Source organism: Oncorhynchus mykiss, chromosome 15 (genome assembly GCF_057628025.1).
Source record: "Oncorhynchus mykiss isolate SJ-2025 chromosome 15, ASM5762802v1, whole genome shotgun sequence".
Classification (NCBI taxonomy): Eukaryota; Metazoa; Chordata; class Actinopteri; order Salmoniformes; family Salmonidae; genus Oncorhynchus; species Oncorhynchus mykiss.
Window position 1 is genome coordinate 31,983,226 of NC_143036.1, and position 72,089 is coordinate 32,055,314.

General features: G+C 42.1%; 2 protein-coding genes across 4 annotated transcripts; one reads left to right on the forward strand and one right to left on the reverse strand.

Moving 5' to 3' along the window:
- Positions 1-6,324: 6,324 nt before the first annotated feature.
- On the forward strand, positions 6,325-8,804 carry LOC149977439 (GTPase IMAP family member 9-like). Its single transcript, XM_090199014.1, has 2 exons — positions 6,325-6,945; positions 8,676-8,804. Exons 1-2 carry the CDS (start codon positions 6,325-6,327, stop codon positions 8,802-8,804), a joined length of 750 nt encoding a protein of 249 aa, XP_090055140.1.
- Positions 8,805-22,401: 13,597 nt separating this feature from the next.
- On the reverse strand, positions 22,402-49,667 carry maf1b (MAF1 homolog, negative regulator of RNA polymerase III b). Of its 3 annotated transcripts, none has more exons than XM_036944296.2 (8): positions 49,547-49,667; positions 34,018-34,106; positions 26,186-26,314; positions 25,768-25,930; positions 24,503-24,624; positions 24,293-24,412; positions 23,761-23,850; positions 22,402-23,598 (listed from the first exon to the last, which is right to left on the reverse strand). In XM_036944296.2, exons 2-8 carry the CDS (start codon positions 34,098-34,100, stop codon positions 23,574-23,576), a joined length of 732 nt encoding a protein of 243 aa, XP_036800191.2. In that variant the 5' UTR covers positions 34,101-34,106; positions 49,547-49,667; the 3' UTR covers positions 22,402-23,573. The 3 variants fall into 3 exon arrangements, with proteins under 3 accessions (XP_036800191.2, XP_021418748.3, XP_021418749.3); XM_021563073.3 differs by lacking the exon at positions 49,547-49,667 and adding an exon at positions 35,339-35,899; XM_021563074.3 differs by lacking the exon at positions 49,547-49,667 and adding an exon at positions 35,809-35,889.
- Between the last annotated feature and the right edge of the window lie 22,422 nt (positions 49,668-72,089).

Consider the following 72,089-nt stretch of genomic DNA (forward strand, 5'->3'; position numbering starts at 1 on the left):
TCTAAGTTTCTCACTCATCATTATTAACGATTCATTCACGATTATCTGTAATCAGAGCTTGTTTTTTTCCTAAATTCCCAATTGTTTTGAACGCACTGATGTGGGGGGTGGAGTTAGAGATTTCTGAGTTCTCACTTGTGCAGACCAGCTGGCTGGAGTGTTTACAGACATATTCAATTTCTCCCTATCCCAGTCTGCAGTCCTCAACTGCTTCAAGATGTCCTCCAATGTTCCTGTACCCAAGAAAGCAAAGGTAACTGAACTAAATGACTAATAGCCCCGCAGCCATCACTTCTGTCATCATGAAGTGCTTTGAGAGACTAGTTAAAGATCATATTACTTCTACCTTACCTGACACGTTAGACCCACTTCAATTTGCTTACCACCTCAATAGATCCACAGACGATGCAATCGCCATGACACTGCACACTGCCCTTTCCCACCTGGACAAAAGGAATAGCTACGTCTGAATGCTGTTCATTGACTATAGCTTAGCGTTCAACACCATTGTACCCTCCAAGCTCATCATTAAGCTAAGGACCCTGGGACTAAACACCTCCCTCTGCAACTGGATCCTGGACTTCCTGATGGGTACGCTCCAATGTGGTAAGGGTAGGCAACAACACGTCTGCCCCGCTGATCCTCAACACTGGGGCCCCTCGGGTGTGTACTTAGTCCCCTCTCTACTCACTTCACCCACGACTGCGTGGCCAAACACGACTCCAACACTATCATTAAGTTTGCTGATGAAGAGGGCACGACAACACCTTTTTCCCCTCAGGAGACAGAAAAAGTTTGGCATGGGTCCCCAGACCGTAAACATATTTCTACAGCTGCACCATAGAGAGCATCCTGATCGGTTGTATGGCAACTGCTCAGCATTTGGCACTACAGGGGGTAATGCGTACGGCCCAGTACATCACTGGGGCCAAGCTTCCTGCCATCCAGGACCTATATAATAGGCGGTGTCAGAGGAAAGACCATAAAATTGTCAGAGACTCCAGTCACCCAAACTGTTTTCTCTGCTATCGCACGGCAAGCGGTACCAGAGCGCCGAGTCTAGGACCAAAAGGCTCCTTAATAGCTTCTACCCCCAAGCCATAAGACTGCTGAACAATTAATCAAATGGCCACCGGAATATTACATTGATGAGGCCCCAGGGCTTTTGGCACCATTGCTAAGCAGTAGCTGACTAACAGAGACTTCACGCTCTAGACCAGACACTGGGGGCCTAGGCAGAAGAAGCAAGGAGGTAGGCAGAGCCAAGCACGAGCTAGTGAGATCTTGTTGGCGCCTTCTAGCATGTATTTGCATATTTCCGTTAGGGAATGCCTACGCTGTGAAGTGAGTGTGTGCAATAACTCAGTTCGCCCTTGTATTCCAAATAAACACTTATATTCCAAATAAAGTCTACTAAAGTCCACAATGTTTGTAACATATTCTAGTTTAGGGAACAAAAAAACAGTATTGAGGTGAAATGTTTCATCAATGAGAAAATGTGCAGGATGTTGGCCAAAATCCATCTCGCTCCATTTTCTCCCACTGCTAGTCACTGGGTTTCCTCCCATCACCCATTCAGATTTATACATCCGATGAAAAATCTAGCTCATTGATCTGTGATTGTACCCTAACAGGTACTGTTTGTCCCTCCTGAGTCACCGTAGCAACAACAGCCTCATACACTTCCTAAAAATATTCAGAATTGATCTAAGCATAAATAAGAAATCTGTAATTAATTTAGAAAATTTGGCAGGGGAGATCTTAGTTGCTCAATTTTACATCTAGCTAAGGTGTTTGGTGCAGTATTTCTCAAGTAAAAAAAATTGCATGGAAAATTTGTCACGTCTATCAAGTCAGAAAAGTCCCTGCACACTCAGGACTGATTTCTGAGAACAATATCATGTCTACAACTTCATCTGCAAGCTGTATCATGACACTAGGCAAGACCCAAATGCAGACACAGGAGGCAGATGGTTGCAGTTTAAGATGTTTAATAAATCCTAAGGGAATAGGCAAGAGAATGGTTGTGGACAGGTAAAAGGTCATAACCAGATCAGAGTCCAGGAGGTACAGAGTGGCAGGTCAGGGTCAGGGCAGGCAGAATGGTTAGGCAGGCGGGTACAGAGTCCAGAACAGGCAACGGTCAAAACCGGGAGGACTAGAAAAAGGAGAAAAGGCAAAACAAGAAAATGGGAAAAAACACTGGTAGGCTTGGACATACAAGACAAACTGGTACAGAGAGACAGGAAACACAGGGATACATACACTGGGGAAACAAGCCACACGTGGAGGGGGTGGAAACAATAACAAGGACAGGTGAAACTGATCAGGGTGTGACAAGCTGTCAAACTATTGTGAATAAAGCAAACGCTAAACACTTTATCCATGCACAAAATCACTTGCTAGCTAGCTAAAGTATCATACTTATTTGTCAATTAAGCTAGAAAGTAGTAGCTAGCAGGCACATTGAGCAGCCAGGCTACATTCAGCATATCAAGTCATTGGCGAGTGGCGATGTGTGTGCTGTGCTTTGGCGCCGTCTTGTATTTTTACAAGTTTCTCACTATATCTATTACCAGAGTGTGTGTCTGTCTGGTAGTGTTTCATAGCGAATCGTGTTACAAAACTGGTCCAGAGGGACACAAGATGCTCACAAATGGATTTTGGAATATTGACAAGTTGCATTTGGGATACACGTGTCTAAATTCACATTTTTCCACAGAAAGTAGCAGACTCAAGTGATCCATATCAAACACATCAGCAAGTGGCCACTCTATAAATAAGGGCTTTAGGGCTAACTGTTATTTCAACATAACATTGGCGAGCGTTGTCTTATGTAACAAGTCTGTGGCGCTGCGTAATGGGTATGTCTGTATCACTATCGGGAGGTTCTGGCTGCTATGATTGGATAGAGCACGTGCAGCTGATAGAGTGCAATCAGCACAGCTGCTTTTCTCGTGTTAGTGGGCATGATCATAACCCAAACCCAACCCTCATTAAATCGTGATGAACTCACTTACAAAACTCTTGTTTTGGACAAGACTGACTTCATGACCAAAATTATCCTATTTATACTTTGCAGACAACTGTGACACTAGACCGTTTAAAACCAGAGCAGTTGGTTCTAAGGGGCAGTTGACATTTACAAATAAAAGTTTAGATCACATAACATTTCAGAGTATGTATTAAGGTGTCTGTAATGGAATAAACGTGGCAAAAACAAGTGTAGACATTAATAAATCCATGCTTATAGCTTTGGAACCAACCAACAGCAGCTCACTTTAAAGTTTTCTTTACTGACCATAATGTTCACTTTGTCTGACCGCTTGCATGATGACGAGTTTCTCACACGACTGAATCTAGGATTACAGGGACTCTCCGCAACTATATTCAAAATGCGGGACAAAATTGAGGCTATGACTAAGAAGTTTGAGCTCTTCTCTGTCTGCCTTAACAAGGACAACACACGGACAATGTCAAATGTGGTATAGTGAAGCACCTGAGTGAGTTGGGCGCCCATCTGAAACGGATGACACAAACGATTGTATTCGTTATCCCTTTCATGCCCTGCCTCCAGTCCATTTACCAATATCTGAACAAGAGAGCCTCGTCGAAATTGCAACTAGCGGTTGTGTGAAAATATAATTTAATCAGAAGCCACTGCCAAATTTCTGGATTGGGCTGCGCCCCGAATATGCTGCTTTGGCAAATCGCACTGTTAAGACACTGATGCCATTTGCAATTTATGTGAGAGTGGATTCGCGGCATTCACTAGCATGAAAACTAAATACAGGCACAGACTGTGTGTGGAAGATGATTTTTAGACTGAGACTCTCTCCAATACAAACATTGCAGAGTTATGTGCATCCTTTCAAGCACACCCTTCTCATGAACCAGTGGTGAGTTATTCACAATTTTTGATGAACAAATAAGGTTATATATTTAAGATGGCTAAATAAAGAGCCAAATTACTAATCATTATTATATTATTATTTGTGCCCCGGTCATATAAGAGCTCTTTGTCACTTCCCACGAGCCGGGTTGTGACAAACTCACACCCATTCTTATGTTTAATAAATGTATCGTATAGCGTATGTGTGTGGCAGGCTTACAATGATGGCTAAAAACAACATTTGAGCGTGCGCTGACCCTGGTGCTAGAGTGGGTACGCAGCTGGAGGTTGAATGTTTGAAGGGGTACGGAACTTAAAACAAGTTTGGGAACCACTGATCTAGTGTTCTGGGCTCCCGAATGGCGCAGTGGTCTCAGTGCTAGAGGCTTCACTACAGACTCTGGTTAGATTCCAGACTGTATCACAACCGGCCGTGATTGGGAGTCCCTTGGGGCGGCGCACAATAGGCCAAGTGTCATCCGGATATGGACGGGGTAGGTGGTCATTGTAAATAATGATTTCTTGACATGCCTAGTTAGATAAAGGTTAAATGTATATTTTTAAATGAATTATTTATACGCACCGTACCACAAGATGGCAGTATAAATAGGCCATACGGCCAATGTGGCTTTCTTATTTTGCAAAAGAGCAGATAGAAGATATACCATTGTACTTCATTTATCGACCACTGGTCCAGTTTAGTCCTCATAAACACTGTGTCTGAGGTAAACAACCGGGATGTCCTTTTGTGCAAGCACAGGGATAGCAAGCCCAGTTTTTGATAAAAATCAAATCAAAAGTTATTTGACACATACGGCGAATACAACAGGTAGACCTTACAGTGAATTGCTTAATTACAAGCCCTTAACCAACAATGCAGGTTTAAGGAAAAAATATTTGAAATATAACAAATAATTAACGAGCAACAGTAAAATAACAGAAGCGATGACAAAATAAGTGTAAATTATTTTTTTAAACAACGCGAAAAAAAACGAACGAAATAGCACAGTTGGTTAGGACCGCATAAAACGGCAGCCATCCCCTATGGGCGACATTATATCTATAAGGGTGGAAAATGAATAAATGTCTCTTGTGGTTTTAATGGAAGTGTTATTAATTTACTAATATTATAGTGTTATAAAATGTCTGTCATTATATTCATGTACAATATTAAATATTATATTAATATTATGTGTGAAGTCGTTATTAAATATGATATTAATATTATGTGTGAATTAGTTTTCTAATAATAATATGTATTATTATTGTTATTATTATTATTATTGTAATTAGTCATTACTATTTGTTATTTCCCAAGATTAATTTAGCAATAAGTAAAATGTGTCATTACCATGTCATGGCATACTTTTCATATTATATATTAGACTACACAGATAGACGTTCCACACTTAAAGGGGCCTTTTAAAGGGCCTAGTTGCCTTGCCTGGTCCCATATTTGTTTGTGTTCTTTCCAGCTCCATTGCTGTCATTCATAGCCTATTAGGACAAAAGTAAAACAAACGATTGTTGCTCCGTCTGCCATTGTACCTTGTGGGTAAATCCTTTCAATTGTCTACTTCTGGGAGGCTGAAAAACTAAAAGGACAGGTTTGCAAGATTTTTTTCAGTGTATTTTCATTTGTCCTATCCCACTACCCTACAACAGTCGGCATAGACCTGTAAAGCTAGTCAGGCAGACGTGACACGAGCTGGTGTCAGCCAGACTACTTTAGAGCTACTAAAAGGGCCTAATAGTTTTTAAAGGCATTTGTATGTGGGTGTTGTCGTGTAATATAATAATTGTTATAGTCAACTGCAGATTAGAGTGATTAGAGGACACTGAGGGACAATATGAAATGGCTGCCATTGGGAGGTTATGTAAGTGACCTGTGTGTAGCTGGTGTGGAAGAGTCAGGCGCAGGACAGCGGATATGAGTAAGGAACGTACTTTACTCAAGAATTCAAATATATACAACACAATAAACTAGCCCACAATAACGGACCGTATACATAAAAACAATCACTCACAAAACACCATGGAAGAACAGAGGGTTAAATAATGAACAAGTAATTGGGGGATTGAAACCAGGTGTGTAAAACAAATGGAAAATTAAAAAGTGGATCGGCGATGGCTAGAAGGCTGGTAACATCGACCTCTGAACTCCGCCCGAACAAGGAGAGGGGCCGACTTCGGCGGAAGTCGTGACAGGTTACCACTGTTGTTTGCCATGTTTAGACTGTAAACCTTTGCGTTATGCCCTATATTTCAACTGTATAATAGGATTACATTAGAACTAAATAGAATAGATACACATTCATTGTGATGACTTTGCACCAAACAAGCAACAAACTACCAACGTCTGTTTATAGCCTACACTTGCTCATGTGGATTTGTGTAACCTTTCTTCAGAATACCACGTATTAGTTTGCAATATGTCGGAGTTGGAAATCATTTTGTTTGGTGAACAGTCATCTGGCAAAATCTCAGCTGGCAACATCATCCTGGGGAAACAAATATTTAATGCCACAACAAACACAGAGAGCCTCAAGCAGAGGAAGGTGGTTGTCATTTGCAGACTTGTCACAGTGGTGGACACTCCCGGCTGGGACCCTCTCTCTACTGAAGATGCTACTCTTACTACTAGTAATAGTATCATGAATGTAGCATGTCGCAGTGTTGGCTGGAACAGCCCTAAGGCTGGTCCCCATGCCCTCCTGCTGGTTGTACAAGTGTGTCTGGACCCAGAGTGGAACCAGTGTGCCTCCAGGCGATTAGAGAGGCTGTTTGGTGAGAGGATCTGGAGACAGACCATTCTGCTGTTCACCCGTACTGACCTGTTGAGTTGTCAGAGGAGGATCGAGGACTACCTTCAGGGGGCAGGAGAGGCATTCCAGGGGCTCCTGGAGAAGTGTGAGAACAGATACCATGACTTCAACAACAAGTTGGTGGAAGAGGGCAGCACACAGGTTGCTGAGCTCCTGCAGAAGATCGAAAATATGATGGCCCAGAATAATGGAGACATCTTCAACGTCAGAGAGGCATGGGACATTAGGGTACTGTCGTGGAAATACTTACACAGGGACACTCAGCCAATCTTAAATTAATCATTGTTAATTATCAGCGTGCTGGAGAGGTTCCAACAAACTTGATGCACCATAGTGAACGTCTGTCAGGAGCTCTAACGAGGCAGTCCTGTTTAGTTCCCTTATATACTGGTTACAGACTGCCCCCACCCTTATATCTATATCCAATGGGAAAAATGAATTGTGAAAAAATGACTGTAACCATTTCCGTGTTTGACCACCAAGTTTTATGTGTATTATGACATTCGCATTAATGTTCCCGAAGAGTCGGTCAGCTGATGTACGCTAGAACTTTTTAACCGGTTTCAACTGTAGCTAATTACATTAAGTTGTAAACTGTTAAGAGCGTTTTACATTTTTTAAATGTTTATTTAACTAGGCAAGTCAGTTAAGAACAAATTCTTATTTACAATGACGGCCTACCCCGGCTAAACCCGGACGATGCTGGGCCAATTGTGTACCGTCCTATGGGACTCCCAATCACGGTCGGATGTGATGCAGCCTATATTTTGTATTCGCTAAAAGTTAGACTTCTGGAATACTAAGTTACACTATATATACAAAAGTATGTGGATACCCCTTCAAATTTGTGGATTCAGCTTTTTTAGCCACACCCGTTGCTGACAGGTGTATAAAATGGAGCACACAGCCATGCATTCTCCATAGACAAACATTGGCAGTAGAATGGCCTTACTGAAGAGCTCAGTGACTTTCAATGTGGCACCGCCATGGGATGCCACCTTTACAACAAGACAGTTCGTAAAATTTCTGCCCTACTAGAGCTGCCCTGGTCAACAGTAAGTGCTGTTATTGTGAAGTGGAAACATCTAGGAGCAACAACAGCTCAGCCGCGAAGTGGTAGGCCACACAAGCTCACAGAACGGGACCGCCGATTGCTGAAGCGCCTGTCCTTAGTTGCAACACTCACTACCGAGTTCCAAACTGCCTCTGGGAGCAATGTCAGCACAAGAACTGTTCATCGGGAGCTTCATTAAATGGGTTTCCTTGTCCGAGCAGCTGCACACAAGCCTAAGATCACCATGCACAATGCCAGAGAAATGCGTTCTCTGGAGTGATGAATCACGCTTCACCATCTGGCAGTCCAATGGACGAATCTGAATTTGCCGGCTGCCAGGACAACACTACCTGCCCCAATATATAGTGCCAACTGTAAAGTTTGGTGGAGGAAGAATAATGGTCTGGAGCTGTTTTTCATAGTTTGGGCTAGACTCCTTAGTTCCAGTAAAGGGAAATTTTACAATTCTGTGCTTCCAACTTTGTGACAACAGTTTGGGGAAGGCCCTTCACAGTTTCAGCATGACAATGCCCCCGTGCACAAAGAGACTGGCCTGCACAGAGCCCTGACCTCAAACCCATCGAACAGCTTTGGGATGAATTGGAAAGCTGATTGCAAGCCAGGCCTAATCACCCAACATCAATGCCCGACCTCACTAATGCTCTTGTGGCTGAATGGAAGCAAGTCCCGGCAGCAATGTTCCAACATCTAGTGGAAAGCCTTCCCAGAAGAGTGGAATCTGTTTAAGCATCAAAGGGGGGACCAATTCCATATTCATGCTCATGATTTTTGAATGAGATGTTCCACATACGTTTGGTCATGTAGGTTATTTGTTGTATGCATAATTCTGACAGTGCTTTGATATGTGCGTTTAGTGATGATGTTTACATCCCTCACTCGGCAGCACATGGTAATAAAGTCGGGCACAGACCCTACAGACAGTCCCACAGTGTGCCTGGAGTCAGATTCAGGGAATATTCTAGTGAGAACCCATGGAACCATCACCGTAGCTGTTCACAAGATGGCGTCATGAGGTCACCTAATGAAGATAGACGAGGCTATCGAAACACAGCATTGTACAGCCTCAAATTTTGTGAGAAGAAATCTTTAGCGGACTATCCAACTATTGTGACTCATTTACAGAGTCACAATAAAACATTGGTGAGATATGGAGGTATGTGACCACTTTACATAATATGATAACATGTAGGCCTAAATCTATTTTACCTTGTTCATTTAAAGAGACAATCTGAGATTGGTACTACCAATTTGTGGACTGTAAAATCATTGATATATACTGTAGACATAGATTTTTGAACAATGTAACTTTATAAATGCTACATTAAATTAAGTCTTTCAACATGGCGGCTCTGTGGAAGTTGCCATGTATCTTCATCTGTGAGAACAACAAGTTCGACATGGGGACGTCTGTAGAGAAGAGACTATATTCCTGGCCTCAATTTAGGACACACACAGTCATTGAGTGTACAGGATAAAAATATAAATTACAGAGTTAACAGTAATAAAGTTTATTGAACGACCATTCAAAGTTGAAAGCATTACCAAAGTCTAACGCTGACAAAAATCAACTTCAGCTATCCAAACTGCCAATGTTTGTCTAAAGTTAAATCTAGACTTGGTTTCCTCTATCGTAATCGCTCCTCTTTCACCCCAGCTGCCAAACTAACCCTGATTCAGTTGACTATCCTACCCATGCTAGATTACGGAGAAGTAATTTATAGATTGGCAGGTAAGGGTGCTCTCGAGCGGCTAGATGTTCTTTACCATTCGGCCATCAGATTTGCCACCAATGCTCCTTGTAGGACACATCACTGCACTCTATACTCCTCTGTAAACTGGTCATCTCTGTATACCTGTCGCAAGACCCACTGGTTGATGCTTATTTATAAAAGCCTCTTAGGCCTCACTCCTCCCTATCTGAGATATCTACTACAGCCCACATCCTCCACATACAAATCCTGTTCTGCCAGTCACATTCTGTTAAATGTCCCCAAAGCACACACATCCCTGGGTCGCTCTTCTTTTCTTTCAGTTTGCTGCAGCAAGAGACTGGAACGAGCTGCAACAAACACTCAAACTTGACAGTTTTATCTCAATCTATTCATTCAAAGACTCAATCATGGACACTTACTGACAGCTGTGGCTTCTTTGTGTGATGTATTGTTGTCTCTACCTTCTTGCTCTTTGTGCTGTTGTCTGTGCCCAACAACGTTTGTACCCTGTTTTGTGCTGCTGCCATGTTGTTGTCATGTTGTGTTGTCATGTTTATCCCAGCCAGCAATCCCCGCAGGAGGGCTTTTGCCTTTTGCTTGGCCTTCATTGTAAATAAGAATTTGTTCTTAACTGATTTTCCTAGCTAAATGAAATAAAAAAAGAAATATATAAAACACCAGTTATAAGCACTAGTTATGAGTTATGACTAGTTCATTCTGAGATTCGTGGTGACGGAGGGAGCGGGAAAATGCACTCACCAAGTCTCCGCCAACTTTACTGCTTTGGTCAAATCACATCAAACTGTACGACAATCTTTCAGTCGTTCAGATCATACAGACGCTTCAGTTTTCACAGTGCTTCCATCAGTATTGTCTCCTCACGGAGCGAGGGAGTCGGACAATGAGGAAGAGAAGGAGAGGAAGAGAGCAGGACAGACAAATAGACTACCATTACTTGCAGTCTGGTGTCTGTTAAGTTTATCAAGTCAAAGTGCAACAATAGCATGTCGGTCAGAAAAACGTAATAAACACAAACAGTCATAAAGTGGGTTGCACCACTGCCTGGTATGGCAACTGCCTGTCCTCTGACCGCAAGGCGCTACAGAGGGTAGTGCGTACGGCCCAGTATATCACTGGGGCCAAGCTCCCTGCCATCCAGGACCTCTATACCAGGTGGTGTCAGAGGAAGCCCCTAAAAATTGTAAAAGACTCCAGCCACCCTGGTCATAGACTGTCCTCTCTGCTACCGCACGGCAAGCAGTACCGGAGTCTAGGTCCAAGAGGCTTCTAAACAGCTTCCACCTCCAAGCCACAAGACTCCTGAACATCTAATCAAATGGATACCCAGACTATCTGCATTGCCTATGTATATGTATAGTCATTTTAGTAACTCTACCTACATGTATATATTACCTCGACACCGGTGCCTCGCACATTGACTTTACCGGTACCCCCTACATATAGCCCCGCCATTGTTATTTTACGGTTGCTATTTGTTATTCTTATCTCCTACTTTCTAAAGGTATTTTCTTAAAACTGCAATGTCATTTAAGGGCTTGTAAGTAAGCATTTCCCTGTAAGGTTGAATACCTGTTGTATTCAGCGCATGTGACAAATAACATTTGATTCGACAGTACAGAGTAGTACTTGGTTTAACCCAGAGCCCCCACACACTCCCCAAGCCAGGGGTGGCCAACCCTGGTCCTGGAGAGATATAGGGTGTGCAAGCTTTGTAAATGACATACAGTGTATCAACATGAACACACCTGATACAGCTAAGTAAAGTATTGATGAGGATGAGAGGTTGATATGTTGAATCAGGTGTGTTAGTGTTGGGCTGGAACAAAACCCTGCCCAATGCAATTAACTTTCCATTCACAGACAGATCCCTCAGTATCAGGAGAATACCAACTCTGACATAAAACAACATATTATATGCAATACAGTACATATTGTGAATAAATACCAGTGACATCACAGGCTCAGAAGTGATGAACTGGTTTACAATGCTGCTACAGACTGAACTCTGACCTACAGGGTCACAAGCTCATATCCTATTGTGCGTTTAGGGAACTAATGAGCGAAAAGAAGAGAAGAGAGAAGGAAAAGAGAGGAGTAGACTTTCACCCAGGGGTTGGTGTCTCAGAGGGGATGTGTAGCTGATAGACTATAGTTTGGTCCAGGTGTGTGTGTGTGCATGTGTGTGTGTCTAGCTGACAGACGTAAGTTTGACCCAGGGGTGGTCCCGCCGACCTCCATGGGCGGTTTGTTGGCAAATATGTGGTTGCAGAGCTCATCCAATGGCGGTTCAGGGTCAGAGATCGCAAACTGGGCCACATCCTCGATCACCTTCCTGATCTATACATCTACAGTGCCTTGTGAAAGTATTCGGCCCCCTTGAACTTTGCGACCTTTTGCCACATTTCAGGCTTCAAACAGAAAGATATAAAACTGTATTTTTTTGTGAAGAATCAACAACAAGTGGGACACAATCATGAAGTGGAACAACATTTATTGGATATTTCAAACTTTTTTAACAAATCAAAAACTGAAAAATTGGGCGTGCAAAATTATTCAGCCCCCTTAAGTTAATACTTTGTAGCGCCACCTTTTGCTGCGATTACAGCTGTAAGTCGCTTTGGGAATGTCTCTATCAGTTTTGCACATCGAGAGACTGAAATTTTTTCCCATTCCTCCTTGCAAAACAGCTCGAGCTCAGTGAGGTTGGATGGAGAGCATTTGTGAACAGCAGTTTTCAGTTCTTTCCACAGATTCTCGATTGGATTCAGGTCTGGACTTTGACTTGGCCATTCTAACACCTGGATATGTTTATTTTTGAACCATTCCATTGTAGATTTTGCTTTATGTTTTGGATCATTGTTTTGTTGGAAGACAAATCTCCGTCCCAGTCTCAGGTCTTTTGCAGACTCCATCAGGTTTTCTTCCAGAATGGTCCTGTATTTGGCTCCATCCATCTTCCCATCAATTTTAACCATCTTCCCTGTCCCTGCTGAATAAAAGCAGGCCCAAACCATGATGCTGCCACCATCATGTTTGACAGTGGGGGTGGTGTGTTCAGCTGTGTTGCTTTTACGCCAAACATAACATTTTGCATTGTTGCCAAAAAGTTCAATTTTGGTTTCATCTGACCAGAGCACCTTCTTCCACATGTTTGGTGTGTCTCCCAGGTGGCTTGTGGCAAACTTTAAACAACACTTTTTATGGATATCTTTAAGAAATGGCTTTCCTCTTGCCACTCTTCCATAAAGGCCAGATTTGTGCAATATACGTCTGATTGTTGTCCTATAGACAGAGTCTCCCACCTCAGCTGTAGATCTCTGCAGTTCATCCAGAGTGATCATGGGCCTCTTGGCTGCATCTCTGATCAGTCTTCTCCTTGTATGAGCTGAAAGTTTAGAGGGACGGCCAGGTCTTGGTAGATTTGCAGTGGTCTGATACTCCTTCCATTTCAATATTATCGCTTGCACAGTGCTCCTTGGGAGGTTTAAAGCTTGGGAAATCTTTTTGTATCCAAATCCGGCTTTAAACTTCTTCACAACAGTATCTCGGACCTGCCTGGTGTGTTCCTTGTTCTTCATGATGCTCTCTGCGCTTTTAACGGACCTCTGAGACTATCACAGTGCAGGTGCATTTATACGGAGACTTGATTACACACAGGTGGATTGTATTTATCATCATTAGTCATTTAGGTCAACATTGGATCATTCAGAGATCCTCACTGAACTTCTGGAGAGAGTTTGCTGCACTGAAAGTAAAGGGGCTGAATAATTTTGCACGCCCAATTCTTCAGTTTTTGATTTGTTAAAAAAGTTTGAAATATCCAATAAATGTTGTTCCACTTCATGATTGTGTCCCACTTGTTGTTGATTCTTCACAAAAAAATACAGTTTTATATCTTTATGTTTGAAGCCTGAAATGTGGCAAAAGGTTGCAAAGTTCATGGGGGCCGAATACTTTCGCAAGGCACTGTATATGTGTAAAGATAAAAGACCAAATACATGTTTTATTGGAGTACTTGAACCACCTGTGTGTGTGTGTGTGTTGGTGAAGGTGTGTGTACTTTGATATCCTCCACAGAAGCCATGTTGTTGGACAGCATGCGTTCCTTCAGCAAAGTGATGGGTCACTCTTACTGCGCACTTCCTGGATCGCCTAAAGAGGACAGTAGCTACAGAAAGTTACATCACCCACAGGAAGACGAGTTAGACCTGATTAGCTCCAGCCCTGGTCGGTGAGAGGGAGAGAGACACAGAGGCCTTGAAAGGAATCGGTGCTAGAGTATATGGGTTGCTTTCAAAACCAAGACTACACTACTTTGAGGGGTGTCTAGACATGCTAAAATAGGGAGTGAGGGACTGGAATGGAATCCAGGAATGGAATCCAGGAATGGAATCCAGGTGTTGACTGGGACTGGAATCCAGGTGATCACAGCCTTGGTAACATTAGGTCTCCAGCTCCATGACAGTAGGACCCTGCCAGAGAGGTTTCCAAACCAGGAGACTCAACAAGGTAGCTAATGCCACCATGACACTGCTGAATAGGTTGATTTAGATAAATTTTTTTATCTTACCCAATTTCATGATATCCAATTGCAATCTAGTCTTATCACTGCAACTCCCCAACAGGCTCGGGACAGGCGAAGGTTGAGTCATGCGTCCTCCTAAACAACACACGCCCGCCCGCTTAACCCGGAAGCCAGCCACACCAATATGTAGGAGGAAACACCATTCAACTGACGAACGAAGTCAGCCTGCAGGCACCGGCACGCCACAAGGAGTCGCTAGAGCGTATGAGCCAAGTAAAGCCCCCCCAGGCCAAACCCTCCACTATCCCGGACGACGCTGGGACAATTGTGCGCCGCCCTATGGGACTCCCGGCCATGGCCGGCTTCGACACAGCCTGGGATCGAACCCGAGTCTGTAGTGCCTTAGACAGCTGTCCCATTCGAGGGGCCTGATCAGATATTTCTATTGGAGCAGCAGTTTCTCAGCAGTTTCCTAAATCTATGCTCTCTGGCCCTGCAGCACAATGTAATGTTCAGTAAACTGCATTACTGGTAACTCTGTAATTGACTCTAATATGTTTGTTGTAGGCTATGTAATACGATTTTGAGGTGTTGGACTAGAGTAAATGTCAAGTTTATTAGTGCTGTTTCATAGTGTTACAAAATGTTAAATGCATAATGCTACTACTGCTTTTTGAGCTCAAAACAATGTTTTTCCTAGGGGCCTCCCGGGTGGCGCAGTGGACGCTATACTGCAGAGCCAGCTGCCCCGGATTGCGGTCTGCAATTGAACCATATTGGTTCATTTTGTTCCCTGATTTGCATAATGCTACTATTGCTTTTTGAGCTCAAAACAATGTTTTTCCTAGGGGCCAGCTGTGCCATGACTCTGGGTTCACGTCCAGGCTCTGTTGTAACTGGCTGCGACCGGGAGGTCCGTGGGGCGACGCACAACTGGCCTAGCGTCAATAGGGAGGGGTTGGCTGGTAGGGATATCCGTGTCTCATCGCACACCAGTGACTCCTGTGGCAGGCCGGGCACAGTGCGTGCCAAACCAAGGTTGCCAGGTGCACGGTGTTTTCTCCGACACATTGGTTGTGGCTGGCTTCCGGGTTGGATGCGCGCTGTGTTGAGAAGCAGGGCGGCTTGGTTGGGTTGTATATTGGAGGACGCATGACTTTCAACCTTCGTCTCTCCCGAGCCCGTACAGGAGTTGTAGCGATGAGACAAGATAGTAGCTACTAAACAATTGGATACCACGAAACAATGTTTTTCCTTCACATAAGTTACAAAATAATACAAAAATAAACTATAAATAGTGGGGTGAGCGCATCATGATTTTTTTTACAGGAGGTCCCACATTTTACGATCTGATATAATTGTAGCCTAATCTTGACGGCAAATTGCTTAGCGTTAAACCACATCTTCACCCCAAGTTGTCATATTTGTTATAGGTGCTTGATGTGTGGGGTGTGCCCAGAAATATGGAAAAAGTCAAAGGTCATTCCACTACCTATGGAAGAAAAAAAATATGCCTTCACTGGTCCTAATAGTTTACAATAAAGTAACTTATAGGAAAAAAGTGCATCTGTGCAAATCCAGGATTATTTCTCATGCAATGGTCTGATAAGCATGCATCTCCAGCATGCATACAGAGAATGGTATTCTACCAGTATGGCCTTAGGGCAAATGACAGATGATTGACATGTATGGATGACAGAAAGTTAGTGGGTGCAGTGTTGTTAGACTTTAGTGCTGCTTTTTATGTAATTGATCATGAACTGTTGCCAAGTAAACTAAAATGTTATGATTTTATGTCTGTTGCTCTATCCTGCATGGAAAGCTACTACATCTATCTAGGAGAAGGCGCTAAAAAGATTTAAAAGTACCTTTTCAGACAGTAAAGGTTTACATTGTGGCGTCCCTCAAGGCAGCCTCCAAGGCCGACTCCTCTACTCCATCTTTACTAATGATTTACTCTCAGTAATGAATAAAGCAAGAGTGGTTATGTATGCTGATGACTCAACAATGTATAGCACTTCATCAGTATATAATGACTTAACAGAAATAACTAAGAACAGTGTCTGAGTGGGTTAACATGAACAAATTGATGTTGAATATTTATAAAACAAAATGTATTTTATTTGGTCCAAGATATATGCTTGCTGGTGATCCTCAAATAAACTTGTCGATGAAGTCATGTTAGACACACCTCTATCCTGGTTTGAACATAATAAATTGCATTTATAAACTATTCAAACCCTTTCCCTTTTTCCACATTTTGTTGAGTTACAGCCTTATTCTAAAATGGATTAAATCAATAAAAATCCTCCTCAATCTAGACAATATACCCCATTATGACAAAGTGAAAACAGGGTTTTGGAAATGCTTGTACTCAGACCTCTTGCTTTAAGACTAGAAATTGAGCTCAGGTGCATCCTGTTTTCATTGATCATCCTTGAGACGCTTCTTCAACTTGATTGAAGATTGGAGTACACCTGTGGTAAATTAATGGATCGGTCATGATTTGGAAAGATACACACCTGTCTAGATAAGGTCCCACAGGTGAAAGTGCATGTCAGAGCAAAAACCAAGCCATGAGGTCGAAGGAATTGTCCGTAGAGTGCCGAGACATGATTGTGTTGAGGCACAGATCTGGGAAAGGTACCAAAACATTTCTGCAGCATTGAAGGTCCCCAAGAACACAATGGCCTCCATCATTCTTAAATGGAAGAAGTTTGGAACCACCAAGATTATTTTTAGAGCTGGCCGCCTGGCTAAATTGAACAATTAGCGAAAAGGTATTTGGTCAGGGAGGTGACCAAGAAACCAATGGTTACTTTGACAGAGCTCTCCACCAATGAGGCCTTTATGGTGGAGTGGCCAGACATGCGCCTTTTACTGAGGAGTGGCTTCTGACAGCCCGCTTGGAGTTTGTCAAAAGGCTCCTAAATGACTCTCAGACCATGAGAAACAAGATTATTTGGTCTGATGAAACCAAGATTGAACTCTTTTGCCTGAAAGCTAAGTGTCACATCTGGAGGAAACCTGGCAAGCATCCCTACGGTGAAGCACGGTGGTGGCAGCATTTATTTCTCCTTTTTTTAACTAGGCAAGTCAGTTAATAACAAATTCTTATTTACAATGATGGCTTAGGAACAGTGGGTTAACTGCCTTGTTCAGGGGCAGAACGACAGATTTTTACTAGCTCGGGGATTCAATCTAGCAACCTTTCGGTTACTGGCCCAACGCTCTAACCACTAGGCTACCTGCTGCATCATGCTATGGGGATGTTTTTCAGCGGCAGGGACTGGGATACTAGTCAAGATTGAGGGAAAGATGATCAGAGCAAAGTACAGAGATCCTTGATGAAAACCTGCTCAGGACCTCAGACTGGGGTGACGGTTCACCTTCCAACAGGACAATGACCCTAAGCACACAGCCAAGACAACTGCCACCACCGTGCTTCACCGTAGGGATGCTTGCCAGGTTTCCTCCAGATGTGACTGGCTTCGGGACAAGTCTCAATGTCCTTGAGTGGCTCAGCCAGAGCCCGGACTTGAACCCGATCGAACCTCTCTGGAGTGACCTGAAAAGAGCTGTGCAGCAACACTCCACATCCAACTTGACAGAACTTGAGAGGATCTGCAGAGAAAAATGGAAGAAACTCCCCAAATACAGGTGTGCCAAGCTTGTAGCGTCATACCCAAGAAGACTCAAGGCTGTAATCGCTGCCAAAGGTGCATCAACAAAAGTACTGAAGGGTCTGAATACTTATGTAAATATGATATTTCTGTTTATTTTGAATACAAACATTTCTAAAAAAACTGTTTTTGCTTTTTCATTATGGGGTATCGTATCGTGTGTAGATTAATGAGCGGATAAAAACGATTGAATCCATTTTAGAATAAGGCTGTAACAACAAAATGTGGAAAAAGTCAAGGGGTCTGAATACTTTCTGAATGCACTGTAGATAACATTGTAATTAAAATGGGTAAGGGCGTTGCCATTCTGGAGGCGGAAGAAACACACACCTGTTTAGGCGAGTTACTGGCTAAAGGAGTAAACTTGAAACAGATCAGGAGAGCTCAGATGCAATAATTGAATAAGCGGTCTGACACCCTGATGAAGACAGCTTGGCTGTCGTAACGTTGGTTATTCAATTATTCCATCTGAGCTCCTAGAGTGTGCAGCTTTCCTTTTTTTTTTTTAAGGGCATTGCCATGACAAGAAAAACAATTATGAGTATGTGACATGCACCACTCTGAATCGGGTGATTCAAGCTTTGGTTCTATCACACCTAGAGTACTGTCCAGTCGTATGGAGCAAAATATCTGCAGCAGAAAAATACATGGTAAAAAAAGCTATAACTCGCTCAAAACAGGGCTGCCAGATTCGACCTTCATTGCTCTATCCATATAAATGTCAACTGAATGTATCTTAATCTCTCTTGGCTTCCAGTTAAAGGCAAATTAGGATCCAGTCTTTTGGGTGGAATGTAGTAGGGCTGATCCTAATTAGTCGACTGGTCAATTGTTTGGTCATTAGGCTGTTGTGTTGCTTCAGATGACCTGGCCTCCACAATCACCCGACCTCAACCCAATTGAGATGGTTTGGGATGAGTTAGACCGCAGAGTGAAGATAAAGCAGCCAACAAGTGTACAGCATATGTGGGAACTCTTTCAAGACGGTAGGAAAAGCATTCCAGGTGAAGCTGGTTGAGAGAATGCCAAGATTGTGCAAAGCTGTCATCAAGGCAAAGGGTGGCTACTTTGGTTGTTGTCATGTTATCTCTTATGGCAACTCCTATGTCATTGTGCCAACTCTAATAGCAACTCAGGGTCATGATTCCATCTCCATCCAATAGGACAAGACCTTCCACTGACACTTGTAGCATAATATTCAATTATAATGGTGCCATCACATCAAGCTGTGATGTTTGTTCCAAAGTCCCCCCAAAAAACAACAGCACACATTTGGTCTCTTTTAGGATCAGACATGAAGCTCTCTTAGACCACAAGTGAGGATGATATGGCTACTGTGTGACTGAAGAGAAACACTGAAGAGGTGACCTTAAAGTCTTGTCTGTATCCCCAACTCAGTCAGTAGCCTACCTTCTCTCAGCCAATCTAGCCACGAGCAAATGTGGGATTTGTCTGGTAGGACATTCTGCTCTAAGTTATTTGCTATTATATGTAATATACTTTGGAAATCTTACTCACTCTGTGGTCTCAGGAGTGTGGACTACTGATTTTACTGTAGCTTACATTATGCCAGCTGTCTGCTACTAGGCGGCATGTGATCTCAGTATCGCTCACTTTAGCTTTTATTGTGTGTACCGGTCTTTTTAGATAATGTTAGTAACACCGTCTACAGGTTTGTGTGTTCTATAGTAGCCTGGGCTGTACTGCCTGTGGATCCGGTAGCACCGACCACTGCTTTCGTTGTATGTAGCTAGCTGTCATTGTGTGTAGCTTAGCTGTCTACTAGCCTATACTGTGGTCTCCGTAGAGTCGACTGCATTGTATGTGTATGTTTTGTATTGTTTATAAAAAAAGATACAATAAAATCGGTAACACTTCATTTAAATGGGTCCTTATTTAATTGGAATTGGCCACGGTGTCATGGTGTCAATTGTACTGCAGGAATGGAACGTAAATCATAGAGGACAGATGTTGTGGTGGCAGCTGCAGAGAAGTACTTGGGTGTATGAGATTTTACTGCAGAATAGTTGCAAGATGTTTCGAACTATAGTGTCCCCTCCTCCCAGGCCGCTGGCCTGGAGTAGGATCAGACGGGGCCACAGTAGTGGAATAGTGGTGAGGTTAGTTGGTAGGGCAATGTCTCACAAAATGTAATGAATTCATACTACTGAATAGTAGGCTGACACACAGCCAATACAATATTTGTTTGCTGACCGCCATAATACCAAACAAGAAGATATCATGTAACAGTGCGCAAAGAGCGGTGTTGAGAAGGCGGCCAATGTGCAAAATCCAGACATGAAAATAGCAGAGAAAGAAACAAAGTGTAGTAGGTCAAAAACATCAATAAGGGAGAGAGAAGGTATGTTTTTCATGCAATCTTTTGGCTTTTTTGGATACATGAATTCTGCTGGACAATTAAGCAGAGGTCTAACCTTTGTGTTGATGTGTATTGAGCTATGTGTGCCCAGAGGTGAGAGTACCTAGCACCTCTGAACAGAGTGCTGGCTGTAATTTGCAAAGGAAGCTTAAACCAATTCTACAGCAAAAATGTCAGCAATCAGACATCCACCAGTGGGTGATCCCTAAACCACACAGCACTGAACAAATGACAGGCGCCCCACATTCAGTGTGTGTGGTCCCTTAAGGCAGGGTTTCCCCTAACCCTGTCCTTGCCCCCCTTAGACGTTTCACATTTGAGTTTTAACGCTAAACTGGCACACCTGATTAATTAGTCAATTAGTCAAAGACTTGATGATTAGTTGACTAATTGAGTTAGGTGTGCCAGTTTAGGGTTAAAACTCAATGTGAAATGTTTGGGGGGGGGTACCCTGCCTTAGAGGCTGCATTGGCTTCACTCAAGTCACACAGGGGGGAATGAGCAGCAACTTGGAGACTTCTTTCACTGTGTTGATGTATAGTGAGCAACTTGCGCCTTTAGAGCTTGCATTGGCTTCACTAAGTTCACACAGGGAGGAAGGAGCAGAAAACTTGAGCCTTCCATCCTTGTGATAATGTGTAGTGAGCTACTTGTGCCCTTAGCGCAGGGGTGTCAAACGCATTCCATGGGGGGGGGGGGGGGGGGGGGGTCTAGTCAACAGGCCTGGGCAACTCTAGTTCTTGGGGCCTGATTGGTGTCACTTTTGCCCAAGCTAACACACCTGAATCCAATAATCAACTAATCATGATCTTCAGTATATAATGCAATTAGTCTACTAAATCAGCTGTGTTTGCTAGGGATGGGGGGGAAAGTGTAACACCAATCAGGCCCACGAGGACTGGAATTGCCTAGATGTTTTGTTAATCTTTCAATTAAGCCGTAGACAACAAGGTGTGGGGAGTTCCTTACTAATTAGTGACCTTCATTTATCAATCAAGGGCCGAGCAAAAACCCGCAGACACTCAGCAGAATGAGTTTGACACCTGTGCCTTAACAGCTGCATTGGCTTCAATCAGGTCACAGAGGGAGGAAGGAGAACACCCTTGCCTACGTGTGCAGGGAGGAAAGAGGTATTAACCCGCTACCGTGCATGTTTCTGTTTGCTGCTTCATTCCCACTGTATGAGGGGTCCTGAGCCCCTCTATTTATCATCCAACTGTCTGAAGTCAACCTCTACTTGCCCCCCAGTCCTGTTTCTGGACTTTCTGGCCCTGGTCCTTTTCTCCCCTGATCCTACCTGCCTTTTCTCCAGTCTTCAAGATCCAAGTCTCCAAGGTTAAAGTGACACTTACCTATTTAAGAACATGTAAAAGGTAAATCAGTGGTGCTAAGTATTTCTTGTGCCATTCCAATAATTTTATGAAAGTTTACCATTATGAGGACTTTTGTTCTCTGCCTCTTTCCTGATTGAAATAAAATGGCTTGAGCATTGCTGGGCCTACCCCAAGAGACAGTGTGGAGGTAGATCATCATGTGATTTCTGCCATAAAGAGCTCACTAAACCCATAGAGAATGATAGAGGACTCTGGTGCGCAAAAGCCTGTTTTCGCATGGGCACTGCCATTGAGGACTTTCACCATCTTTTAAATAGTCAACTGGGTGGGACTTTCCATGGGTTAAGGAAGGATTACATCATTCCATTCAGCTCATCAGGAATCAGCTGGCAGTAAATCGCAAACCTTGGCTTTATATCTGTTCAAATACTCCATATGGCAATCTTTTCAGCTTGTTTACCAACTCAGCGACGTAGAAAGAAATTGACTACTTCAAAATGGAGAAGGCCTCAATAGCACTGCTTGTGTGCGGACGCTATAATTGAAGGGGATAAGAGTGCTCTTTCTCAGAGTAAACCAGACCTAAATACTGAATCACCTGGAACAGACTGACGAACACTGTCTACAAAGATCTCGTCTCCACCTGCTATACTGTTTTAAGACTGAAGTCAGCTATTTATGACTTATTTTAATAGTAGTTTCCACATTCATTAAGTGGTTAAAATATAACCAATGTCTTGTAGGTCAATGTGCTCTTCGTAATAGGTGCAAGTGTTTGATGCCACACCTTGTCTCTTTAATGCAAAGGTCAGGCTCCACTCGATGTCCATAGGAACAATTTTAGTTGTGTAAAGACATCCTCTTATCTTGTACTGCTGTATCACAAGTCATTACTGTTCAACCTATTTTAATTAGTAATTATGTTGCCTGTGTCCACTCCTCTCTGACAAGACATTTTGGTTCAAACAACTTTATTCACAGTTTAATCAAAACAGGTCACAGATCAGGGTATTTTAACCTAAAAATACTGTAGAACATGAACAATTACTGGAAATATCACTGACTTTGCTGCCCGCGTTCAGTAGCTCTTCAAACCAAAGCCTTTCAGGTTTAACAGAGCATACAATAAATGGATGCGTTCGATTGCAGCAGTGGAATATGGGCACAGTTTTTTACGACATGATTGAGGTAATCTAAGGGAAACATTATGCAGAGGGAATATGGTTATTGATAGACGTGAGTCTTATGAAAGTGATATGTTGTATTGCTCTTTGGCAGTGCCATCTCAAGTTCACATCCACAGAAGGTCGTGTGCAGTAGATATTCAATCATTTTTTTTTACAGTAGATTCAACATAACATATTACGAGGTTCCATTACAAATGCTGCATGTTTCAAAAACGCAGTGCTATGAAAGTTCAGTTCTCACAGTAACGTCACTGTCGAACATAAAAGCCACACCTCGGAGGAAGCAGTCACAAATGGAAATCAGCTGGATTGGCTCTCGTTGTACCACCCTTTAACCAGTGTGGCAGCGTGAGATTGGACCTACACAGTGATGCAATTAGCCCCTCCCCTTTAATGATGACGTTGAACTGTGGACTTAATCATCTCCACTTAGTGATGGCTGGGATCTTCAATAAAATAAAATGTGCTTGTCGGGGTTAGCTGTCCATGGTCTCTCTCGACCATTAACCAGGCATAGGGTCAATTCAGGGTTAGGTTGTCAGGTTGTCAGGGTTAGCTGTCCATGGTCTCTCTTGACCATAAACTAGGCATAGGGTCAATTCAGGGTTAGGTTGTCAGGTTGTCAGGGTTAGCTGTCCATGGTCTCTCTTGACCATAAACTAGGCATAGGGTCAATCCTTAAGTCAGGGACCATGATGGAGGATAAAAATCACAGTAAAAAGGGAGACAAGAAACCATGGGCATTTCAAAAATGTCCTTCATGGTATGGTTTGGATCCAGCTGATGTGAAACATGCACTTGTCGGGATATCCTTCCTCTAAATGCGCAAATGGCTCTCTGGGTCAGGCTCTACAAAACATTGAGACAGAGGGGAGAAAAAAAAAAAAAAATGGGGAGGATGTATCGGCCTGCATGGGCTTGTCTTCCATCGGGAGAGCGTTAGACACAGAGAGCTTTGGGGAACCTGAAGACAAGGAGAGAACAAGGTAGTGTCAATCATGTCTCTATCTAGACAAAACACACATGCAACCCCATGCACTGATGAAACTATATATGTAAGACAGAGGCCCATATGTGCACTAGAGTATAAGCCGGTAGTAACATTACTATAGTAAAACGATCCCACCTGTCCTCGGTGAATCCCTCTATCTCTTCATCATCATCATTCAGCTCCATGTCCAACTCATTGTCAAGACAACCGCGGCCACTCAGGACACTTTGGAAATAAAGCAGAAATATCATGACTCCTTATTCAATCATAGCGGTACATCGGTTTTCTCTGGTTGACAAATTGCTTTTGGAGTTGATCTGTTCAGTCCCCTTCCCTAGCCTTTCGTCCTCCTGGTAATGGATTACACTCCCATACCACATGAGACCAGACGGGCTTTAGCTGCCTCAGCACATCAAGCACCATCAACTCCTGCTGCTGTATAGTGAAAACCACCCCGCCCCCCAGAAACAGTAGAATATGCTAGTTTGGTGTGAGCAATTCATACCAGCAACGCAAGACAGATTTTCTGATTTTATAACAAAGTTGAGGGACCATAGAAACTCATCCACAGGCCACCAACTATTTCATACTGGCTGTAAGAACTAACAAACTCTTGTTTTGTCAAAGATCGCATGGAGACAGAGTGAGGTCCGCTGTGGCTGCTCACCTGACGGAGCGACAGGTGAAAAATACAATCCTCTTCAGCCTCTTGTTGTAGAAGAAGTAGTTGAAGGACCAGAGGCTGCCTTCCTCCCCAAAGGGGTCTGAGTCCAGGTCAGGGTTGTAGCTGAGGACAAAGAGGGGACATATAAATATACTTAATATACAGGCAGCAAACAAGAATCAGAAAACACACTGTACATGTACATTCACACACCTGTATATGTCACATTCCTGCAGGCTAATTTCCTGGTCGATGAAGTTCCACAGCTCTGGCCCCAGGGAGTTGAACTCCACTCCAACTGATGAGTACAGGCTGCCGTTTACTGCATTCGTCACCTGGATGGAGGCACGGTACACAAATCGTTAGAACTTCTCATTCTCCTTACAGATGAATAGACCTCTTTAAGGCCTTTGCTGTATGTCGGATTCAGACTTCTGCGATTATCACGTCACTGTGCGACGTTACCAAATAAAAATCTTGACATCAACCTGGCCAGATTGTACGACTTTCTTCAGGTCTGCAATTGGCTTGCGAGGCTACGTCAGCAGATACAGGCTGTCAGCGGTGCATTTCCCCCTGGGCATGTGCCAACACCAGCAGCGAAAGCCTCAGTCTATGCTTATGCGCGAGTGAAGTGAGTTTGGAAAAACAAAGAATACATCTTAGAAAAAGTTCACATACAAAACTTTTTGTCCGAACTCAGAATCAAAAATCGGCTTCCCCAAAATAACATGGTCGCATGGTGGTATAACGTTTTATTTGGACTGGAGATTCCTCAAAACCCCATCAGGTAGCCTAAACAAGATGATTATTAGGGAAATCATTATTCTTGCACAGCATGCAAAAGTTTCAATCAAACTATTATACAAATTTGACTATTCACAATAATCGTATTATTGTGTGCATACTCTGTGCCGGCCATGTTCCTATTGGTCAGTCACCGGGATCGGCTCGTAACACTAGCCACACGACAAAGGCAAAACAAATCTGACACCGAGAACTTTGCCAGAGCCTACGGCTAAAATCGTCCGGTCTGCAAAGGCCTTCACAGCAGCGGTGTCAAACTCAACTCCCGAAGGGCCTCCGTTGTACTTGTTTGATCAATTAAGATGATTTATCAGTTAGGTTATAATTGAAAGGTTATTGATAAGTCACTTGGTTGTCGAGGTCTTAATTAGACAAACTGAAAGGTGATAAAAAGGAACCAACCAGCAGACACACGGCCCTCCAGGAATTGAGCTTGACACCTCTATCTTACAGCCTGTGATATTCCATAAGGCCCTTGTAGAAAATTCACCATCTCCCCCTTATGTGTATGGCTTTGTAACAATGTGCTCCCGGGACTTGCATGGGAGGATTCAGAGCATCTGTATGTGAGCAATTCTGAAATGAGCCTTGAACAGCTGTTTTAATTGAGCTGGTTTAAAGTCATCCCAATGTGGTCTAATCATGAGAGGAACGGAGGTAGCGCTACTGACCCAGTTGAGGCTGGGCTCCCGGCTGAACTCGTGGCCCCGAGCTGTACTGAAGTCGTAGTCGGGCCTGAATGACTCGTTGAGCGTGGTGATGAGGTAGAACAATGTCTTCCTGCAACACTTGTCACTCAGAGGGTTCTCACCATCCTCACTGCTCTTCCCTAGTCTGCGCAAAACAATGGAGATGAGTAGAGAGTGGAGTTATTTGGTTGGGAAGTAAAAAAAAGATTATCCATTCACGTGCCACAACTGACAGTGCGATACAACACCAGTATCTACAGAGTAGTATTCATTAGTGCGCACTGTAGGAAAACATTTCACAATGGAAAACAAAAACAGGTAGTCCCTCCCCATTGGTATCGGTTTCATTCCTAGTGATCAGACCCGTGTTATGAAAACATTGTGTGGCTGTGGTCCTTACTGGGGTGGGCTCGTGGCGCTGGACTGGGGGGGCGAGAGGGCCTCTAGGACATGTGGTTCCCCTTCCTGGCAGAACTGCTTAAACATGTGCTTGTCATCACCAGCCATCTTGCAGGAGTAGCTCTCGATCCTAAAGAGAGAGACAAAACCCAGAGTTAAACTGTTGGCATTTCCATTCATTTACTGACTGCGGAGGACATGGGTATTGTCTCAAACTAATCATCTCCCTAATTCAATAATGCAAACCGTACAGTATCTCATCTACTGGCCCTCCCACATTGTATGTTTCTTTGTGTTTATTGCTTTGAACAAGTCTCGGTTGTCTGTTTCATTGAGTTCCATTTGAGGGATGTGGATGGAATGGCACTAGGTTGAGGGAGTCGTGCAGGGTCTGGTCATGTTTATATTTCCCCCCCCCCCCCCCCCCCCCCCCAACCGTAGCTATGCAAGAGAAGAGGTTGTGCAACTCAAACTCTGGCTCAGACACACTGTGGCCCAGTCTAATTATAGGAAGGGGCAAAGGTCAGGTGGGTGAGTGTCACATGACTGGCTAGTTTCCATTAACAGACAAATGGGACTCACCACCTGGATTGAGTAGGTCTTATGTAGCAAAATGTGAAATGGTGTTTACATTTTTTTTTATACATTGGATCAAAAGTGGAGACTGAGCTACAAAATGGTATGTCATATACTGCATTTGAGGAAAGTAATTCTGCCTTGAAAGTTGATCAACTTGTAAACTCACTTTTGAGAAAATGGCCTTTGAATGTTTTGGTATCTAGTGAAGAGCTCTTTGTCTACACCCATCCCGCATCGATCACACCCTCTAAAGCTTTAGCCCCACCCATCTCATTTCGCTCTAGGAGCGCACACTTGACGCTGTGGCCGATGATTTGTTCACCTCTGGATAACATAAAACAGTCTAACCAGCTCTACTAGCAACAATTTCATTACACTTTTTTGCAGACATTTACTGACACCGGCCATTTTCAATGGGTGTTGTACACACGTCACGTAACGTTAGCTAGTTAAACAACAACAAACAAAGTGCCAACAATGCCTAACATTAGGCTCTAACTAGAAAAGCAAACCGCTCTGGGAAACTAATAATAACCTCCGCTAAGGAGCCAGCCAGCTAGCTAACAGTACACTTTAGCTTAACCCTTGTGTAAGGGTAAAAAATTACCCGCCACTATATTTAACAGCAGAGAAAATCCCCAAAATAATATTTTATCAACTTGAAATTATATGACTTTTCCTAGCATGACCCCAACATTAGAAAAAGTGAAACATCACCTTTGTTCATATTTCTATGAACGCTGCACCCACTGGGGAATAAAGATGGTCTTAGGGTCATTTTGACCCGCCAGTTATAAAATAATTTACACACCACAAACACACACACAGAAATAGAGATTATTTTGTCTGAGTTCAATCAGTAGCACACAAACACTTTGTGCATGTGCAGCATCATCCCTCCAGGAAAAAACACGACTCAAGTTCAGACAAAATAAAAACAAAATGAACATTTATTGAAAGCATTGTTTACTAATGGGAATGCAGTCAGAGGCTATAAAAAGGTTATCTTTGCTGTAGTCATAAGTGCACGTTTCAGTGCCCAACAGGTTGCAGATCTGATTTTTTTCAGATACCCAGGAGGAACAAGAGAACAATGATTTAGAAGACGAGGAGGTATCTGAAGACTATGGGAAAGAATACAACCCAGAGCACAATGCATCATCTTCAGATGAGGAAGAAATCCCCCAAGCTGAAAGGGACATTTTTGCTGTTCTTTGACAAAAATATAACTTGGTCCTTGTCACCATGACAACCAGGGTAGGATGGCAGCACAAAATGTCGTAAGAATGACCCCAGGGCCCACAAGACAGGCAGTTGCCCATGCCCAGGACATCGGCTCAACATTCTAGAAGTTCATCACACCAGCCATCGGAAAAAATCTTCCTGGAGATCACAAATTTGAAGAGTTTCTGTAAATATGGAGACAACTGGAAAAGGATGGATGAGATTGACCTGCGTGCCTACATAGGGCTGCTAATCTTAGCAGTTGTGTATAGCTCCCGAGGCGAAGGGCTACATGTAGTGTCTGAGATGCTGTGAGTGGAAGGACGATTTTCCGAATGCTACGATTTGATAGCATTGAGTCAAGACGTGCAAGATGTGAGAGAAACTGGCAGCCATAAGAGAGGTCTGGGAGAAGTGGGTGGAGCTTCTGCCATACCTCTACAACCCTGGGCCTGAAGTAACAGTGGATGAGCAACTGGTTCCATTCAGAGGTACATTTTTATTTTCATATCTGAAATGTGATTTTCACTGTTCATTTTATTATATATTGCTGTAAAATCATTGATTTGTGATTGTTTTCTGTGACATTGATACTAATTGCTGATAGTAATCTCTTTTGTCCAAAGGTTGCTGTCCTTTGCAGAAGTATATGCCCAGCAAGCCAGCAAAGTATGGCATCAAGATATGGGTGGCCTGTGATGCACAATCCAGTTACGATTGGAAGATGCAAGTCTACACAGGGAAGCCGACCAGTGGAGGCCCGGAGAAGAACAAGGGGATGCGGGTTGTGCTTGATGTGACAGATGGACTGAGGGGGCACAATGTCACGTGTGACAATTTCTTCACTTCTTATGAAGTCAGCCAACAGCTCCTAAAGAGGAAGATCACCATGGTTGGCAGTTAGAAAGAACTCCCCCTGCACTCCTCAACAAGGGGGAGAGAGACCTTCTCCCCCATCACCACTAGTTTTTTACCTCCCAAAGAGGAACAAGAATGTGGTCCTCCTGAGCACACTGAACAAAACGGCTGAGATAAGTGATCGTGAGGACAGGAAGGCAGCCATCATTCTGGACTACAACCACAACAAAGGAGGGAGGCCTGGACAAGTTGATTGGAACTTACAGCTGCAGGAGGATGACAGCCTGCTGGCCCCTGGTCATCTTCCATAACATCATTGTGTCCTCATACAATGCCTTTGTGATATGGAACAAGATCAACCCTACCTGGATGCCTGATAAGCGGAACAAGAGGGTGTTCCTGGAGCAGCTGGGAAAGGCACTTGTAATCCCACACATTCAAAGAAGGGAGCGCCTCCCCCGCACAGCAGCCTCTGCAGCGCTTGTGAAAGCTGTTCTGGGGGCTAAATCTTGTCCTGATCCACCTGTAGCTGGGGCACGTCCTGATCCTCCAGCTGCAGCTGGGGCAGGCAAGTGGAGGAGATGCCAATTCTGACCCCCAAAGAAGGACTGTAAAACAAATACTATGTGCTGCACATGTGAGAAATACACCTGCAAAGTCCATGCACACACACTTACATACTGTCCTACATGTGCTAATTACACTTGATTTATTTTCTTCACATTTTTTTTGTATCAATCTAATGTGTTTATACACCTTGTGGGTGGGGGCAATGGTTAAAAAAAAAATGGGAGAAGACTAGAATTTTGTAGTTTAATTCCTCATTGCTCAGTATAAGAATATCACTATGTTGCCAAAAAAGTTCAAGACTAACGGTTTCCCTTCAATAAAATGTGTTCAAAACTACTTTCTGCATATTTCTGCTACACAAGTGCTATCTCTCGCTAAAATATCTGTTTACACCTATGCAGTCCCTTTAACAATAATAATAAACCTCTACTTCAAATCAAATCGTATTTGTCACATACACATGGTTAGCAGATGTTAATGCGAGTGTAGCGAAATGCTTGTGCTTCTAGTTCCGACAACGCAGTAATAACCAGAGTAATCTAACCTAACAATTCCAAAACTACTACCTTATACACACAAGTGTAAAGGGATAAAGAATATGTACATATAGATATATGAATGAGTGATGGTACAGAGCGGCATAGGCAAGATGCAGTAGATAGTATTGAGTACAGTACATACATATGAGATGAGTAATGTAGGGTATATAAACAGTGGCATAGTTTAAAGTGGCTAGTGATACATGTATTACATAAAGATGCAGTAGATGATAGAGTACAGTATATACATATGAGATGAATAATGTAGGGTATGTAAACATTATATTAAGTAGCATTTTTTAAAGTGGCTAGTGATATATTTTTATAATCAATTTCCACCAATTTTCATTATTAAAGTGGCTGGAGTTGAGTCAGTATGTTGGCAGCAGCCACTCAATGATAGTGGTGGCTGTTTAACAGTCTGATGGCCTGGAGATAGAAGCTGTTTTTCAGTCTCTCGGTTCCAGCTTTGATGCACCTGTACTGACCTCGCCTTCTGGATGATAGCGGGGTGAACAGGCAGTGGCTCGGGTGGTTGTTGTCCTTGATGATCTTTATGGCCTTCCTGTGACATCGGGTGGTGTAGGTGTCCTGGAGGGCAGGTAGTTTGCCCCCAGTGATGCGTTGTGCAGACCTCACTACCCTCTGGAGAGCCTTACGGTTGTGGGCGGAGCAGTTGCCGTTCCAGGCGACAGGATGCTCTCGATTGTGCATCTGTAGAAGTTTGTGAGTGCTTTTGGTAACAAGCCAAATTTCTTCAGCCTCCTGAGGTTGAAGAGGCTCTGCTGTGCCCGCCAGGCACTTCAATCACTTAAATTTTTAAAATACCTTTTCTCTCTCCAATTTCATGGTATCCAATTGATAGTTATAGTCTTGTCCCATCGCTGCAACTCCCGTACGGACTCGGGAGAGGCGGAGGTCAAGAGCCGTGCGTCCTCCGAAACACGACCCAGCCAAGCCGCACTGCTTCTTGACACAATGCCCGCTTAACCCAGAAGCTAGCCGCACCGTGTCAGAAGAAACACCGTACACCTGGCAACCGTGTCAGTGTGCTAGCACCTGGCTCGCCACAGGAGTCGCTAGAGCGCAATGGGACAAGGAAATCACAGCCTGCCAAACCCTCTCCTAACCCGGACGATGCTGGGCCAATTGTGCGTCGCCTCATGGGTCTCCCAGTCACTGCCAGCTGTGACACAGCCTGGGATCGAACCCGGGTCTGTAGTGATGCCTCAAGCACTGCCTTAGACAGCTGTACCACTTGATTTTAACAAACAATTTGTCCCCCCCAAAAAATGCAGATTTCAAAGTCCCGATGTGGCCCTCGAGCCGAAAAGTTTGCCCACCCCTGCTATATAGGATATGTGCTTGTGTGTGTGTAGGCCTATTTGTAACAGACTTTGTGGTTAAATAAAACATTTTTATCCAGAAACAGTCATTCTATGGAAAACTATGATAGAATGTGAACCTCAAACATGAGACTGTATGCTCTGTTTTGTATCATTATGGGTCCAGTTGAATATTTCTGAGTAATTGCAGACTTTGGCTTTTAATTGGGGTGGAAAGAAGTCAGCCTCAGAGTCAAATTGTGCCAGCTTGGCCTCTGCTGCCATCATGGGCCATACTAATCCAGTAAGCAGCAGGCTAAACACCATCAGTGCCCAGCTGTGAGTGTGTGTATGCTCCATACCACTCTCCATTACAGTATAAAAATAGCCACAAAGGCCTGTCAGAGGACACCCTGTCCTGGGTCACACTGCCCCCATGGGTCAGAACCATGAAAGGAGTCACCACCACCTGCACCGTTCCGACTGGTTCCACAACCTACAGTCCTTTGTCAAATCCCTGCTCCTACTGTTACACCACATCTTTAGCACAGAGACACACCTCTGTGGGAGTTCAGTTGACCATATTATTCTGACAGTTTGTTGTTTACCTCTGTGTTTACATATGCAGTGTCCTCAGCTTTGACTTTACTCTTCATAGGCTGTATGGTTATGGTATTGTTGACGCTCCCAGAGAGCCTCAAAGTGTTAATCTTGCCTTTTTAAAAATACAGCCTATCAACCCAATAAGAAATACACCCCCGAAGAGAGGCACAGAATGCATGCACCATCCACAGAGGAGGTAGGGTGAGAGGTGTGTTATGGTCCATGAACAGCTGATCCTGTAGTAGTAGCAGCCTACAGTTCCATCTGTCACCATGCACTTGCGGTTCACACACAGGCCTACTAAAGGACAGTACATTTAGTAACTGTTTGGACACCTACTCATTAAAGAGTTTTTATTTGTACTATTTTCTACATTGTAGAATATATTAGTAAAGACAAACTATGAAATAACACATGGAATTGTAGTAACCAAGTGTTAAAATATATATATATTATATCCGTCAAAGTAGCTACCCTTCGCCTTGATGACAGCTTTGCACGTTCTTGGCATTCTCTCAACCCGCATCAATCAAATGTATATATATAAAGCCATTTTTACATCAGCCGATGTCACAAAGTGCTACACAGAAACAACAGGGTTGCCTAAAGCCCAAACAGCAAGCAATGCAGAAGCACGGTGGCTAGGAAAAACTCCTTGGATAAGGCAGGAACCTAGAAAGGAACCAGTCTCAGAGGTGGCCAGTCCTCTTCTGGCTGTGTCAGGTGGAGATAACACTACATGGCCAAGATATTCAAACCTTCATAAATGACCCACAGGGTCAAATAATAATAATAATCAAAGTGGTTGTAGAGGGTGCAACAGGTCGCTTTCATAGCATCACCTGGAATACTTTTCCAACAGTATTGAAGGAGTTCCCAAATATGTTGAGTATTTGTTGGCTGCTTTTCCTTCACTCTGCGGTACAACTCATCCCGAACCATCTCAATTGGGTTGAGGTCGGGTGATTGTGGAGGCCAAGTCATCTGAAGCAGCACTCCATCACTCTCCTTATTGGTCAAATAGCCCTTACACAGCCTGGAGGTTTATTGGGTCATTGTCCTGTTGAAAAACAAATGATAGTGGGACAAAGAGCAAACCAGATGGGATTGCGTATTGTTGCAGAATGCTGTGGTAGCCATGCTGGTTAAGTGTGCCTTGAATTCTAAATAAATCACAGACCGTATCATCAGACCAAAGGACAGATTTTCACCGGTCTAATGTCCATTGCCCGTGTTTCTTGGCCCATCAAGTCTCTTTTTCTTATTGGTGTCCTTTAGTAGTGGTTTCTTTGCAGTAATTTGACCACGAAGGTCTGATTCACACAGTCTCCTCTGAACAGCTGATGTTGAGATGTGTTTGTTACTTGAACTCTGAAGCATTTATTTGGGTCGCAATTTCTGAGGCTGGTAACTAATGAACTTATCCTTTGAAGCAGCGGTGACTGGGTCTTCCTTTCCTGTGGCGGTCATGAGAACCAGTTTCATCACTGCTGGTTTTTGTGACTGCACTTGAAGAAACTTTAAAAGTAATTTACATTTTCCGTATTTATTGACCTTCATGTCTTAAAGTAATGATGGACTGTCGTTTCTCTTTGCTTATTTGAGCTGTTCTTGCCATAATATGGACTTGGTCTTTTACCAAATAGGGCTATCTTCTGTATACCAACCTCTTATCTTGCCACAACTGATTGTCTCAAACGCATTAAGGAAAGAAATTCCACAAATTAACTTAAGGCACACCTGTTAATTGAAATGCATTCCCGGTGACTACCATATGAAGCTGGTTGAGAGAATGGCAAGTGTGCAAAGCTGTCATCAAGGCAAAGGGTGGCTACTTTGAAGAATCTCAAATATAACATATTTTGATTTGTTTAACACTTTTTTGGTTAATACATGATTCCATGTGTGTTATTTCATAGTTTTGATGTCTTCACTATTATTCTACAATGTAGAAAATAGTAAAAAAGAAACAAAAACCCTTGAATGAGTAGGTGCGTCCAAACTTTTGAATGGTACTGTATGTGTTCGTCATGCAACAGTAAAGCAGGCGTTACAAAACACTGTGATAAGTGATTAGATATGAGGTCATTTTTTTTTGACTGATGATGCTGGTCTAGAGTTGTTATGGTAATTACCTTCCAAGGATGCGAGACTCTCCCGTTTCAACACAGAGTTGAGAGCTCAGAGCTTCAAAACTGCTGTTTTCTAACAGTTTCATTGCTGCCTGTGAGAGGAAAGGGAAATGTTAAAATAGACAGTCCATCAGCCATTTAAGAACTTTTTCACGGCTTCCTTAGTGGGAAAACGGGGTGTATGAATAAAATGTTATCCCTATGGTGTAGTTATTAATCTACTTGACAGGGGCAGGTTGAGCAAATTAGCCCAGTGGAGTAGGTTTTCAGCAATATGTGAATGCAACCTGGTCTCAGAGCATTTTGTATTATTCTGGAAGTAAATCCAAGATACTCCATTTAGTAAAATTTTACTTTTCGTAAGGTTAGTTTGCAGTGGTGTAAAATACTTAAGTAAAAATACTTTAAAGTACTACTGAAGTAGTTTTTTGGGATATCTTTACTATTAATATTTTTTTACGTTTTAATTTACTTCACTACATTCCTGAAGAAAATATACTTTTTACTCCATACATTTTCCCTGACACCCAAAAGTACTTATAATATTTTGAATGCTTAGCAGGACAGGAAAATGGTCTAATTCACACACTTAAAGGGAAAATCCCTGGTCATCCCTACTGCATCTGATCTGGCAGACTTAAACACAAATGCTTTGTTTGTAAATTAAGTCTGAGTGTTGGAGTGTGCCCCTGGCTATCCATACATTTAAAAAATGGTTTTGAAATTATTTGTACTTTTACTTTTGATACGCAAGTATATTTAAGACCCAAACTTAGTTTTACTTTTACTCAAGTAGGATTTTACTGGGTGACTTTCACTTTAGTCATTTTCTATTAAGGTATCTTTACTTTTACTCAAGTATGACAATTGGGTACTTTTTCCACCACTGTCAGTTTGTGGAACCCATCACCCATTTCATATGATATGAATTACAATTCGTATTATGTTACGAATTTGCAAAATATGTTACGCATTTGCAAAACATACATGTTACGAATTCTAGCTAGGTGGTTAAAAGTTAGCTAAAATTGCTAAGTAATTATAAAGTAGCTAAAAAGGTAGTATGTTGCTAAAGTTGTCTGTGATGAGATTGGAACTTACAGCCTTTGGGTTGCTAGACGTTCGCATTATGTCAACCCATCCACCCTGATCAAACACCCTACTTAAGTATCCTCCATCTCTCATGTAACTATACCAAACTTAACATACATACATCATAACATACATCTGTCTAGCTGACCCATCCCGACTAAACCTCTGCTTGCTAGGTAGTTGGCTACAGTAGCTAGCTAATCTACACATTTCACATAAACGTTATTCTTACCAAAGATAACGTCGACGCTCTTTGTGAAACGGAAATGTCTTTACCAATTTCACTTATGTTTCTCTTAGCGGGCGAGGACGAGCAACAGATTTGTTGTTGTTATGCAAGTTAGCTAGCAAGCACCGACTGTGTCAGAGCAGTTAGTTCCTAAACTTCAGCAATTTAAAAATATATTCGTACGAGATTGATTTATCGGTAAAGCTTTTATCGAAAAACTTATTATGCCGATTAAATTAGACATCAAATCCAAAGAACCCCTGAATCCGTCTGACTTGGATTGCAGCGGCATCCCTTTTGACAGATTTACGTTGACCGAGATACGCTAACGTTAGCTTGCTAGCTACAGTTTCTGTCAGATCAAGTCGCCTTTTCTTATCGACTTGATCCCTTGCACTGCTTCTGTTTACTTCGCAAAGTCCCTGTGTAATGTTTGATGAGCAATACTGATCATTTGAAGGCACACCACACACCAGTGTCGATGAAAACGTAATAAATCCACTGTATTTAACCCCCGCCCACTGTAAACCATGAACTACATTTTCCTTGTCAAAGACCACACCTACTTATTTTGAGTGTCGCTTTGTAGTGCTCTGAATGGCTGACAACATGTCCTTATAAACCACGGATGGTTATGATTGGTCAAAATGGTGTGTCGTTTAATAATTCTAGATTGACAGGCGACGTACGGCCCTGTTGGAAGTCAAAGGCATCAATTCTTCCGACAACAAAAGCTGAGTGGCAACCTTAACTGCATGATAACAATGCCTAAAACGAGTTGATTCACAGTCGATTTCTGTGCAGTATTTGTCTGTTCTAACAAGGCAGGAATGACAACAGGGGAAAAATATTTGTACAGATTACCTGCAATCATGAAACACCAAGTAAATAAGACTCAATAACTGTCAGAAAAGCGAAGAAACTGCAAGACCTGAACCCACACAGCTTGTAGTATAGGGTCAGCTCCGATCATTTCATCAGTGGTAAGGGACTGATCGCAATTTATTCGGGGGAGAGGTGGTCCAAAGTAGAGGAGGGTTATCAAACTTTTTTTTCCTTTGGAGGGTTGTGTGTGTGTGTGTGTGTGTGTGTGTGTGTGTGTGTGTGTTTTTTTTAATTTATTGGGCACAGGGGAGGGAGTGCATTTCCCCCCACAACAAACGCGATCACAACACACAGGTTAAAATATTTAAATAACTGACCCAATTACATTAATTTAGGGACAGGTCGAAAAGCATTCAACATTTATGTCAATTTAGCTAGCTAGGTAATTTGTCATATTTAGCTAGCTTGCTGTTGTTAGCTAATTTGTCCTGGGATATAAACATTGAGTTGTTATTTTACCTGAAATGCACAAGGTCCTCTACTCCGACAATTAATCCACACATAAAACTGTCAACCAAATCGTTTCTGGTCATCTTTCCTCCTTCTAGGCTTTTTCTTCTCTTGACTTTATATTGCGATTGGCAACTTTTATAAATTAGGTGCATTACTGCCACTGACCTCGTTCGACTTTCAGTCACCCACGTGGGTATAACCAATGAGGAGATGGCACGTGGGTACCTGCTTCTATAAACCAATGAGGAGATGGGAGAGGCAGGACTTGCAGTGTGATCTGCGTCACAAATAGAACTGACTTCTAACAGTGTGGGTGCAACAATTGAATAATATAGATTTCTACATTTATTTTGCAACGCTGGCGCACACGATGCGAGCGGTGTAGTCAGGGTATTATGCGGTATCCTTTTCTGTGTGCTAACTTTTCATCTATCCAGCATTCATAGTGTTCTCTGTGTGCTAACTTTTAATCTATCCAGCCCTCTATCCACCATTCATAGTGACAATACTGGAAGGTGGATTGTTTGTTTAGATCTGCAATAGGCTAACTAGCAATCATGCCACACATAAACTACCACACATAAAAATCATACCACACAATCATACCACACATTATTAAGCTTTAGCTACTGCAAGCCTATGATATGAATGCCATGTGCACCGGCGTTCCAACTGACTCTGACAGTTGAACTTGAGGTAAGGAAGAATGTTTCAGGCTTACCATAGTTACTCCTATAATCCAACAATAAAATGATTATCTTTATACAAAATATTCAGATACATATATATCTATGTAGCAGACGCAGTAGCCATCTGACAAAGAAATGCATGTCCGTCGATGATAATGGGGGCATGCTCGGTCCTCCTTTTCCTGTAGTCCACAATCATCTCCTTTGTCTTGATCATGTTGAGGGAAAGGCTGTTGTCCTTGCACCACATGGTCAGGTCTCTGACCTCCTCCCAATAGGCTGTCTCATCGTTGTCGGTGATCAGGCCTACCACTGTTGTCATCAGCAAACTTAATGATGGTGTTGAGGATCAGCGTGGCGGATGTGTTGTTACCTACCCTTACCACCTGGGGGCGGCCCATCAGGAAGTCCAGGATCCAGTTGCAGAGGGAAGTGTTTAGTCCCAGGGTCCTTACCTTAGTGATGAGCTTTAAGGGCACTATGGTGTTGACCGCTGAGCTGTAGTCAATGAATAGCATTCTCACATATGTGTTCCTTTTGTCAAGATAGGAAAGGGCAGTGTGGAGTGCAATAGAGATTGCATCATCTGTGGATCTGTTGGTGTTGTATGCAAATGGAAGTGGGTCTAGGATCTCTGGGATAATGGTGTTGATGTGAACCATGGCCAGCCTTTCAAAGCATTTCATAGCTACAGATGTGAGTGCTACGGGTTGGTAGTTATTTAGGCAGGTTACCTTAGTGTTCTTGTGCACAGGGACTATGGTGGTCTGCTTGAAACATGTTGGTATTACAGACTCAGACAGGGAGAGGTTGAAAATGTCAGTGAAGACGCATGCTCGGAGTACTGGTCCTGGTAATCCGTCTGGCCCAGCGGCCTTGTGAATGTTGAACTGTTTAAAGGTCTTACTCACATCGGCTGCGGAGAGTGTGATCACACACTCGTCCGTAACAGCTGATGCTCTCATGCATGTTTCAGTGTTCAGGGTCTCTTTGATTATGCCTGCACATCATGGTTCATCACCAGCGCTGAACATCTAAAGAATAAGCTACAGACTAGGTTTGAATATTTTCCCGGTATTGTTACAAATGTTCCATCCCTAGAATAATCACTTTTCTCCCGGGTAATCTGGTATTTCACGCCCAAACCGGAAGTGTCTTTTTAAAGCACATTAAGCATATTATTATGTCTGGATTTGATAAGACCTTTGATCTGCATGAACATTTATATATAATGCTATCTGAGCCTAATGAGCCCTTCATTAAATAAATGTTTATGAACTCAAGCCCTAAAAAAGCTCACATTTTTGTGCCATTATAGTTATAAACATAGCCTATGCTACCACACACGTATCTGCATGAATCTGCAGGTAGCTAAACAACCAAGTTCAATGTTAGCTAGCTAACATTAGGCTATAGCTAGCCAAGCAAATGTCTTTCTGTCAAAATTAGAAACGTGTCATATCTGAAAATGTAGCTAGCTAGAGTATCTTACCCCTCCCTATACATCATTCATGTATACATCATTCAGATGCCACGGTTGCCCTTAGTTTGAAGATGTATCACAGGTGTTTTCTCAATTTCCTTAGCTATCATACTTGAATCCCAATGATTTCAAAACTCACTCCTCCAGAAAGTGGAGAGCAACACTTACAATGAGGGAAAAAGTATTTGATCCCCTGCTGATTTTGTACGTTTGCCCACTGACAAATAAATGATCAGTCTATAATTTTTATGGTAGGTTTATTTGAACAGTGAGAGACAGAAAAACAACAAAATCCAGAAAAACGCATGTCAAAAATGTTAGAAATTGATTTGCATTTTAATGAGGGAAATAAGCATTTGACCCCTCTGCAAAACATGACTTAGTACTTGATGGTAAAACCCTTGTTGGCAATCACAGAGGTCAGACATTTCTTGCAGTTGGCCACCAGGTTTGCACACATCTCAGGATGGATTTTGTCCCACTCTTCTTTGCAGATCTTCTCATTAAGGGGTCGAGGCTGATGTTTGGCAACTCAAACCTTCAGCTCCCCCCACAGATTTTCTATGGGATTAAGGTCTGGAGACTGGCTAGGCCACTCCAGGACCTTAATGTGCTTCTTCTTGAGCCACTCCTTTGTTGCCATCCACGACCCATTTTCAATGCCCTGGCTGAGGGAAGGAGGTTCTCACCCAAGATTTGACGGTACATGGCCCCGCCCATCGTCCCTTTGATGCGGTGAAGTTGTCCTGTCCCCTTAGTAGAAAAACACCCCCAAAGCATAATGTTTCCACCTCCATGTTTGACGGTGGGGATGGTGTTCTTTGGGTCATAGGTAGCATTCCTCCTCCTCCAAACACGGCGAGTTGAGTTGATGCCAAAGAGCTCCATTTAGGTCTCATCTGACCACAACACTTTCATCCAGTTTGCCAATGAACATCTGAATGATTCAGAGGACAACTTCAGACGGGCATGTATATGTGCTTTCTTGAGCAGGAGGACCTTGCGGGCTCTGCAGGGTTTCAGTCCTTCACGGCGTAGTGTGTTACCAATTGTTTTATTGGTGACTATGGTCCCAGCTGCCTTGAGATCATTGACAAGATCCTCCCGTGTAGTTCTGGGCTGATTCCTCACCGTTCTCATGATCATTGCAACTCTACGAGGTGAGATCTTGCATGGAGCCCCAGGCCGAGGGAGATTGACAGTTCTTATGTGTTTCTTCCATTTGCGAATAATCGCACCACCTGTTGTCACCTTCTCACCAAGCTCCTTGGTGATGGTCTTATAGCCCATTCCAGCCTTGTGTAGGTCTACAATCTTGTCACTGACAACCTTGGAGAGCTCTTTGGTCTTGGCCATGGTGGAGAGTTTGGAATCTGATTGATGGATTGCTTCTGTGGACAGATGTCTTTTATACAGGTAACAAACTGAGATTAGGAGCACTCCCTTTAAGAGTGCTCTATAAAATACCTCTATAAAAGACACCTGGGAGCCAGAAATCTTTCTGATTGAGAGGGGGTCAAATACTTATTTCCCTCATTAAGATGCAAATCAATTTATAACATTTTTGACATGCGTTTTTCTGGATTTTGTTGTTGTTATTCTGTCTCTCACTGTTCAAATAAACCTACCATTAAAATTATAGACCGATCATATCTTTGTAAGTAGGTAAACGTACAAAATCAGCAGGGGATCAAATATTTTTTTCCTCACAGAATACATTAAAAAAAGCTGCGCTAGACAGGATTACCTAGACATACTGAACAGCTCAAATAGACAGAAGTGTACTATATGGCACCAATCCCAACTCATCTCTCAGCATGTCCAGCCCACTCATTATCTCAGCCAATCATGGCTAGTGGGAAGGTTGCTGGCTTTTTCTGTGGCTAAACCAACTAGGCTCGTAATTTAACAATTCTATTTGTGTTTACAGATGGCATACAAGTTTTTACCAAGGCACATGGAAGTTCACATGTTCGAGAAGACATTTCTGCCAAACAACGCATTAAACATTTTTACATTCAAAGCTGCAAAGCTGTCATCAAAGTGCAAAGCTGTCATCAAGGTAAAGGGTGGCTACTGGGAAGAATCTCAAATGTATTTATTTATTTTTATTTCACCTTTATTTAACCAGGTAGACCAGTTGAGAAGAAGTTCTCATTTACAACTGCGACCTGGTCAAGATAAAGCAAAGCAGTGTGACATAAACAGCAACACAGAGTGCAAAATTATATTATTATGTTGTTCAGACTGTATTCATTTTGAATTGTTACATTTATATGCACTTTGTTTATATACATTAAAAAAGTTATACTTGAAATGCACATGTGTAATAGTATCCTTCTTTTTTACATTTATTTCAATTTGTGGGATTCTGCAGTTTTGCTAATTGTTAATTATTTTTCTTTGATATGGAGCAATATTATATTATGGTGTTCAGATTGTATTCGTTTTGAATGGTTAGATTTATATGCACTTTGTTAATATACATTCAAAAGTTATACTTTAAATGCAAATGTTTAATAGCGTTCTTTTTCATAACAAACCAATGCATTTTAAATAGATTGTGGTTAAGGTAGAGTATGATTTCATTTATTAATTTAATTAGAATTGTTTTGACACCAACCATAGTCAAACTATCGCAAACTGTTTGACTTGAAAAAATACAAAACATATTTTTTGGGGAGCCAAAAGAGACGTCTCTTTTTGGTGAGCTGAGCCGAACGAGCCGGCTCACTGAAAAGATCCGGAATGCCCATCACTACCTTTCATCATCTGTGGTCAAAAATCTGGTTTGAGAGCAGTCAAGCCGTGATTGGTCCAAAAAACCTGACCAATTGCGTTTCAGTAGACTGCTACAGGCTATGTTCATTGGCTAGAATTTCCCTCTGTAATTTCTGAATCTTGACATGTAGTAAGTATTTCTTCGGGGGATTTAAAATCTCTGCTCAACTAATTCACTGCGTGTGGCAATGCAGTTCTGCTTGCTCAAAGTCACACCCGCAAATTTACAAATTAAATTTGCATAACCCGTTCTCTGCTCGCTCAACCACATTTCTTCTCTCTCGACTCGTGTTTGCTCCCGCAATGATGTTTCATCTTGCTCTCGCGACCGTTAGATTTTTTTAACTTCGATTTGACTCCATAATTTTGGACCAACAAAATTGATTGTTTAAATGTAAAAATCTGACTGTAGAGTTATTGAAAATGTGTTCATTCTTATAACGTTTTCCGTTCCTAATCCTGATGAACAAACAGCTTTACATAAAATCTGATTATCACAATACAGTCATTTTTGCATGGACACATTATTAGGCCATATTGCTTTGATAAGGTAACTTAGCTTAGCATAATCAGTTTTGTCTGTGTTGCTTCTTCATAGTGGCAAAGATTTAAGCTGATCCCAGATGATCTCATACAACCCCAGCCCATAGGCAAAAGTACTAAGCCTGCCAAAGCACATGTCATTACACGATTCACTCCGTTCCCGAGAGTGTCCCAACATTTCAGTAAGTCCCTTACGTGTACACATGCCTCTCTATTTGTAAATGTAGCGATTCGAGGCAGTGCAAAACCCCAAACCCCTTTCTAACCACTTCTCCAATGACAAGTCTACCTACATTCTTAGAAAAAATGATTATTTAGTGGGGCAAAACAGTATTTAGTCAGCCACCAATTGTGCAAGTTCTCCCACTTAAAAAGATGAGAGAGGCCTGTAATTTTCATCATAGGTACACTTCAACTATGACAGACAAAATTAGAAAACAAATCCAGAAAATCCCATTGTAGGATTTTTAATGAATTTATTTGCAAATTATGGTGGAAAATAAGTATTTGGTCAATAACAAAAGTGTATCTCAATACTTTGTTATATACCCTTTGTTGGCAATGACAGAGGTCAAACAAAGTCTTCACAAGGTTTTCACACACTGTTGCTGGTATTTTGGCCCATTCCTCCATGCAGATCTCCTCTAGAGCAGTGATGTTTTGGGGCTGTTGCTGGGCAACACAGACTTTCAACTCCCTCCAAAGATTTTCTATGGGGTTGAGATCTGGAGACTGGCTAGGCCACTCCAGGACCTTGAAATGCTTCTTACGAAGCCACTCCTTCGTTGCCCGGGCGGTGTGTTTGGGATCATTGTCATGCTGAAAGACCCAGCCATGTTTCATCTTCAATGCCCTTGTTGATGGAAGGAGGTTTTCACTCAAAATCTCACGATACATGGCCCCATTCATTCTTCCCTTTTTTCTTTCCCTTTGCAGAAAAACAGCCCCAAAGCATGATGTTTCCACCCCCATGCTTCACAGTAGGTATGGTGTTCTTTGGATGCAACTCAGCATTCTTTGTCCTCCAAACACGACAAGTTGAGTTTTTACCAAAAAGTTATATTTTGGTTTCATCTGACCATATGACATTCTCCCAATATTCTTCTGGATCATCCAAATGCTCTCTAGCAAACTTCAGACGGGCCTGGACATGTACTGGCTTAAGCAGGAAGACACGTCTGGTACTGCAGGATTTGAGTCCCTGACGGCGTAGTGTGTTACTGATGGTAGGCTTTGTTACTTTGGTCCCAGCTCTCTGAAGGTCATTCACTAGGTCCCCCCGTGTGGTTCTGGGATTTTTGCTCATCGTTCTTGTGATCATTTTGACCCCACGGGGTGAGATCTTGCGTGGAGCCCCAGATCGAGGGAGATTATCAGTGGTCTTGTATGTCTTCCATTTCCTAATAATTGCTCCCACAGTTGATTTCTTCAAACCAAGCTGCTTACCTATTGCAGATTCAGTCTTCCCAGCCTGGTGCAGGTCTACAATTTTGTTTCTGGTGTCCTTTGACAGCTCTTTGGTCTTGGCCATAGTGGAGTTTGGAGTGTGACTGTTTGAGGTTGTGGACAGGTGTCTTTTATACTGATAACAAGTTCAAACAGGTGCCATTGATACAGGTAACGAGTGGAGGACAAAGGAGCCTCTCAAAGAAGAAGTTACAGGTCTGTGAGAGCCAGAAATCTTGCTTTTTTGTAGGTGACCAAATACTTATTTTCCACCATAATTTGAAAATAAATTCATTAAAAATCCTACAATGTGATTTTCTGGATTTTTTTCCCTCATTTTGTCTGTCATAGTTGAAGTGTATCTATGATGAAAATTACAGGCCTCTCTCATCTTTTTAAGTGGGAGAACTTGCACAATTGGTGGCTGACTAAATACTTTTTTGCCCCACTGTAGCTGTCCCCATGGGAGGACCCTTTTTGGGTCGAGGCAGAACCCTTTTTGGTTCCATGTAGAATTATTTTGGGTTCCATGTACAACCTTCTGTGTAAATGGTTCTACTTGGATCCAAAAAGGGTTGTTCAAATTGTTCTCCTATGGGGACTGCCAAAGAACCCTTTTAGGTTCTAGATAGCACCTGTTTTTTCTAAGAGTGTGGGGTCGTTACTATACAGTGAAGCATGGGAACAGGGTCTTTAGGCCTACCAAGACGGAGGGGGTAGTGTAACACCCCTTGTCTAGGTAGACTAGTGAGGCACATACAACACCTCATACAACAATGTAGCACAGTATAGGCAACTCATAGTAAATACAGTACAATTTAATGCACTAGGGATAGTGTAGGTTCAGGAATTGTGAGGGTGTTGTTCACTTTAAAACATTGGTTGCTGCATAGGCTATATCTAATGTCACTTGTAACTAATGATGCAAATATCAAAATGTAAACTGTATGTTTTGTTATTTTCTAATTATGTTCTGTCTTTGCCTTCCTTAAAAAAGACAGTCACCATTTTCCTGTAAACAGCTCTCACACCCTCTAGTGGTAATATGATGGAGCAAGGTTTGGGAAAAACTTAACAGCAGCTTATGGTATACGATATATGTGATTGTTTTTGACATTCAAATGACCTGTATATGAGATCAAAACTACTACTCGTCATACTCAATATCAATCTCTGGACTTTCAACTTAGTTCAAGCATCTCCATAATGCATATTTTCTCTCCAGCAATCCCACATAACATCATTGCAGAGCACTTCATTCGAGGGCTTGGCCAGCCCACACACGTCAATGAATCCCTGCCATGAATATAATAGGGGCTGCTGCCTACATACAGACTTGAAATCATTGGCCACTATAATAAATTGATCACTAGTCACTTTAATAATGCCTCTTTAATAATGTTTACATACAGTGCCTTGCAAAAGTATTCACCCCCCATGGCATTTTTCCTATTTTGTTGCCTTACAACCTGGAAATTAAATAGATTTGGGGGGGGGGGGGGGTTGAATCATTTGATTTACACAACATTTCTACCACTTTGAAGATGCAAAATATATTTATATTGTGAAACAAACAAGAAATAAAACAAAAAAACAGAAAACTTGAGCGTGCATAACTATTCACCCCCCCTAAAGTCAATACTTTGTAGAGCCACCTTTTGCAGCAATTGCACCTGCTAGTCTCTTGGGATATGTCTCTATAAGCTTGGCTCATCTAGCCACTGGGAATTTTGCCCATTCTTCAAGGCAAAACTGCTCCAGCTCTTTCAAGTTGGATGGGTTCCAGATGGTGTACAGTAATCTTTAAATCATACCACAGATTATCAGTTGGATTGAGGTCTGGGCTTTGACTAGGCCATTCCAAGACATTTAAATGTTTCCCCTTAAACCACTCGAGAGTTGCTTTAGCGGTATGCTTAGGGTCATTGTCCTGCTGGAAGGTGAACCTCCGTCCCAGTCTCAAGTCTCTGGAAGACTGGGACAGATTTCCCTCAAGAATTTCCCTGTATTCAGCACGATCCATCATTCCTTCAATTCTGACCAGTTTCCCAGTCCCTGCTGATGGAAAAACATTAGGACTGTGTTCTTGGGCTTATGAGAGGTGTTGGGTTTGTGCCAGACATAGCATTTTCCTTGATGGCCAAAAAAATACATTTTAGTCTCATCTGACCAGAGAACACATATGTTTGGGGAGTCTCCCACATGCCTTTTGGCAAACACCAACTCCCACATGCCTTTTGGCAAACACCAAATGTGTTTGCTTATTTTTTTCTTTAAGCAATGTATTTTTTTCTGGCCACTCTTCCGTAAAGCCCAGCTCTGTGGAGTGTATGGCTTAAAGTGGTCCTATGGACAGACACTCCTATCTCAGCTGTGGAGATTGCAGCTCCTTCAGGGTTATCTTTGGTCTCTTTGTTGCCTCTCTGATTAATGCCCTCCTGACTTGGTCCGTATGTTTTCGTGGGTGGCCCTCTCTTGGCAAGTTTGTTGTGGTGCCATATTCTTTACATTTTTTAAGAATAGATTTAATGGTGCTCCGTGGTATGTTAAAAGTTTCAGATCTTTTTTTATAACCCAACCCTGATCTGTACTTCTCCACAACTTTGTCTCTGACCTGTTTGGAGAGCTCCTTGGTCTTCATGGTGCCCCTTGCTAGGTGGTGTTGCAGACACTGGGGCCTTTCAAAACAGGTGCATATATACTGAGATCATGTGACAGTTAGATTGCACACAGGGGGACTTTATTTAATTCACTATGCGACTTCTGAAGGTAATTGGTTGCACCAGATCTCATTTAGGGGCTTCATAGCAAAGGGTATGAATACGTATGCACACACCACTTTTCTGTTTTTTTTAATTTTTATTATTTTTTAAACAAGTTATTTTTTCATTTCACTTCACCAATTTGGACTATTTTGTGTATGTCCACTACATGAAATCCAAATAAAAAAAACATTTAAATTACAGGTTGTAATGCAACAAAATAGGAAAACGCCAAGGGGGTGAATACTTTTGCAAGGCACTGTATCTTGCATCACTCATCTCATATGAATATACTATATTTTATATCTATTGCATCTTGCCAATGCCGCTCTATCATTGCTCATCTATATATTTATATGTATATATTCTTATTCCATTTCTCTACTTAGATGAGTGTGTATTAGGTAGTTGTTGTGGAATTGTTAGATTACATGTTAGATATTGCTGCACTGTCGGAACTAGAAGCACAAGCATTTCGCTTCATTCTGCACTAACATCTGCTAACCATGTGCATGTGACCAATACAATTTGATTTGATCATGTGATGGGCATGATTCTCCTCCTTAAATAATGGGAAGCTTTTCAGTATAATTAAGAAACTGAATGGAATTAGAGAGGATTCAGTCTGCTTTCCACCAGACACTGGGAGAATAATTCAACTTTCAGCAGGACAATAACCAAAAACACAAGGTCAAATCTACACTGGAGTTGCTTACCAAGAACACAGTGAATGTTCCTGAGTGGTTGAGTTACAGTTTTGACATAAATCTGCTTTACAATCTATGCCAAGACTTGATAATGGTTGTCTAGCAAAGCTCTTAGAGACTTAACCAGAAACATTCACAGCTGTAATCGCTACCTAAGGTGATTCTAACATGTATTGACCCAGGGGTGTAAATATGTATGTAAATGAAATATTTCTGTATTTATTTTTCAATAAATTAGCAAAAATGTCTTAAACATGTTTTCAATTTGTCATTATTTGCTATTGTGTGTAGATGGGTTAGAAAAACAATACATTTAATACATTTTGATTTCAGGCTGTAACACAACAAAATGTGTAATAAGTCAAGGGGTATGAATACGTTCTGAAGGCACTGTAGCACCGAAAGATAATCTATAATGGCTTACTTAAACAATCTTAATTGCATTTTCTTGGAGGAGAGAAAAATCAATGATAACCAATTGCAATTTTAGCATATAAATCTTGGTGGGGGGGGGGGGGGGGGGGGGGGAACAAAAATAGTGGGATGCATGCCAGCAAAGCCACTACACAACACAACACTAAACAATACATTAATTGCACTATAACGGTGACAGGGCCTATATAAAGCAGTCCCAACAGCAGTCCCAACATTGCACCACTGCTACACCTGGCTATCAGCGGAGCCTTGTCTGGCAGCGAAACAGTTAATTCAGCCTAATTTATTGCCTTTTAATTAAAAAAACATAGCTGATATGGCTGACTTGCTTAAACAAATGTGGTTTCTATTGACAATTGAGATGTACAAACTATGGCATAAGGGGATGACAAGTGGATAAGAGGCAATCTGTAATTTTGATTAAGACATTAATGAGCGAGCTAGGACGGACATAGTCAATATAACTATTTGTTCAGCACTTTTGAAATGTACAGCGACAGAATTCAGAATATGAGGGTGCCTACAGTTTTCTCCCTGTACACCAAGTCAGAATTATAGGACAAATAAAGGGGGCATATAAGCAGACAATGAAAGCTCTTACGACCACTGTGCCACCTTCCTTTTCCTGTTCAAGTGAGCACAGCACAACAAGGTGAGTCCAAAAATGTATTGTATGTTGCTGCATAAGTGATATAATATTCCAGGGAGTAATGTATACTGTAGCTGAGAAAGTAATACTAAGTGTATGTTGTGTAGTAAGCTGTTAGTAGCCCATGTGCATCACCGTAATAATTTGGTCTATTTGCCCCTCTTAATTTTGCCTATTGTTCTGACTTGTTGGTGCACATGTAGCCTATAACCTGTTTTAGAGAAATGTAATCATTGAATTTTGTAAAAAGCTTTCATTGTATACTTATATGCCCCCTTTATTTATCCTAAGGTTCTGTCTTGGTGTACAGGGAGAACACTATAAGAACGGCCCATGTTCTGAATTCTATTGCTGTACATTTCAAACGTGTTAAAAAAATAGATATATTGAATACGTTAATCCTAGCATGCTCATTAATGTCTTAATCGAAATTACGGATTGCCTCTTATCCGCTTGTCATCCCTTTATGCCATAGTTTGTAAACTTATATATGACACGTATTAATGCCAAAATAACATGCAAAACAGGTAAAAAAAAGTGTTTATTTTGTTTGCTAAAAATGTGGGGCTCAAAACAGGTCGTTCGCCACTGATGCTGACAATATTGACATGCTTAGTTCAAGATCTCCATCATGATTTCTAACAATCTACCATCTTTCTAACAATCTTTCAGAAGAGTAACACTTTACATTATTTACATTTGTTTCAAAGGATTTGTAAAGGGTTTATAAGTAGTTTATACATTTATAATCATTAGTTTATAGATCGTGCAAAGTTTAGAAATCGGACAAACAGTTCAAACACAATGATAATTTTGAGACTAAAACTGAAATCATGAAAAAAGAGGTTAGTCGAACACAGCTACAGTGCTAGTCAAATCTGCTTTGGTTGTTTTTTTTCACTGAATACAACCTGTCTGCAGGGCAGATAAAACGCATGATCCTCAAACACTGGCACATTCTTCAGAGTGACACCATTGCTCAAAGACTTTGCGTCTAATCCTCCCCTGATAGGCTTTATGAGGGTTCGCAATATCAGAAACTGCGTCGTGCACAGTGTGCTCCCGATTGCTACACCTGCGCCCTATACCTGGCTCACTGGTCCACCTAATGTGTTCTATCACTGCGGTCATTGTACACATTGTTCCAACTCAAATGACACAAAAGTATTCTATCACCTATGTTAGGGTAAATAATACAATATACAATACACATGTTGTTTATATGCTCAAATGCCCATGTGAGCTTGGTTTACATTGGTCAGATGAAACACGTGCTCAAATTAAGAGCAGCTGAACACAAAACAGCTATCTGCACGTGTAACGGCTAGCTAGTTAGCGGTGGTGCGCACTAATAGCGTTTCACATCGGTTACACTCACCCCCCTTTTGACCTCCTCCTTTTCCGCAGCAACCAGTGATCTGGGTCAACAGCATCAATGTAACAGTGTAACTTTAGTCCGTCCCCTCCATCGTGGGTGTCAGTTGTTGATGTGTGCAGAGGATCCCTGGTTCGAGCCCGGGTATGGGTGAGGGGGCGGACGTAAAAGTTATACTGTTACACACCAAAACTATGGATCGCGCGGCATCACGTGAATGCCAATCATGGCTCTACCTTGAAATTCTGGGGAATTGAGAATGTTTATTTTTTTCTCCAGAAGTGGCAATATAGTGAGGAAATGGTTACAGAGAGAGGCAATTTGGATCAATTGCTTAGATTGAGGCAGGCCAAAAGGTCTGAAACAACAGCTCTCTTTCTAATCTTTTTTGTAAATACGTTTTCTTTGTTTATTTCTCTGTCTTTTGTTATTCAAGTGGAATGTATGTGTAGGAATCTAGAATGAGGGTCATACTCTTGTTTGAATATCCTGTTTAGTTGCTACTCCTGACAGTATTGACGTTGTTAGCATGTAAGGCTCTGATGAAGGCGATTCATGTCGAAATGTAAGTGTAACCGATGTGAAATGGCTAGCTAGTTAGCGGTGGTCCGCGCAAATAGCGTTTCAGTCGGTGACGTCACGATGCTTTGTGGGTGTCAGTTGTTGATGTGTGCAGAGGGTCCCTGGTTCGATCCTGGGTAGGGACGAGGGAACGGATGAAAGTTACACGGTTACATAAGCACATTATTGTTTGTTTGTCAATAAATCTATCAGATTCATGCAGCAACAGAATTCTCCTTTTTCTTCATTCTCCCGGATAGTCACCAGTTGAAGTATCCTGGGGTAAGGAATGTTCTTGGGATTTTCAAGTCCCTCAGTCGAGCACCTGATCCCCCTTTTTTGTTTACCTTTTTTCCAATTAAAACACATTGTTTGAAATTGTGTGCTTGTCATTTGTTTGTTTCCTGAATACGGAATACTGGCAATATCAACAGTTATACTCAGTAACAGTGCAGTCTAAGCTCACTATTTGGCAAACACCAAAATAATAATCACAAAATGCCAACATATGTTATAAATGTTTATTAAAAATGCACTAACTGAATCATAACAGTAATGCCCCGTAATGACAAAGCGAAAATTTGTTTTATTTTTTTATTTGTATTTAAAAAAATAAATAAAAACAGAAATACCTTAATTGCATAAGTACTCAGACCCTTTGCTATGAGACTCAAAATTGAGCTCAGGTGCATCCTGTTTCCATTGACAATCCTTGAGATGTTTCTACAACTTGATTGGAGTCCACCTGTGGTAAATTCAATTGATTGGACATGATTTGGAAAGGCACACACCTGTCTATGAGGTCTCACAGTTGACAGAGCATGTCAGAGCAAACACCAAGCCACGAGGTTGAAGGAATTGTCTGTCTGTAGAGCTCCGAGAAGGGATTGTGTCAAGGGAAAGATCTGGGGAACGGTAACACAACATTTCTGCAGCTTTGAAGGTCCTCAACAACACAGTGGACTCCGTAATTCCACAAAGACCCTTCCTAGAGCTGGCTGCCCACCAAACTGAGCAATCAAGGGAGAAGGGCCTTGGTCAGGGAGGTGACCAAGAAGTCAATGGTCACTATGACAGAGCTCCAGAGTTGCTCTGTGGAGATAGGAGAACCTTCCAGAAGGACAACCATTTCTGCAGCACTCCACCAATCAGGCCTTTATGGTAGAGTGGCCAGAAAGAAGCAACTCCTGCTAAAAAGGCACCGAAAGGACTGTCATACCATGAGAAACAAGATTCTCTGGTCTGATGAAACCAAGATTGAACTCTTTGGTCTGAATGCCAAGCGTCACGTCTGGAGGAAACCTGGCACCATCCCTACGGTGAAGCATGGTGATGGCAGCATCATGCTGTGGAGATGTTTTTCAGCGGCAGGGACTGGGAGAATAGTCAGTGTCGAGGGAAAGATGAATGGAGCCAAGTACCCCTTTGTACCCCTTTAGAAACAAATCTAAACCTTTTTTTCCTGTGTGTAATACAATGTCCAGAAACTCAAGGTTTACAGGACACATTAGGCCTGCAAGTCATATTATGCTGGCTTGCAAGGTGATGTGTAATTCCTATTGGAATCCAGCCAGCGTGGGGAAATCTAACTTTTAATCACCCACAACCTATATTTAGAATGACTGGCAGTGTTGGAAGAGTAAGCTATGAGACTACCTAAAACATCTAAACTTCTTCAACAATTTCACTAATGGTTGCAATATCTCCAAGTAACATATTGGATTCGTTTTGAAAATGTTTGTAATTTATATTTAGGTAGCATAAGATTAATTAATGAATCAATCAATGTACATGCATAAATATAGATATTGAAACAAACAAATGAAAATCAACCTGCAATAGAATATGCTGGGAAACAAAAATTATGGGCATGGTTTTGGTTCAAAGTGATGAGTTTTAGGCCCCCATAGTATTGTACAGTAAAATAGGCTTTCAAAATAAGGCGTTATGAAATACATAGTAGTGTGTTACATTTTTTGGGGTAAAAATAATGACATATATAACAGTAGACTTTACGTCCGTCCCCTCTCCCAGACCTGGACGCAAACCAGGGACGCTCTGCACATGTCAACAGTCACCCTCGAAGCATCATTACCCATTACTCCACAAAAGCCGCAGCTCTTGCAGAGCAAGGGGAACCACTACTTCAAGGTCTCAGAGCAAGTGACGTCACCGATTGAAACGCCACTAGCGCGCACCACCGCTAACTAGCTAGCAATTTCACATCGGCTACACATACTCACTTAGGATCTCACTTAATAAGGCTTTACACTCAGCAGTGGGTTAATTTAACACTGTTCCGGTGTCTATATGGGTCCACAGACTCAACACTTTCAGTGTTGATTCAACACTCTCAGTGTGAAATTGTTAGTTTTTTTAACACTGGAGAATTTGCTGTGTAGCAACAGATGTTATACTATTTCCATAGATATAATTGCTTTTGCTTCTACAGTACATATCTCTCCCTTGACCACTCCATTCTCTTTTGAGCTACAGAACAGAGTAAATAATTGACCCCTGCCTTCAACATGTCTTTCTGCTCACAAGTCCGGGACCATGTTCTGTGGGTGCCATAATGGCCCCATCCCTAGCTTCAATGTTTAAGCAATGCCCCGTGGCCTATACAGTGATGGTACACGATTAATACAATAATTATACATTTCTATTTTATTTTCTGCACCCGTTGTTACCCGAGTCCCTGGTCGTCTATGATAAAGTACATCGACACACCTCTTAGGCCCACAGGTCTGTTGTGTGCCAACTCTGCTCGGCCGAGGCGGTCAGCAGAAATCCTTGTTTCCATTTTGACTTCACACTCAGACCCTATTACCGTGAAAAATGGCAGTGTCGCTTCTGAGGGATATAATGGGACTTTTGAACTTTTGTGTTCTTGCTGTATTCAGGACTTTTAAATATGTAGCGACCGGTTCTTTGCTCCAACATGGCAAGCCATGCAGCTGCCAACCCGATGGAGCGATTTCCCTCAGGCACAGTCTCTGTGAAAGCAAAAGCGTATTTCAGGTCACCTGCATCTCTGTCCAAAACAAAGTTGGTACAGTGAGGATTCCCTTTGATTATCCTGGAGAGACTGACTGCACAACATTGTCTCCACTTAAGGCATTCTGCCCCAGGTCCTTGCCAAATAAATCAAATCAAACCATGGTAAGGTGACTGGGAATATGGTCGAATACAAACAGTGTAGTTATTCCATCCGTAAGGCAATCAAAAGCCAGTATAGAGACAAAGTGGACTTGCAATTCAACGGCTCATACATGAGATGCATGTGGCAGGGTATACAGACAATCACGGATTACAAAGGGAAAACCAGCCAAGTCGCGTACACCGACGTCTTGCTCCCGGACAAGCTAAAACACCTTCTTCGCCCACTTTGAGGATAACAGAGTGCCACTGACGTGGCCCGCTTCCAAGGACTGTGGGCTCTCGAGAATGAGGTCTGATACCAACAGGCTCAGAGACTGTTTCTATCTACAAGCCATCAGACTGCTGAACACTTGAACAGGACTGAGCACCTGCTCTGATACTCTGCACCTTAACACACATGCGCACCCCCACACAGACATACACACACACATATACTGTACAATCATGCTACACACACAACTGCTGTTACCAGGTTGTTATTATACTGCTCAGTTTATACACTGCCCCTCATCCCCCTCTTCCCCAATACAAGTGTAAATATTGGACTGTAAATTGTGCCTTCCTGTACTACAAATGTTATAAATGTTTATTATCATAAATGTTTAGTCTATTCTTGTCATACCCTGATCTGTTTCACCTGTCTTTGTGCTTTTCTCCACACCCCTCCATGTGTCGCCTGTCTTCCCCATTATCCCCAGTGTATTTATACTTGTGTTCTCTGTTTGTCTGTTGCCAGTTCGTTTTGTTTCGTCAAGCTTACCAGCCTTTTTTTGCCATGCTCCTGTCTTTCTCTAGTTCCTGTTTTCTAGTTTTTCCAGTTCTGACCATTCTGCCTGCCCTGACCCTGAGCCTGCCTGCCGTTCTGTACTTTTTCACACCACCCTGGATTACTGACCTCTGCCTGCCCTGACCCTGACCGCCGTTCTGTATCTTTCGGACTCTGATCTGGATTACTGACCTCTGCCTGCGCTTGACCTGCCATTTGACTGACCCTTGTTTTTGTAATAAACGTTTGTTACTTCAAAACTGTCTGCATCTGGGTCTTCTCCTGAGCTTTGACAATTCTACTGAGCCATTTACTTTATGTTCTTCTTATCTTTCATTATTTCTTATTGTTGTTGCAGTCGAGAAGGAACCTGCAAGTAAGCATTTCATTGGATGATGTATACCATGTGTTTCTCTTCCATATGACTAATACAACTTAAACTCGTTAGTTGCATATAATTACAGTAAATCAGAAAATGAACAATGTAATAGAAGTTGAAAGGCATTGATGACAATGTACTGTATACCAGCTTTAAGATGCACTGCGACCTCATCTCTTAAATTGGCCCACGTCTCACGTCTCAATTATGATAGCTCATGTGTGGTGAGCCCTCTAGAGCAAAATGGCGGCCTTGCATATGAGTTACCCATGAAAAGTGCCTTGAGACTTAGAGTGGATAGTTCACTCGTTTGATGGTTTTTGCATATTTTTCAACTTCATGTTATCTTGAGTTGTACAACTTGTTTGTTACCTAAATATTAAGGCCCAGTGCAATCAAAATGATGTTTTTTATCAGATTGTATAACAGCTGATGAAACTAACACTGTAAAAGTGTGAAAAAAATGTATCAGTGTTCTTTCCTGATAGTTCCTTGTTGAAAATACAATTTACAGGACCTTCTAAATCAGCAGGTTTTGAATGAGTGGAGTTACTGTTGCTTAGAGACATCACCATGTGGTACATTAGTTAATGAACCAATAATAGAGTTCCAAACCTCTCTGCCAATAACTGCAAGTTTTCATTTTTTCACTCCCAACTTAGACCACTCCCAGACAGTCATAGCACTTTTATTGCTTGAGAATACATTTTTTGCTAAAGAGCTATATTTGTTTATTTACCATTTTAATCGAAAACGATTACTTAATTGTTATACCGAAATGATTTGATATTGTCACGTTCGTCATAACGAGGAGACCAAGGAGCAGCGTGAGTTGAATACATTATTCTTTATTTAAATGAAGAACACTAAACAACACAGCAATACGAACGTGACGCTATAAACACGAGTGCTGACATGCAACGACACATTGACAATAACCCACAAAACCAAAATGGAAAATGGCAACCTAAATAGGATCCCCAATCAGAAACGAAACGATAAACAGCTGCCTCTGATTGGGATCCAATTCGGGCCACCATAGACCTACATTTACCTAGACAAACCAAAACCCCATAGATGTACAAAAAACCCTAGACAAGACAAAACACACATACCACCCTCGTCACACCCTGACCTTACCAAAATAATAAAGAAAACAAAGATAACTAAGGTCAGGGCGTGACAGTACCCCCCCCCCCCAAAGGTGCGGACTCCCGGCCGCAAACCTAAACCTATATGGGAGGGTCTGGGTGGGCATCTAACCTCGGTGGAGGCTCTGGTTCTGAACGCCGAGTCCGCTCTTATAGCACTGACCCACGGATCATCGTCGGATGGCAACAACTGACCGAGTTACACCAGGATCGCACAATCCCTACATCAGTGCTCAGACTGTCCGCAATAGGCTGAGAGAGGCTGGACTGAGGGCTTGTAGGCCTGTTGTAAGGATGGTCCTCACCAGACATCACCGGCAACAACGTCGCCTATGGGTACAAACCCACCGTCGCTGGACCAGACAGGACTGTCAAAAAGTGCTCTTCACTGACGAGTCGTGGGTTTGTCTCACCAGGGGTGATGGTCAGATTCACGTTTATCATTGAAGGAATGAGCATTACACAAAGGTCTGTACTCTGGAGCGGGATCGATTTGGAGGTGGAGGGTCCGTCATGGTCTGGGGCAGTGTGAGTGCTAGGGCCATTCCCCCCAGAAATGTCCAGGAACTTGCAGGTGCCTTGGTGGAAGAGTGGGGTAACATCTCACAAATCTGGCAAATCTGGTGCAGTCCATGAGGAGGAGATGCACTGTAGTACTTAATGCAGCTGGTGACCACACCAGACACTGACTGTTACTTTTGATTTAGACCCCCCTTTTGTTCAGGGACACATTATTCCATTTATGTTAGTCACATGTCTGTGGAACTTGTTCACTTTATGTCTCAGTTGTTGAATCTTATGTTCATACAAATATTTACATGTTAAGTTTGCTGAAAATAAACAGAGTTGACAATGAGAGGACGTTTTTTGCTGAGTTTAGTTTTAATTTGAAGGGCCGGTCTGTCGGAGATGCAGGTGCATCTCAATTATTAACATTTTCTTCCTCTCCTAGTCTCTTATCTGTCGTCTGTGTTTAGTCCCTCTAGCCAATCAGTAACACTAATTGATCAACGTGCCAGGTTGAAACGAATACAGACTATGATGCTCCCACACTGTAAAGTAATTTACATGCAGCTCATTGGAAAGTAAAATGCTCTGTTTACAGTTTTTGACAATTGGTTACACATGATTTCTGAACCTATGGCTCCTTTTCTCTAGACTACACACACGAAACCCCAAAACACACACACACACAACATGCAAAACATCACACATCTCTTGCAAAACCAAACACTTAATTCAGAACTATTTTAACTCTTCTTAAAATTGTGTTTTTGCATCAAAACTACACATAAACCGTCAAATGATTAGCTCTTATACACACCAACTGCACACGGATGTGACAAATGTAAAACACTACTATCTTGTGTCTTCTGCATGCTCAGTGTGCAGTGGAGTCCACGGCAGTTTGTCATAACACTCACACATACATGTATATGCACAAATATATACAGTATGTATGCATATTCAGTATACATTTACACTATAAACAGACATGCAAGGGGGGAAAAATACGTTGTATTTCTTTCTCAAAACATTGTATTTTCATCCAGATTTCAGGATGAACAGTAACAGACAAAACAAATACTCTCTTTCCAAAATTGGCTCCCATTGTTGTCCAAACCAAGGAAGGCAACCTGAAGCCTATTTATAGTACTCAAGCTCTGATTTCTAAGTGAAGAAATGAACTACAGTATAAGTAGTTTTTACATGTGAGCACTGTGTCTAGGTAATCAGTAAATGAGTGTGGTATTTGGGATGGCAGTGTTTTCCAAACGAAACACAAGACCTGTTAGTTTTGAATGATGTGTCTAATGTAGAGAACTGTGTGTAGTGTTTTGCAAAAAAGTGCGTTTTACAATTGCAAACTCAGTGTAAAGCAGATAATGTGCTTGTAGTTTTGCAGACTTAGAAAATTAGGTACATGAGTTAATGGTTTCACTGAGTCAAGTACCACTTTTAGTGTGTAAGCGATTGTGAAAAACTGTAATATTAAAGTACACCTACTGTAATATAAATATGTATCAAAGCAAGTACTGTGTAATGACTCACAGTATAATACCTTACAATTGACTGTATTATATTGGAAAAATCAGAATTAATGAATGAATGGATGATTGAATGAATGAAATTAATTTAGGGGAGGGGTTTGTTTTTAGTACTGCACTACTCTCTCCTCTTCTATCCTATCATCTCTCCTTCTGCTAAATCCTTGTCCCTCCTGTCTCACGATTCTGCCTCTTCGACCCTACTCTCCTCCCTTTCCGCAACCTATGACTCGCACTGTCCCCTTCACTCCGGCCTGATCGGCCCTCCCCTCCTACTCCATGGCTGAGTGACTCATTGCAATCTTGCAGAACAGGGCTGCAGGCAGCAAAAATTGAGGAAAACTAAACTTCCAGAGGACCTATCATCCTTTTGCTCCCTCCTCTCTACCTTCTCTTCCTCTGTATCTGCTGCTAAAGCCCCTTTCTACCACTCTAAATTTCAATCATCTGCCTCTAACCCTAGGAAACTCTTTTCCTCCTCCCTCTCTGCATACAACTTTGTCAACCACTTTGAAAAGAAGGTTGACGACATCCGCTACTCATTCACTCAGCATATTGAGTCTACTGGTCTCACTCATAAAGAACTACCCTAAACATGGACCTCTTTCTCCCCTCTATCTCCATATGACATCCTGCGACTTGTGAGGTCTGGCCGCCTGGCAACCTGCCCACTCGACCCTATCTGCTCCTTCCTTCTCCAGACCTCTGGAGACCTTCTCCCATTCCTCACTTCCCTCATCAACTCATCCCTGACCACTGACTGCATCCCCTATAACTTCAAAATGGCCTGAGTTACTCCCCTCCTCAAGAAACCAACACTCGACTCACCTGACGTCAAACTATAGACCTGTATACCTTCTTTGTTTTCTCACCAAAACACTTGAGTGTGCTGTATCTGATCAACTTTCTCTTTCTCTCCCAGAACGATTTTCCTGACCCTAACAAATCAGACTTCAAGACGGGTCACTTAACCAAGACTGTGCTTCTCTGTTTCACAGAGACTCTCCGCACTGCCAAAGCTGACTCTCTCTCCTCTGTTCTCATCCTCCTAGATGCAGTACCAGTCAAAGGTTTGAACACACCTCTTCATTCTAGGATTTTCTTTATTTTTACTATTTTCTACATTGTAGAATAATAGTGAAGACATCAAAACTATGAAATAACACATATGGAATCATGTAAAACAAATCAATATATATTTTAGATTCTTCAAGTTAGCCACTCTTTGCCTTGATAACAGCTTTGCACACTTTTGGCATTCTCTCAACTAGCTTCACCTGGAATGATTTTCCAACAGTCTTGGAGTTCCCACATATGCTGAGCACTTGTTGGCTGCTTTTCCTTCACTCTGTGGTTCAACTCATCCCAAACCATCTCAATCGGGTTGGGTGATTGTGGAGGCCAGGTCATCTGATACAGCACTCCATCACTCTCCATCACTTTCCTGGTCAAATAGCCCTTACATTGCCTGGAGGTGCATTAGCTCATTGTCCTGTTGAAAAACAAATGATAGCCCCACTAAGGGCAAACCAGATGGGATGGCGTATCACTGCAGAATTCTGTGGTAGCCATGCTCGTTAAGTGTGCCTTGACTCCTAAATAAATTACAGACAGTGTCACCATCAAAGCACCACCACACCTCTTCCTCCATGCTTCACAGTAAGAACCACACATGCAGAGATCATCCGTTCACTGACTCTGCGTCTCAGAAAGACAAGGCGGTTGGAACCAAAAATCACAAATTTGGTCTCATCAGAACATTGGACAGATTTCCACTGGTCTAATGTCCGTTGCTTGTGTTTCTTGGCCCAAGCAAGTCTCTTCTTTTTGGTGTCCTTTAGTAGCTGTTTCTTTTGGTAGTCAGGCCTACTATTGTTGTGTCATCTGCAAATGTGATGATTGAGTTGCAGGTGTGCGTATCCACGCAGTCATGGGTGAACAGACACTACTGGTGTCCCCCAGGGCTCTCCTTTTCTCTCTGTACACCAAGTCAATCTGCTCTGTCATATCCTCACATGGTCTCTCCTATCATTGCTATGCAGATGACACTCAACTACTTTTCTCCTTCCCCAATCTGACACCCAGGTGGCGACACGCATCTCTGTGTGCCTGGCAGACATCTCAAATTAAATGTCGGCCCATCACTTCAACCTCGACAAGAGGGAACTGCTCTTCCTCCCGAGGAAGGCCTGCCTGCTCAAAGACCTCTTCATCACGGTTGACAACTCCACCGTGTCACCTCCCAAAGAACCTTGGCGTGACCCTGGACAACACCCTCTCGTTCTCTGCAAATGTCAAAGCAGTGACCTGTTCCTGCAGGTGCATGCTCCACAACATCAAATCAAATCAAATTTTACTTGTCACATACACATGGTTTACAGATGTTAGTGCGAGTGTAGCGAAATGCTTGTGCTTCTAGTTCCGACAATGCAGTAATAACCAACAAGTAATCTAGCTAACAATTCCAAAACTACTACCTTATAGACACAAGTGTAAGGGGATAAAGAATATGTACATAAAGATATATGAATGAGTGATGGATGGTACAGAGTGGCATAGGCAAGATACAGTAGATGGTATTGAGTGCAGTATATACATATGAGATGAGTATGTAAACAAAGTGGCATAGTTAAAGTGGCTAGTGATACATGTATTACATAAGGATGCAGTAGATGATATAGAGTACAGTATATACATATACATATGAGATGAGTAATGTAGGGAACATTATATTAGGTAGCATTGTTTAAAGTGGCTAGTGATATATTTTACATCATTTCCCATCAATTCCCATTATTAAAGTGGCTGGAGTTGAGTCAGTGTGTTGGCAGCAGCCACTCAATGTTAGTGGTGGCTGTTTAACAGTCTGATGGCCTTGAGATAGAAGCTGTTTTTCAGTCTCTCGGTCCCAGCTTTGATGCACCTGTACTGACCTCGCCTTCTGGATGATAGCGGGGTGAACAGGCAGTGGCTCGGGTGGTTGCTGTCCTTGATGATCTTTATGGCCTTCCTGTGACATCGGGTGGTGTAGGTGTCCTGGAGGGCAGGTAGTTTGCCCCCGGTGATGCGTTGTGCAGACCTCACTACCCTCTGGAGAGCCTTACGGTTGTGGGCGGAGCAGTTGCCATACCAGGCGGTGATACAGCCTGACAGGATGCTCTCGATTGTGCATCTGTAGAAGTTTGTGAGTGCTTTTGGTGATAAGCCGAATTTCTTCAGCCTCCTGAGGTTGAAGAGGCGCTGCTGTGCCTTCTTCACGATGCTGTCTGTGTGGGTGGACCAATTCAGTTTGTCTGTGATGTGTACGCCGAGGAACTTAAAACTTACTACCCTCTCCACTACTGTTCCATCGATGTGGATAGGGGGGTGTTCCCTCTGCTGTTTCCTGAAGTCCACAATCATCTCCTTAGTTTTGTTGACGTTGAGTGTGAGGTTATTTTCCTGACACCACACTCCGAGGGCCCTCACCTCCTCCCTGTAGGCCGTCTCGTCGTTGTTGGTAATCAAGCCTACCACTGTTGTGTCGTCCGCAAACTTGATGATTGAGTTGGAGGCGTGCGAGGCCACGCAGTCGTGGGTGAACAGGGAGTACATGAGAGGGCTCAGAACGCACCCTTGTGGGGCCCCAGTGTTGAGGATCAGCGGGGTGGAGATGTTGTTGCCTACCCTCACCACCTGGGGGCGGCCCGTCAGGAAGTCCAGTACCCAGTTGCACAGGGCGGGGTCGAGACCCAGGGTCTCGAGCTTGATGACGAGCTTGGAGGGCACTATGGTGTTAAATGCCGAGCTGTAGTCGATGAACAGCATTCTCACATAGGTATTCCTCTTGTCCAGATGGGTTAGGGTAGTGTGCAGTGTGGTTGAGATTGCATCGTCTGTGGACCTATTTGGGCGGTAAGCAAATTGGAGTGGGTCTAGGGTGTCAGGTAGGGTGGAGGTGATATGGTCCTTGACTAGTCTCTCAAAGCACTTCATGATGACGGAAGTAGTCGTTTAGCTCAGTTACCTTAGCTTTCTTGGGAACAGGAACAATGGTGGCCCTCTTGAAGCATGTGGGAACAACAGACTGGGATAGGGATTGATTGAATATGTCCGTAAACACACCAGCCAGCTGGTCTGCGCATGCCCTGATGGCGCGGCTGGGGATGCCGTCTGGGCCTGCAGCCTTGCGAGGGTTGACACGTTTAAATGTTTTCCTCGCGTCGGCTGCAGTGAAGGAGAGTCCACATGTTTTAGTTGCGGGCAGTGTCAGTGGCACTGTATTGTCCTCAAAGCGGGCAAAAAAGTTATTTAGTCTGCCTGGGAGCAAGACATCCTGGTCCGTGACGGTGCTGGTTCTCTTTTTGTAATCCGTGATTGACTGTAGACCCTGCCACATACCTCTTGTGTCTGAGCCGTTGAATTGAGATTCTACTTTGTCGCTATACTGACGCTTAGCTTGTTTGATTGCCTTGCGGAGGGAATAGTTACACTGTTTGTATTCGGTCATGTTTCCAGTCACCTTGCCCTGATTAAAAGCAGTGGTTCGCGCTTTCAGTTTCACGCGAATGCTGCCGTCAATCCACGGTTTCTGGTTTGGGAATGGGAATTTTAATCGTTGCTATGGGAACGACATCTTCAACGCACGTTCTAATGAACTCGCACACCGAATCAGCGTATTCGTCAATGTTGTCGTCTGACGCAATACGGAACATATTGCAGTGCTCCATATCCCAGTCCGTGGAGTATGACCCTACCTCACACAGGAAGAGGCGTAGGTCCTAATCCAGGCACTTCCCTCATGTCTGGACTACTGTAACTTGCTGTTGGCTGGGCTCCCCACTTGTTCCATCAAACCCCTGCAACTTATCCAGAATGCAGCAGCCCGCCTGGTTTTCAACCTTCCCAAGTTCTCTCACGTCACCCCACTTCTCTGCACACTCCACTGGCTTCCAGTCAGAGCTCGCATCCACTACAAGACCATGGAGCTTACCTACGGAACAGCAAGAGGAACTGCCCCTCCCTACCTTCAGGCAACGCTCTAACCCTAGCCTCTCTGGGATATGTAGCGTCCCACCTCGCCAACAGCCAGTGAAATTGCAGTGCGCCAAATTCAAACAACAGAAATCTCATAATTAAAATTCCTCAAACATACAAGTCTTATACACCATTTTAAAGATACACTTCTTGTTAATCCAGCCACAGTGTCTGAAAAGCACACCTTGCAATTATGTTAGGTCAGAGCCTAGCTACAGAAAACCATACAGCCATTTTCCAAAGAAGGAGAGGTGTCACAAAAGACATAAATAGCGTTAAAATTCATCACTAACCTTTGATGATCTTCACCGGAGGGCACTCCCAGGACTCCATGTTAGACAATAAATGTGTGTTTTGTTCGATAAAGTTCATCTTTATGTCCAAAAACCTCATTTGTAATTGGTGCGTTATGTTCAGAAATGCATTTTCTCAAACAAACATCCGGTGAAAGTGCAGAGAGCCACATCAAATTAACAGAAATACTCATCATAAACATTGATCTAAGATACAAGTGTTATACATACGATTATAGATAAACTTCTCTTTAATGCAACCGCTGTGTCAGATTTAAACAAAACTTTATGGTAAAAGTACACCATGCAATTATGTTAGGTCAGTGCCTAGCCACAGAAAAACATGCAGCCATTTTTCAACCAAGCAGAGGTATCACATGACTCAGCATTATAAATATTCACTTACCTTTGATGATCTTCATCGGAATGCACTCCCGGGAATCCCAGTTCCACAATAAATGTTTGTTTTGTTCAAAAAAGTCCATAATTTATGTCCAAATACCTCATTTTTGTTTGCACATTTAGTTTACAAATCCAAATTCACAAGGCGCAGGCACTTAGTCCTGACAAAAAGTCAAAACAGTTCCATTACAGTTCGTAGAAACATGTCAAACGATGTATATAATCAATCTTTAGAATGTTTTTATCATACATCTTCAATAATATTCCAACCGGACAATTCCTTTGTCTTTAGAAATGAAAGGGAATGCAGCTTGTTCCTACGGCCGCACGCGTGACTTAGCTCATGGCATTCTGCCAGACACCTGGTTCAAACAGCTCTTATTCGCTCCCCCTTCATAGTAGAAGCCTGAAACAAGGTTCTAAAGACTGTTGACATCTAGTGGAGGCCTTAGGAAGTGCAATCTGACCCCATTTACACTGTATATTGGATAGGCAAAGACTTGAAAACCTACAAACCTACAAATTTCCCACTTCCTGGTTGGATTTTTCCCCACAATTTTTGCCTGCCATGTGAGTTCTGTTATGCTCACAGACATCATTCAAACAGTTTTAGAAACTTCAGAGTGTTTTCTATTCAAATATACTAATTATATACATATTCTAGCTTCTGGGCGGTTTACTCTGGGCACCTTATTCATCCAAGCTTATTCCACCAATACTGCCCCCCAGTCCCAAAGAAGCTAGACCCCAACCCGAGCACTCGATTCTGCTCTTCACTGTCCTGGCACCCCAATGGTAGAACAAGCTTGCCCCTGAAATTAGGCAGAGTCCGTGCCCAATTCCAACAGTCTCTCAAATAATTGTTCTCCTCTTCACCTAAACCCTTCCCCAAAAATGCTTTGAACAAAATAAAAATAACGCTTAACCAGCACTTGCACTTGACCCCCCCCCCCCCCCGTTCTAGCTCTACTGTTAGCTACGTTATTGAGGAAAAATGTCCTTTCTATGCCTCTGATATGTGGTTGTCCCACCTATCTATCTAAAGATGAATGCACTGCCTGTAAGCCGCTCTGGATAAGAGTGTCTGCTAAATGACTCAAATGTAAATGTGACAATCAGTCCATCAATTAGTTATTTTTTTTAGGAGTGGGTGTAGATAGGTTTGGAGTCTAATAGGGCACAATAAACATACGAGTTAAATTGGTAAAGCATTCTTACTCACGGGTCCAACAATATAGCCTCTTATAAGGCAGGTCTCAAAATATTTTAATGACCCCCAAAAAACAATACCATGCAGTCTCACTATACAGTCTCTTGCAGTAAAATGTTTCAGAGTTTTTTAAATGTTGATAATGCCTCAAATTACCATAATAATTATAGTTTTCCGTGACAGTGCATCTAATCTGTAACCTGCCTCCACACTTCACATCAAATATGCACTTGCACACTTCCCGTCGTGGATTTAGGGCGTTTGCACTATTGTTAAATTCATTATAGGGATTTTGCAAGTGCACACTTCGGAAGAAGGGAGTGCTCTTTGATGAGTGCCTGCCCGTGGATGTTAAACAGCAAATCCAACACTTCCAATTAGGATGATCAAGAGCAGGAAACCAAATCACACAACGAGCAATTTCACCATCAGATAATTAACCGCATGTAATTCCCAGTGTTAGAAGACACACCTAAAATATGCTCACATCAATTATGCTCAGAGGGTAATTATTGACAAGAGTTGCCACTAGGTTTTAGTTTCAGCCACAAAACTGAAATATGCAGATTACGTATAAACAAGGCTGGGACGATAGCAGAGTGACTGCTTAAGAAGTGGGATCGGGGAGAATTACATTATTTTTAGCTTCAAAAGACTACCCTTTCCCTTAAGTCTTGAAAAGGCTTTCATGCTCGAGATATTTGTGTCTCTCTGAATGTGGTGTGCTCCTGTTACATCTGCTGTGAAGTTCTAAAAGTCTACTGTGTTAAAAAGGTTTTGATAATAGGGCATAAAAACACAAAGCAGACAGAGCACGTCACACAAAATATCCATTAGCCTATATTTATCTGATTTGAGATGGAGGTTCCATGATAATTGGGAGTCTCTTTTAAAATCATGGCGCAAACATTTAGCTTAATATAAGGAATTTGAAATGATTTGTTTTTACTTTTGATACGTATATTTTTGCAATTACATTTACTTTTGATTCTTAAGTATATTTAAAACCAAATACTTTTTTACATTTACTCAAGGAGGATTTTACTGGGTGACACACTTGAGGCATTTTCTATTAAGAAATCTTTACGTTTACTCAAGTATGACAATTGGGTACTTTTTCCACGACTGATGACAGCACATTTGGAGTTTGCCAAAAGGTGCCAAAAGGACTCTCAGACCAAGATTTTCTGGTCTGATGACACCAAGATGAAACTCTTTGGCCTGAATGCCAAGCGCCAGGTCCGGAAGAAACCTGGCACCACCCCTAACGTGAAGCATGGTGGTGGCAGCATCATGCTGTGGGGATGTTTTCAGTGGCTGGGATTCGGAGACTAGTCAGGATCGAGGGAAAGGTGAATGGAGCAAAGTACAGTGAGATCCTTGATGAAAACCTGCTCCAGACTGGTGTGAAGGTTAACCTTCCAACAGGACAACGACCCTAAGCAAACAGCCAAGACAATTCGGGACAAGTCTCTGAATGTCCTTGAGTGGCCCAGCCAGAGCCCAGACTCGAAACGCACTGTATATGTCTCATTCACAGATCACTACAACCAGTTCGTTGGACAAGGTATAGTTTCTGCTCTGACGTGCACTGTGGGACCTTATATAAACAGGTGTGTTTTGTTTTTAAATTAGGTCCAAACAACTGAATTGGCCACAGTTGGACTCCAAAGTTGTAACATCTCAAGGATGATCAAATTAAATTAGCTGCACCTGAGCTCAATTTGGAGTGTCATTGCAAAGGGGTGTGAAAACTTAAAGAAATAAGTAATTTACTTATTTCTGTATTAATAAGTTTTCACTTTGTCATTATGGGGTAACTGTGTGTAGATGGGTGGAGATTTTTATTTATTTAATCCATTTTGAATTCAGGCTCTAACACAACAAAATATGGAATAAGTCAAGGGGTAAAACTACTTTCTAAAGGCACTGTATCTTTAGAGAAACTGCCCAATGTGAGCATTGAGCGCACATAATTTTTTTTAATGAAATGGAATTCAAATAGTTGAACCAACATTGGCCAATTAGTTGTTAAAAAAACAAAATATAGCCAACATTTTGGTTTATCGCTCAGCACTGTCACTGACTTACATACTTACTTAGGGCTGCTCTCGCTCGCTCCTTCCCACCTTCCTTCCTTCCTTCCTTCCATCCATCCATCCATACTTACTTATTTACTTACTGTCCAAAAGCATCTTAAGGCTAAATGTATTGTTATATCCTTCATACACTGTAAACCCCAATGTACTGTCATTACTCAAAACATTCAAGGAAACTCATTGCACTTAATACATCTGAGTACAGATTTGCTAGTAAGTACTCAAACTGATATTGACCCTGTAGGGCAGGTATTCTCAAACTGAGGTACACGCAATGCCATTCGGGGTACGCCAAATAAAAATGTGATTCACATTTAAAATATATATATGTACTATATATATATTTTCCAACGGGGCTATACATTTGGGTGAGGTTTTTTTCTCGCCTGAGTAGCCTCATTTCACTGCCAAAAATAAAACTATCTAGTGTTCAGTGAAATAACAACTCAATGTCAAATACAGGTAGCCTCGTCAAATAATTAACATCCAATCACAATAACCGCTACACTCTCGCAGGAATTCCACTAACGGTCTGTAAGTAGCCAAACGTAGCTGCTGCTCATTCGATTTGCTTGAAAATTGATAAATGGTTTTAAAAAAGTAAGGTCCGCGTTCATAGAGACACAAAACAGCTCTTAGTACTGTTACTACCAGCAATACTACACCTGCACCTGTCGACGACACAAGTTGTTCTGCTTCCACGAACACATCCAAATGCTAGCATCAGTAACTCTACATTTGTTGTTAGCCCAGCAAGTATGGACACTGACAGTTGTGAATCTGATGCAGCCGAAGAGCTACTGCCTCCTTAACCCGGAAAGCACCAAACAACAGACAGGGACGTTGGACCATCGAAGAGGTGCAAATATGAGGAGAACAATATTGATTTGGGGTTCACTTATATTGGGAGTAGCGCCTTTCCACAGCCACAGTGTGTTATATGTGCAAAAGTAATATCTCACAACTTGATGAAACCTTCACTCTTGCGCAGACATTTAGAAACAAAACATGCCAATTTGAAAAATAAGCCCGGGGAGTTTTATGAGCGACAATTAAGACGACTTTCGATTAGTAAGACATGTACACTACCGTTCAAAAGTTTGGGGTCACTTAGAAATGTCCTTGTTTTTGAAAGAAAAGCACATTTTTTGACCATTAAGATGACATCAAATTGATCAGAAATACAGTGTAGACATTGTTAATGTTGTAAATGACTATTGTAGCTGGAAACGGTAGATAGTTTAATGAAATATCTACATAGGCGTACAGAGGCCCATTATCAGCAACCATCACTCCTGTGTTCCAATGGCACGTTGTGTTAGCTAATCCAAGTTTATTATTTTAAAAGACTAATTGGTCAATAGAAAACCCTTTTTCAATTATGTTAGCACAGGTGAAAACTGTTGTGCTTATTAAAGAAGCAATAAAATAAATAAAAAAAAAACTGGCCTTCTTTAGACTAGTTGAGAATCTGGAGCATCAGCATTTGTGGGTTCAATTACAGGCTCAAAATGGCCAGAAACAAAGACCTTTCTTCTGAAACTTGTTAGTCTTTTCTTGTTCTGAGAAACGAAGGCTATTCCATGTGAGAAATTGCCAAGAAACTGAAGATCCTGTACAACACTCCCTTCACAGAACAGCTCAAACTGGCTCTAACCAGAATAGAAAGAGGAGTGGGAGGCCCCGGTGCACAACTGAGCAAGAGGACAAGTACATTAGAGTGTCTAGTTTGAGAAACAGATGCCTCACAAGTCCTCAACTGGCTGCTTCATTAAATATTACACACAAAACACCAGTATAATGGACAAAAAAAATGATTTTCTTTCAAAAACAAGGACATTTCTAAGTGACACCAAAATTTTGAACGGTAGTGTATAAAAGAAACAGATACCATTAATAAGAAGTGGCTAGAAGCTTCTTATATGGTGAGCTACCGAGTGGCTAGGACAGGCAAGCCCCATACTAATGTGAAGGACTTAATTATATTTCTACTGCTGCGGATATGGCTGGGACAATGCTGGGGGAAATGGCCAAAAAAACTATACAGACAGTTGCTTCATCAAACAACACTGTTTCACGACACATCAGTGACATGGTAGGATATGCTTTGAAACAATTACTGCTTCACATACAAGCCAGTGAATTCTATGCTTTACAGCTGGATGAGTAAACAGATGTGGCTGGCTTGATATAGCTCCTGGTATATGTCCATTACGTTTATGGGGGGTCAATTAAGGAAGACATCCTCTTCTGGAAACCAGGACAACGGGAGAGGATATATTTTAAGTACTGGAAAGCTTTGTGACATCGAATGGACTTTGGTGGTCAAGATGTGAAGGTATCTGTACTGATGGCGCAAAAGCCATGACAGGGAGACATAGTGGAGCAGTTGCTCCCGACGCCACTTGGGTACACTGCAGCATCCACCGAGAGGCTCTTGCTGCTAAGAGAATGCCTGACAGCTTGAAAGACATTTTGGACACTACAGTGAAAATGGTTAACTTTGTTAAAGTAAGGCACCTGAACTCTCATGTATTTTCTGCACTATGCAATGATATAGGCAGGGACCATGTAATGTTTTTACAACATACAGACGTGCGTTGGTTATCAAGGGGCAAGGGGCAAAAAACATGTTGTTTTTAAATTGAGAGACGAGCTTAAAGTTTTCTTTATTTACCATCATTTTCACTTGTCTGGCCACTTGCATGATGACGAGTTTCTCACACGACTGGCCTATTTGGGTGTTGTTTTTTCTCACCTGAATGATCTGAATCTAGGATTACAGGGACTCTCTACAACTACAGTATATTAAATGTGCGGGATGGAAATTGAGGCTATAATTTAAGAAGTTTGAGCTCTTCTCTGTCTGCATTAACAAAGACAACAAACAGCTATTTCCATCATTGTCTGATTTTTTGTGTGCAAATGAACTCAAGCTTCTTGACAATGTCAAATGTGATACAGCGAAGCACTTGAGTGAGTTGGGTGCCCAATTACGCAGGTACTTTCCAGAAATGGATGACACAAACAACTGTATTTGTTATCCCTTTCATGTCCACTTACCAATATCTGAACAAAAGAACCTCATCGAAATTTCAACAAACTGTTCTGTGAAAAGGTCATTTAATCAAAAGCCACTGCCAGATTTCTGGATTGGGCTGCGCCCAGAATATCCTGCCTTGGCAAATCTCGCTGTTAAGACACTGATGCCCTTTGCAACCACGTACCTATGTGAGAGTGGATTCTCTGCCCTCAATAGCATGAAATCTAAATTCAGGCACTGACTGTGTGTGGAAAAAGACTGAGACTCTCTCCAATACAACCCAACATTGCAGACTTATGTGCATCCTTTCAAGCACAGCCTTCTCATTAACCTGTGGTGAGTTATTCACAATCTTTGATGAACAAATAAGGTTTTATATGTATAATGGTTAAGTAAAGAGAAAAATGATTTGTGCCCAGGTCCTATAAGAGCTCTTTGCCACGAGCTGGGTTGTGACAAACTCACACTCATTCTTATGTTTAACTGTATCGTATAGTGTGTGTGTGGCAGGCTTACAATGATGGCAAAAAAAAACATTTGAGAGTGTGCTGACCCTGGTGCTGGAGGGGGTATCCAGCTGGAGGTTGAATGTTTGAAGGGGTACGAGACTATAGAAAGTTTGGGAACCACTGCTGTAGGGGGTCCAGATTTGAGTTGTATAAGCTTTATTTTTTTTTTGGTACGCCCCCACTAAGCCACATCTCCAATATCATTTCCTATTGTGCCTTGCATTTTCTAGTGAATTGTAGACCACCCATGACCGTATTTTTTTGTGACAAAGACATGCTTTTGAATTCGGCAATTTTCAGTCCTGTGGCCTTCACCAAGTGAGTTCCTAGGTTAATATTATCATTGAATTCTTATGACAATACATATCAAGGTATTTGAGGCATAGATTTACCATAAGACATTGGTCTGAAACTCATGGTCAAAGGCCACATCAGGCCTGCAATTATGGTAGAAAAATTCCCTGGAATCTTGAACAGGGATTTCTAAAAATGTTGCCCGAAATTTTGCTACCCTACCTGCTAGTCACATTGGGTCCGATCAGATTAAGGAAATGTATGCTTTTCGTACACAAGCCTTTCCTAAGCACTTCTCAGTATTTGGTAATTTGAAAAATAACTTACCTTATTCAGTGGTGTAACGTGCTCTGCAGGTGTGGCTACCTTGCACACTCTGAATATATTTCATTCAACAGCTGAAAACCCTCCCAATTGCTGGCCAACCAATTTTATTGTGGAGTTTTCATTCAATCGGGTTTTCTGGAACATTTATTTTATGGAATGCAATAAGGCATTATATATTTTTAAGGATCTCATCTCACTTTGTGAAATCTATAAGGTAGAAAATGGATGAATGCAACAACCATGTCTCTGTCAATAACAAATACAGCCATGGGTAGTAACTGTACAATTAACTCGAAAGGAAATGCACTCTGGGAAATATTTTTACTAGACTTTAAATAAAGCATTTGATTAATTTAATGTAATACCATACGTATTTCATAAGGCCTTATTTTGAGGGCCTAATTTTACCCTTATACAGGGACCTGAAACTCATACACGTCACTTTAAATCAAAACCACGCCCATTATTATCATCTTTCCCAGCATGCTGTATTGCAGGTAGGTTTTTGGAATTGTTTGTTTCAATATCGATGGTTATGCATGTACATTGATTGATTGATTCATCATATGCTACATAAAAATACATAACATACATTTTTCTAAACTAAACTACTCAGTTAGATTTTTTTGCACCTGTTACTGAAATATTTATTCTAGTTTGAATATATTTGGTAGTCTCACAATGTTTCAAACATCAATCAAATCAATATATTTTCAGGCATTGGTAACACTTACTTTTGAAGGCTACCTATAGATCGACTTCATTACACATTTACTACCATAAATTACAAATTCATAATCAGTAGAAACGCAGGTTGATATCACAGTTTGGTCAGTTGAACTGATTGTATGTCGACTCAAAACATCCTAAGTAAACTTGCAGTTGTTGACATAGGTATTTCATAAAAGTTAGCCCTGCAACTAAAGTGTTGCCGAAGATTTTCACGGATGAAAGGTTCAAAAGTTAGGATCCATATGAATGATGTAAGAGAATACTTCAAAATTGGATGGAGTTTTTCATGCATTCTAATTTGATGACACTTAGCTCAGGTATTTAATTTGATTTTCGAAAGAGCTGACTCAGATTCAGTTACTGTTATTCGATCTTACAAACCTTTGCTGACTGTGACTTTCTCACACAATCATGACCTTGAATCTAATCAGTGTTATCAGCAGTAGATTTAATCAAGCAGAAAAGGTACTGCATTTGGTAAACAACGTTAAATATGTCTCTCTTTCAACTTTATTTGCCATAACTTTGCACATCACCCAACTATTAACACTGGA

Bases quoted from the DNA above. Each gene is read 5' to 3' on its own strand.
- LOC149977439 (XM_090199014.1), top strand. From the start codon at position 6,325: ATGTCGGAGTTGGAAATCATTTTGTTTGGTGAACAGTCATCTGGCAAA. The intron at 6,946-8,675 runs GTACTGTCGTGG...CTCACTCGGCAG, and splicing joins GAGAGGCATGGGACATTAGG to CACATGGTAATAAAGTCGGG.
- maf1b (XM_036944296.2), bottom strand. From the start codon at position 34,100: ATGAAACTGTTAGAAAACAGCAGTTTTGAAGCTCTGAGCTCTCAACTC. The intron at 26,315-34,017 runs GTAATTACCATA...CTCTCTCTTTAG, and splicing joins GAGTCTCGCATCCTTGGAAG to GATCGAGAGCTACTCCTGCA. The intron at 23,599-23,760 runs GTGGGATCGTTT...CCTTGTCTTCAG, and splicing joins GAGGGATTCACCGAGGACAG to GTTCCCCAAAGCTCTCTGTG.